We start from the raw sequence: 72,089 nt of genomic DNA, 5'->3' as shown, positions 1-72,089 counted from the left end.
TCACCGGCTCATAGGAGATAGAAGCTGCCATACTGAGTCAGATCAGTATGTCTCAATTGTGCCTAGACTGACTGGCAGTGGCTGTCCAAGGTTTCAGGTGGTCTCTCCCAGCCCTTACCTGGAGATGCTCCTGGGGATTGAACCCGGGACCTTCTGCAAAGCAAACCAGATGCTCTACCATGGAGCTACGGCCCGTAGAAGAATCATATTGTAAGCCTGACATTATAGATCCCTTGTCCATTCAGATTCCATTTTCCGTGTAACCAGTGGACCATCATGTCTCTGAGGCTGTGCAGAAGCTAGTTGTCTGCTTATGCTGGCCCTTGCCAGTCTGGTGCCATCCAGATGTATTGGATTCCAGTTCCCATGAGCCCCATCTGGGACAGGCATACGACGCAGTTGTAGTCCAAATCATCCGGTTGGTGAAGACTGATTTATGCTCAGGGCTTGGAAAGTTCATTTTAATAATAATAATAATAATAATAATATATTTAAATAAATACCTATTATTTATTTATTTATTTATTTATTTATTTATTTATACCTAGTCAGGACTAGGCTTCCAACAAAACATTAAAATACAGAAATCCATCAAACATTAAAGGTTTCCCTTCAGGGGCACAGTTACCCCATTCAGGACCAGGGAGTCCTCCACACCTGCCTGCCTCCTGTCCCCCACAAACAGTACTTCTGTCTTGTCAGGATTCAATCTCAATCTGTTAACCGCCATCCATCCTCCAACCGCCTCCAGACACTCACACGGGACCTTCACTGGTTCTGATCTGAAGGAGAGGTAGAGCTGGGTATCATCCGCATACTGATGAACACCCAGCCCAAACCCACTGATGATCTCTCCCAGCGGCTGCATGTAGATGTTAAAAAGCATGGGGGCGAGGACAGAACCCTGAGGCACCCCACAAGTGAGAGCCCAGGGGTCTGAACACTCATCCCCCACCACCACTTTCTGAACACGGCCCAGGGGGAAGGAGCGGAATCACTGTATGACAGTGCCCCCAGCTCCCAAGCCCTCTAGACGGTCCAGAAGGATGTTATGGTTGATGGTGTCAAAAGCCGCTGAGAGATCCAGCAGGACTAGGAAACAGCTCTCACCTTTGTCCCTAGCCCGCCAGAGATCATCAACCAGTGCGACCAGGGCAGTTTCAGTCCCATGATGAGGCCTGAATCCCGACTGGAAGGGATCCAATTGGTCCGCTTCTTCCAGGCGTGCCTGGAGTTGTTCGGCAACCACTCGCTCAATCACCTTGCCCAGGAATGGAAGATTTGAGACTGGGCGATAGTCGGCCATAGTTGGCCAAAAAGGACTTTGTTCCAGTTCACCCCTCCAGAAAGCAACTAATTCTGTTCCAGTTCAGTTCACAGCTCAGTTCACAATTCATTTCCGTGGTTCTCAGCATTCCCACCCCCACCCTTCAGAATTTTAATTTGCTAAAGTATAAAATCTGCTTAAGACTAAGAAACCCCACCATCTCCAGTGTAATGTGAACACTTGTTTCATTTCTTCTTTCCAACAATCATGATCTTTAATCTTAAGCTGCAGCATACCCTCCAACATTTCTCCGATGAAAATAGGGACATCCTAAGGAAAAGTAGTAGGGACACGGGTGGGGCTGTGGTGTAAACCACTGAGCCTAGGGTTTGCCGATCAGAAGGTCGGCGGTTCGAATACCCGTGATGGGGTGAGCCCCCGTTGTTCAATCCCAGCTCCTGCCAACCTAGCAGTTCAAAAGCACATCAAAGTGCAAGTAAATAAATAGGTACCGCTCTGGCGGAAAGGTAAACGGCATTTCCGTGCACTGCTCTGGTTTCGCCAGAAGCGGCTTAGTCATGCTGGCCACATGACTCGGAAAAACTGTCTGCGGACAAACACCGGCTCCCTCGGCCAGTAAAGCGAGATGAGTGCTGCAACCCGAGTAGTTCGCTACTGGACTTAACTGTCAGGGGTCCTTTATCTTTTTAAAGAAAATGTAGGGTATTTGGGGATCAAATCACAAACGGGATGGCTTCTCTAAATCAGGGATGTCCCTGGAAAATAGGGACACTTGTAGGGTCTGCTGCAGCATCACTTTTCAGCTAGCTAAAAATGGTAAATGCAATGGCCACAACCGAACACAGATTGAATTGAATTAAATATTGTCCTGATTTCCACCATTTAGCTCACCTGGAAATTATAGGAACTACGCTCAGGTGTGATTCAAAGGTGTTTTTGAATTTATTCAGTGCATTAGTTAATTCGAATGAGTTTCTTCCAAGCGCGGGTTATGCTCTTCCTGTCTGTTTCTTTAGGGCTTGTACAGCAGAAGCTATCCTATAAATTTACATTCCATACTTTTTTTAGTTTATTCATGAATTTCTCTTTAATGAGATTCCCTTTCTTTCTCTCACTCAGGATGGGTTGGAGGGAAAATTGCGAAGGCCTTGATTTGTCTGCCTGGTTGAAAGGATGTATTCTGTGAGAAAATAACGAGGAGGACAGAAAGAAGGCTGTGGAAGAGGGCTGGGCGCCGGGTGTGTGGCCTGTGCCTTGGGACTACTGCCGTAGGGCTGCATGAATATAAACTCTTTTAAAGCTCTCAGCTGGGCCCTACAGTGGGGAGAGAGATTGTAACTTGGACAATGAGAACCACATCTTGCGCTATAAAAATATTTCTTCAGACTTTGTGATTTGAGGTACTGTGTATTGCAGTTCATGTGAGAGGACGTGTTGGGATCTATGTTGCCTCAGTTTTCAAACTGTATTCGAAGAGGTCCCTCAGGACCTTATCGGGGCTTCCTCAGTTTAAAGGTCAGTAATGGCAAACAAGATTCCTGCAAGGTCAAGTTGTTTGTTTATTTTATTAATTAAATTTGTATGGCACTATACCCATAGAAAGGGACCCAGGTGGCGCTGTGGTTAAACCACTGAGCCTAGGGCTTGCTGATCAGAAGGTTGGCGGTTCGAATCCCTGTGACGGGGTGAGCTTGGTCCCAGCTCTTGCCCACCTAGCAGTTCGAAAGCACATCAAAGTGCAAGTAGATAAATAGGGACCGCTCAGGTGGGAAGGTAAACGGTGTTTCTGTGCGCTGCTCTGGTTTGCCAGAAGCAGCTTTGTCATGCTGGCCACATGACCCGGAAGCTGTCTGCGGACAAACGCCGGCTCCCTCGGCCTATAGAGCAAGATGAGCGCCGCAACCCCAGAGTCGGACACGACTGGACCTGATGGTCAGGGGCCCCTTTACCTTTATACCCATAGAACTCAGGATGGTTTGCCGCATAAAAGTACAATATAAAAAACACAAAATACTTAATAAAAGTACAGGAACAAATAAGCCCCCTTCCACATCACATTTTTGAAAGGGGATAGGATGTCACTTAGCCAAAGACCTGGTTAAACAGGAACCGTTTTTTGCCTAGCACCTAAAGGTATATTATGAAGGCGCAAGCTGAACCTCCCTGGGGAGAGCATTCCACAAACGGGGAGCCACTGTGGAAAAGGCCCTAGTACACCCCATTCTGCCCTGTTATTGAATTTATATACAGTACTGTACCAGCTTTATCTGGGGACCCAGGTGGCGCTGTGGTTAAACCACTGAGCCTAGGGCTTGCTGATCAGAAGGTCGGCAGTTCGAATCCCTGTGAGCTCCCGTTGCTCGGTCCCAGCTCCTGCCAACCTAGCAGTTCGAAAGCACGTCAAAATGCAAGTAGATAAATAGGAACCGCTACAGCGGGAAGGTAAACGGCGTTTCCGTGTGCTGCTCTGGTTTGCCAGAAGCAGCTTTGTCATGCTGGCCACATGACCTGGAAGTTATACGCCGGCTCCCTCGGCCAATAATGCGAGATGAGTGCGCAACCTCAGAGTCGGTCACGACTGGACCTAATGGTCAGGGGTCCCTTTACCTTTACCTTACCAGCTTTATCTTCGGAGAAACTAGGTGCTGGACATGGTTCTCTACATTCTTTGCTCACAACAACCCTGTAAGGTAGGTTAAGTGATTGGCTGGCCCAAGGTCACCCAGCCAGTGCTTTCCCCTGAAGGGTATGCACTCAGCTATTTTTCTGGAAGAAAGCACTACACCCTGTGAGCTTCATGGCTGAGTTGGGATTTAAACCCTGCTCACCCAGACCATAGTCTCCTACACCAGGGGTGGCCAACTTCCAAGAGTCTTCTGTTTCTAGTGTATCTGAAGAAGTGTGCATGCACACGAAAGCTCATACCAAAATATAAACTTAGTTGGTCTTTAAGGTGCTACTGAAGGAATTTTTTTATTTTGCTTCAACTCAGACCAACACTGCTACCTACCTGTAACTGTTCCAAGAGACTGCAATCTACTCAAGAGTTTTAAAAGTGGCAGTGATCTACCCCCTTTTGGGGGTTCAGGTCAAACTTGTGGAGCTTTTTTTTAAGAAGGAAAGCCCTGTTTTGGGGGGGGTTCACATAAAATTTGTAAAAGAGCTTCTTTAGGGAAGAAAGCGATTGAGCTTTTTTTTAGGAAGGAAAGCCCTGTTTTTTGTGGTTCAGGTCATTTTAGGGGTGCAGGGCAAAGATGTTGAGCTTTTTTAGGGCAGCCACAGTTGTTCAGCTTCTTTGGGGGGAGCAAGTGATCTACCAGTGATCTACCGCAGACGTCCAGGGATCTACTGGTAGATCAGGATCTACCTGTTGGACATGCCTGTCCTACACTAACCATTATGCAACATTTACAAAATGCAAAGGTTACATGTAAAGGCCTGACTGCTAAATCTGGCGAAATGCCCAGTATTCTAAAGGTGGGCCCAGGAAACCCACAAGTAGTACTCTAGCTCTTTCCGTCACTCACATAGGGATTTAAATCTAAATGAGTGAAGTCCTTTCTTTCACAAGAGGGGGTTGGACTAGATGACCCTCTGCACCCTTTCCAACTCTATGAACACATTACCATTTAACTTTGTGTAAATGACCCCAGATTCTAGAGGCAGAAAAACATCCATCTCTTTTTCTCAACACAATGTTTATGCCTCTACTTATTTGCCTTTTATAAATAAAAAAGGGGGTACAACTCAAAAAGGGTAAACATCTCAAATCACGGGAATTACCACCACCCCCAAACAGTGGCCATTTGCCTGTGAAACTGATGGCTGCATCTTTATCAGTGGTTCTCAAGACTGAATTGTGAAGAAGCCTGGGGCCTTCCTTGGAAGCTTATCAGGGATTCCTCAATGGGTTATAAGTGGTTGTGTTGGGAGATACTTTCCCACAGACAACTGGCCATCACTTTTTTTGCAATGCAAGAATTATAGCTGCATGAAAAGGAAATTTAAGTTCCCATGATTTTTTTGGGGGGGGGGAATGTGTTTAAAATGCATGGTGTACACAGCCCATCTCTTAGCAGTTAGTCTCCAAGGTGCTACTGGATTTTTTATTTTTTTTCTACCTCACAGGGTTGTGGCAAGGAAAAAATTTGAGGTAGAGGAGCATGTATGTAATAAAAATAAATGTAATAAAGTAAGAATTTTCCTATGTTCTGAGCCTAAACAATATCCCCCATGCTGGCAAACTCCACACACCCCTCCCACTATTTGTGTCTTTGCCCTCTATGCACCTCCCCGGATGTTTCTTGACCAATTACTTCAGGAGCCACTGCAGGGATGCAGATATTATTGCTCCATCATTACAAATCACAGTATCAAATCCCTAATCGCCTCTCCTCCCCAATAAGCAAAGTGAAAATCCATTTGCCCCTGTAAGATGTAAAATTAATGTGCAAAAAAGACCAGCCCAAATCACAGCTTTTTAGAAGATAACTAGATTTGCAGGTTGAGGCATCTTAAACCCTTCCTCAAAGGACCTCAAGATGGGCAACTGAACTTAAAGCTGTGAAAGAGTGAATGGATGAAGGTCACCTATTTCATGGTGGGAGGGGGATTTGATCTACACAATACCGGTACTTGCATGTTTTCCCAAAAAAGGTCCCTTGAAAGTGATAAAAGGAAAGGACTGTACCAGTAGTACTGAATAATTGAATTGTACTAGTGCAGCATAAAATATTTGGATGTTTTAAAAGGCTAGCATTAGATACTGTGCAAGGCGAGTGTGTATAGAACACCTAAGGGGGGGAAGCTGTAGAAATAGGGGGGTGTATACAAATACCAAATGGAAACATTAGTTAATGTGCAGAATGCAACTGAGGTTTTACAGGTAATGTGGTTTTTGAACCAAAGTAGGCTCCCAAGTGTGAGACCAATAAAGCTAGTCACCAGGCATAGCAAACTTTATTTGACATAACCAAGAAAGTCACATTACATTAGAGCAAGACTGCCATCTTTTAGTACAGTTCCATGCAGTAGCTTCAATACAGGTGTACAGCAACAGACAATGTCAAAAGAACAAAATTTAGGGAGATTGCAGTGGAGGTGTGTTTTTTTTGCAAGTGTAAGAAGGAAGCAAGATGAACTAAAGTTTTGTTTAAATCAGTTATCCAGAGCTTTTGCTTTAGTTTAAAACTTATGCAACCATACATTGTGACATTATGTTAGGGAAACATAGGGGGAAACACTATGGGAAAAAACTTGTTGAGAATTCTGACTGGAAACTACCCAAACAATGTAGCACTTACCCCATATTGTCACAACAGTAGAGTGCTAATGTTTGAGCAGCCTCTGGCCAGAGATTAATTTAGTGCAGAGATTTAGCGCAAGACCCCCTAGAAGCCACTTCATCAAGGAGCACTTATGAGTAGAGGATACAGAAGCGCTCAGAGGTGAAGTAGCCTATGAGGAGAAATGAGTCACACCTTTGGCCAAAAAAAAAAGGATAGACACAAAAAGCTGAATAGGTCTCTGAAGAGTGAGCTAGAGCCAGAACCTCACCCAAACAATGAAGCACTTTCCTGGTCCAATGCAACAGAAAGTGCCAGTGCCTGGGCAAGGTTCAGTAAGGATTGGCTCAAAGATCATCCTGCTAGGATACATAGAAGATAAATAATCCTGGTCTGGTGAAAGAAGGTTTGGGGCTTGACTTGGTCCCATGTGATTTAAGTGCATGCTTTTATTCCCTGTAAAATACAAAGAAAAAACAGTGTTAAAGATCTGGAAGGCAGGAGGAGACCCTCATATCTCAGAAACCACAAAAGATTTAAGATTAGGGAAGATTGATATAACAGAAGTTATAGAAAAGAAAGTTTTTAAAAGCTGCTGCTCCCTCACAGAATCATCCTGGGGGTTTGTAGCTCAGTCAGGCCTGAACTCCACACAAACAATATAGCACTTAATTGCCTCTTGAATATAACAAGAAAGTGCCACTGTCTGCGTGGAGTTCAGAAGGCCCTAGGTTTCCAGATCTGTGGAAAGGGGGGAAAGTTTGCATCTTTATACAATTGCTCGAGATGAAGCCTGGATCGACTCTTTGAGGTCGCGATGGGATGCGCGCAAACAGCCGATCCAGGTTTAATCTCTGCGCTCAAAACAGCGGATACTGAACAGCGCGGGAAAAGGTAGCTTGACCTATGAAGAACAGAAAAAAACGAATGACCCCCCACGCTGGTACGAACACGTGAATTGCTAAAAGCATTAAAAAATACGCACGAGATTTCCACTGGGTTGATAAAAGCGGAGCGAAACGGGCTAATCCGATTGCTACCGCTTGCGGCGCCACCAACAGTTCAGCCACCACCCTTGGTCGTTTTAATGGACGGCAGCTAGAGCAGTGTACCTGGTTGGGCATTTGACCAAGTTTCAAGAAATTGAAGCGAAAACCTGACCAAGACGTTGCCAATATAATGAAGCACTTTCTCAGTTTTAAAATCACAAGGCAGTGCTATCGTATTGGCGGCGTCCAGGCAGCGTGCTTGGATCCAACCCTCGTGGCTCCAGGATGCCGTCCCGACCCCAGACCCCCCCAAACCCCGCGAAATGCCACTTTTACCGCTGCAGAAAAGATGCCAGACCAACGCCAAAGAAAATGAGACCCAACTTCCTCCTCCTCCCATCTACTGGATCCCCAACTCCAAAAAACCTTCCAGTTTTTGACCATCTCAAACACGTGGCCTCGATTGTAGAAAATTCTTTATTAAGTTGCCAGGTCTTCTGAGAAGACCCTTTCATAGCTTCCCCAAACGAGATGAATAGGCCTTCCCATTCCCCATGTCAAAACCCCCCCAACCAAATTATCCCTTCCCTCATATTTGCCAAACAGAAAACATTCAGGGTTGGGTAGTTTTTGCTGTGCAATGCTTTAAAAATCCAACCAATTAAGAAACGACCATTCCCCCTCCAAGTGTCATTGCCCTGTTTAAAGCCCTCAACCCCTTAAGTCGGCAAAATATATAGAAGATAAAAAATTCTGCATCCCACCTCCCGGGAGCCGCAAAAAAAAATACTTTGGAAGGTAAAGAGCCCAACCTTAAAGGTCTCACGTCCGGGAACAAAAAAGTCCGGCCTCTCCTGCAAATTTCCACGAACAGAGCCAAAAGAATCCCAAGAATTCAAACCTCCCGGGCAGATCAAGAGATCTCCCCTTGGCCGTCCCAAGATCCAAAGCATGGTCTGGGAGAGGTCTTTCCAAGCCCACCAGCGCCCCGAGCCCCGAGCCCTTTCCCTCCAATGCTCACCAGCCGTGCCCTCTTCCGTGGTGGTCTCTCCTCCTGGGGTCCAGAGATGTGCTGTCCCAGTCGAGGGGCGCCCTTTATAAAGCCTGCAGCTTCGAGGGTGTCATTGGCTCGCCACTTCCCTCCATTGGCTTTCTTCCTCCAATCAAGTTCAAGAGCTGGGGTCCCCTTCCCCTCCCACCTTCCCCCCTCCCACCTTTCCCTGACCAAGCCCTTGCCTGGTGAGTGGATCAAGGAATGGGTGGGGTAGAGAGGTGAAACAATCAAGGGGTTGATGGAGGGCAAGATAGCTCAATCCTTTGCTGGAGACAATGGGCCAAGCCATCACCCCCCACACCCAGGAAGGTGGGTAAGAGAGGAGAGCCTCAGGCATACAGATTTTTCTCCCCCATCCCATTCCAATGGGCCAGCCTTTCCTTACGCCCTGGGGAATGAGGAGAGCCCCTTTGTTTTAAAGAAGTTGAGGTGATCATCATGCTAAAGCCAATTATTTTGAATCAATTGAAAATGCCGAAGTATTGAGAGGAAGGAGGGAAGTTGGAAAGAAAACCTACAGGCTTGTATGAGCTATTCAGGCTGGAGGGCTCATCCATTTTATTCCTTCCATTTTAACCTTCCAAAACCATTTTCCTCCCTACTTTAGCTTCTTATGTGCACAATTTATTTAATTTTTTAAAGAGATTTTTGTCCCACAAAACCAAATATGGAATCAGTTTTTAAAAGTCAAATAATATGCAGGCTTCACATGATCAGCAGATTTCGCAGGATAAATAACTATGTATATATGTGTATGTACTGTATATAAGGCCAACCATCTATAGACTTCACACAATGACTAGCAACGTATATAATATGTATGCATGTATATCATCATCAATCTATCTGCTTCGTGCAACTGATGATATAAGCCCTTAGCTATGAAAGCTGATGTCAGATTTGTTTTAATTTGTAAAGATTTGTTTTAATTTGTAAAGTGTCAAAGAGTCAAAAAAAGAGGCTTTCCTACAATTTAGGTAAAAATAAAAAATCCTTCCAGTAGCAGTGTATCTGAAGAAGTGTGCATGCACACAAAAGCTCATGCCTATGACAAACTTAGTTGGTCTCTAAGGTGCTACTGGAAGGATTTTTTATTTTTATTTTGACTGCGTCAGACCAACACGGCTACCTACCTGTAACTACAATTTAGGGTTTGGCACAGGAGCCAATTTTATGAGCAAAATAAAAAAAATTCTTTCAGTAACACCTTAAAGACCAACTAAGTTTTTATTTGGTATGAGCTTTCGTGTGCATGCACACTTCTTCAGATACACACGAAAGCTCATACCAAATAAAAACTTAGTTGGTCTTTAAGCTGCTACTGAAAGAATTTTTTTATTTTGCTTCGACTCAGACCAACACGGCTACCTACCTGTAACTGCAATTTTATGAGGTTACCCTGGGAGCTGTATAGTGTCAGGATTTAAGCCCAGCCCTAGCCCAACATGTTGGCAGCACCACTAACAGCCAGCATGGTCTGAGCAAGAACATCTCAAAATCTCCAGCTGAAAATTTCCCTCTGACATGGATTCAACAGGTGGTCATAGCCAGCCCCCCGCCCCCCCCGCAAATTTCTTAGCCTCAATCCCATATCTTCTCTTCAAGGACAATGATATTGATCTTGCTGACAGTTAATAAGACTTAAGGTAGGCAGCACACTGAACAGTCAAAATTGCAATTTAATAATAACCCAGATTTATTATTAACTAGCCCCAGAGCAATTCATCCTTGAAGCTGGCCACAGTTATCCCTGCTGTCTCAGGAAGACTAGATGTACTCAGTGCAGCATCCATTTTACTTTCACAACATCCCTGTGAGGTAGGTTAGGCTGAGAGATAGTGGGTATTCCCGGGTTGCCCTGGTAACTTCATTAGGATTTGAACCCAACTCTCCCCAATATTGGCAAGGGACCCAGGTGGCTCTGTGGGCTAAACCACTGAGCCTAGGGCTTGCTGATCAGAAGGTCAGCGGCTTGAATCCCTGCAATGGGGTGAGCTCCCGTTGCTTGGTCCCAGCTCCTGCCCACCTAGCAGTTCGAAAGCACATCAAAATGCAAGTAGATAAATAGGAACCGCTATAGCAGGAAGGTAAACGGCGTTTCCATGTGTTGCTCTGGTTTGCCAGAAGCGGTTTTGTCATGCTGGCCACATGACCTGGAAGCTATACGCCGGCTCCCTCGGCCAATAATGCGAGATGAGCGCGCAACCCCAGAGTCGGTCACGACTGGACCTAATGGTCAGGGGTCCCTTTACCTTTACCTTTACCTCCCCAATATTGATCTACCATTCTCACTACTGCACACCACTCCACAATTAATATTTTATTTTTAAAAATGTTTTGTATTTTTACATACCAGCATTTCCAGTGCTTCCCCCCTCCCTAGAAAAATAGGTGTCAGTACTCACCATGAAGTTGTGACACACTTTTTAACAACAACAACAAAAAAGAGGTGCTGGTACTGGATAATCTTGAGTACCCCCTGAAAAAAGCACTGTGCATACCAATTTGAAATGTAAGATTCTGTTCTGAGAATGTAAGATTCTGAGACTTTTCACATGCGTTCTAAATATTTGTGAAGCATTTCCTTCCTTTTCTATTCCAATCTGTTTTAAGTAAGTTAAATAGTTGATTTCGAGGTGTGTGTACAGGCTGCAATATCATAAAAGCATAAACAGGTATATTTTGCACTTCCTCAGAACAAAACAGAGTGGCTTAAAATCCAAAATATGCAGCTAATTATAAGGGCCACAATAGGGATGCGGGTGGCGCTGTGGGTTAAACCACAGAGCTTAGGGCTTGCTGATCAGAAGGTCAGCGGTTCGAATCCCTGCAATGGGGTGAGCTCCCGTTGTTTGGCCCCAGGTCCTGCCAACCTAGCAGTTTGAAAGCACACAGTGCAAGTAGATAAATAGGCAGGAAGGTAAACAGTGTTTCCGTGCGCTGCTCTGGTTCGCCAGAAGCCCCTTAGTCATGCTGGCTACATGACCCGGAAGCGCTATGCTGGCTCACTCAGCCAATAAAGCGAGGTGAGCGCTGCAACCGCAGTCGTCCGCGACTGGACCTAATGGTCAGGGGTCCCTTTACCCTTTACCTTTAAGGGCCACAATACAATGATTTTTAATAACTTCCAACAGTCTAAAATTCTCATTTTATTATTGTTGATGTCCCTAGTCAATTTCTATTGGCACAATCTTGTATAAATATCTAAAGGTAAAGGTAAAGGGACCCCTGACCATTAGGTCCAGTCGTGACCGACTCTGGGGTTGCGCGCTCATCTCGCATTATTGGCCGAGGGAGCCGGCGTATAGCTTCCAGGTCATGTGGCCAGCATGACAAAGCCGCTTCTGGCAAACCAGAGCAGCACATGGAAACACCGTTTACCTTCCCGCTGTAGCGATACCTATTTATCTACTTGCACTTTGATGTGCTTTCAAACTGCTAGGTTGGCAGGAGCTGGGACCAAGCAACGGGAGCTCACCCCGTCACAGGGATTCGAACCGCTGACCTTCTGATCAGCAAGCCCTAGGCTCAGTGGTTTAACCACAGCACCACCTGGGTCCTCTGACATGGGAAATATATATCAGAGGGAAATATATCTTCTATGTCAGAAATAAGTCACATTGAGTTAAATGAGACTTACTCCCAGGAACCTGAATATAGGATTGCAGCAAAAAAAAGGAAAAAAAGAGGAAGAAAGATTGAAAACCCACATTAGTCTACTGCTGGTAATCATCCCTGGAAATGAGTGACCCCTCCACTATTATTTATTGCTTTGGCAGATTTAGCTCCTGCGGCTGAGTAATCCAGAAATATCTGAGTATCCTTTGGAAATCAGCATTAGAGTGATAGTGGAAGATCAAGGATTCAGAATAATTCCCTAAACCAGGAATATTTGAGTAGATTGTCTTCTTCATACTCCCTTACACATTAACAGCATGTCTTTTAATTCTAAGAGGATTTATATCCTATGCTTCCATTGTTAAAAATAAATATTCAGAATGTCCCACAACATATTTTTTCTAAAAAATACCCCAATGCCACTTAAGTGTTTTGATGTACATGAGTGTATTTCACCGTGGCATCTAAAATATTGAATTGTTATGATGGTCAAATACAGAGGCAGTAATAAACGCATTTTTAAAAATTAAGTTTCTATAGTAAATACAGTCTTATATAGGCCGTTTACTCTTGCTCTTTCCTAGTAGAGAATATGTTTGTTATTTGCAAAATATAAATGGAAATCTATAAAGCTGCTTCAGCAAATTGGGGGAAAACAGCAAAATTGGTGAAGCTAACAAACCTCTCTCACACACCAATACAGACACATTAAATAAAGCAAAACAGGGAAAAGGAAAAAACTAATACTTATCGAGGGGGGAATTTGAGTAATCTTATAATGCATTTTAAGTTAATGATGTTTAAGCATAACTTTGGGCCACAGTATTTGCTATAGAAATCTCTGTTGATTGAACTCTATGGGACTTTATAAAGAATTATTTATAAAATCATCCTTCATAAACACACACACACACAAATATACACACCCTTTGCTATTAAATCCATAGCAACCAAAGAAGATGTGCTAAGTGGGGACAAATCTGGCTGAAAACAGGAGTTTTATTTCATTTCATTTCATTTCATTTTAGTCATCAGGAATCTTGCTGCAGAACTGAAGTGGTTAACAGTGAAGGTGGGGTGGGTGGGGGTGGTGGAATCCTGGCCACCAGGATCAAGCTTCCCATTCTACTAGCCGATGATAGCTTACAGCAAGGGGGGGGGGCGGTTTGAAGATTCCTGCATATCAATAGTTTTTGGGAAGAGTCTTGAGAGGAGGGCAGAGGCAGGAAATCTTTGGCCCATAGGGGGGTGGGGTGGGGGAGGATATCTCTGCATTTGAATGAAAGTTCAATAGACAGAAAGGCTTTGTGATGGGAAGATTAAGTGTCCTGCCACCAACTATCTCAACATCCCCCCCACCCATCATAAGCATCTTCCTGGAACTGTTTCAGAAGCCTGGAGCCAAGGTTGACTTGCAAAGACACTCTATAATCAACTAACAATTGATAGGGAAATGAACCTAAGGCCAAAGCAGGTTGGGCAGAGAAGTGCTCCAGGTCTGCTCCTTTCCAAGGGTTTCTGTTGCTACCTTCTCTAGAAGACAAAAAAAAATCCTTCTTTCCGGCTTCCTTAGGCCAAACTTGTGATCTGCCAGGCCATGCCTACTGGCTTCCTAGAGCCTTTGTAAATAGACTGTAGGTTTCCTTTTTTTCTTATGTCAACATGGCAGAGGTGGACCCCATGGATCTCTGGCTACTGCTGGACTCCAACTCCCATCAGCCCCAGCCAGAATGGCCAATGGTCAGGGATGATGGGAGCTGAAGCCTAACAACAGCTGCAGACACAGTCCAGATAGTGTTGTGATGGGGATCATGTGCCCCTGCGGGTGTTGTTGAACTACAACTTCCATCATCCTTGATCGCCATCCATGCATGGTGGGAATTGTGGCCAAACATCTGAAGGGCCTCAAGTTCCCTGCCCCAACATGGTACATATTAGAATAAAAAGGTAAAGGTAAAGGGGCTCCTGACCATCAGGTCCAGTCGTGTCTGACTCTGGGGTTGCGGCGCTCATCTTGCTCTATAGGCCGAGGGAGCCGGCATTTGTCCGCAGTCATGTGGCCAGCATGACTAAGCCGCTTCTGGCGAACCAGAGTAGCGCATGGAAATGCCGTTTACCTTCCCGCCGGAGCGGTCCCTATTTATCTACTTGCACTTTGATGTGCTTTCGAACTGCTAGGTTGGCAGGAGCTGGGACCGAGCAACGGGAGCTCACCCCGTTGCAGGGATTCGAACCGCCGACCTTCTGATCAGCAAGCCCTAAGCTCTGTGGTTTAACCCACAGAGCCACCTGGGTCCCCGCATATTAGAATAGTTTACAGTTATTTCCCAGATACTCCACAAAGTTTCCCCATCTTTATATACTTGAACCTCTTGTGCTCTTAGTTTACTAGTTAAATCTTCTAACTCTGCATATTCTATCATTTTTAATTCCCTAGAGTAGCTGTTTCAGCACGTTCAAGCTCACCTCCTGCAATACAGGCAGGAGGTTAATCTCAGGTAATTGAGGCTTTGTCAAGTCTACTGTCAAGATGGTTCTCATCATGTTTTCATGGGCAACCATGGTTGATCTCTGACAGGCATGTCCAAAGTCCGTTTCAGGGGTCTAATCCGGGCCGCCGGTCGGTTTAATCCAGCCCCTGTGGCAGTTTATTTCCTGGGGTAAAATCCTTTTTTAAAAAAACCTCAGCAACTTCAATCCTAAAAGAAGCTCAACAACTTTGGGGTAAAATCATAAAAAAAGCTCAACGACTTCAATCCTAAAAAAGGGTCAACAACTATGGTTGGCCCTTTGGTCGGCCCTCTTGGCCCTTCAATTCATCAGATCTGGCCCTCTTTGAGAAAAGTTTGGACACGACATGAGATTGCATGAAACCAAAAGCGTATTTTTAATGCTTCACTGTGTTTCCGGCCCTGGAGTGGAAAGCATATATTTAATTGCAAAACCTTCCAAAATTCTCTCTCTCTCTCTCACACACACACACCACACACACACACACACACACACACACACACACACACACACACAGAGAGAGAGAGAGAGAGAGAGAGAGAGAGAGAGAGGGCTTTAAAAGTGTATTGGATATTGGAATTAGCGCAGCTATTTTAGAAAAGGGTATTTACAGAACTATGCAAAATTATGAATTGGGGTGTACAATGCAATCCATGCCTAGGTTTATTGACAATTTTTAATGAGTGGCACCCAACAACTACAAATATAGATTCATGGGGAAATTTGCTGTATTAGCCTCTAGGGGAGATGTGGGAGGGAGGAAACCATAGAATCATAGAGTTGGAAGAGACCACAAGGGTCATCCAGTCCAACCCCCTGCCAAGCAGGAAACACCATCAAAGCATTCTTGACATATGCCTGTCAAGCCTCTGCTTAAAGACCTCCAAAGAAGGAGACTCCACCACACTTCTTGGCAGCAAATTCCACTGTCGAACAGCTCTTACTGTCAGGAAGTTCTTCCTAATGTTTAGGTGGAATCTTCTTTCTTGAAGTTTGAATCCATTGCTCCGTGTCCGCTTCTCTGGAGCAGCAGAAAACAATCTTTCTCCCTCCTCAAAACCAGTTATTTGTTATGTTATACTTATATCCCTTTTCTGGAAAATTAATAAAATCAAATAGAGAGAGAGAGAGAATTGTACAAATTCATGGAGGAGAAGGTTATCAATGGCTGCAAGACATAATAGCCCTGCTCTGCCTCCACAGTCAGAGGCAGCAATGCTTCAGAATACCAATTGCTGGAAACTTCTGGAGCAGATAGGGCTGTTGCACTCGGGTCCTGCTTGTGGGTTTCCCATGGGTTCTGGTTGGCTGCTGTGAAAACAGGTTGCTGGAATAGATGGGCCACTGGCCTGATCCATCACATCCCACACACAAGTTCACTGGTGGGACCTTTTCATGTTGCCATCAGTGTTTGTCCAAGTGCTGTGCAGTGCTTGGGTTTGTGAACTGAATTCGTTGTGCCCTCAAACTGGAGATTCCCAGATGAGTGCTCCATCTACCCCATTCAGTAGGATGGATGAAAATCTACCAAGTAGCCCATTACTGAGATGGAAGCAATTCCTTCTGGGGTCATTGGCTGGGCTCGTCAGATATACTTCTAGAGAACCAGTGTTGTGTTCTGATTAGAGTGTCAGACAGGGACTCGGGAAACCTGGGTTCACTAGATGGCCTCGGGTCAGTCAATGCCTCAGCTTAACCTACCTTGCAGGGTTGTTGTGAGGTTTAGCAATGGGGTGGGGAGAATCTTACATGTTGCCTTGAGCTCCATGGAGAAAAGATGGGTGGGGGATGCAATCATAAACAAGGTTCTCTAGGGGTTGGAAAGTATTGGGTGACCCCCCCTGAGATGTGTGGGAGTGGTGGCTGGAGTAACACAACTTACTTTTGAGGGTGTCAGTTGGAGGTGAAGTGCCCTGCCATCTACATGCTTTTCTCTATTTCAGGCATCCCCAAACTGCGGCCCTCCAGATGTTTTGGCCTACAACTCCCATGATCCCTAGCTAACAGGACCAGTGGTCAGGGAAGATGGGAATTGTAGTCCAAAACATCTGGAGGGCCGAAGTTTGGGGATGCCTGCTCTATTTTATTTAATTCATTCATTGCATTATATTTATACCTGACATGTGCTCCAAGGTAATGGTAAAAGGTAAAAGGTAAAGGAACCCTGGATGGTTAAGTCCAGTCAAAGGCGACTATGGGGTTGCGGTGCTCATCTTGCTTTCAGGCTAAGGGAGCTGGCGTTTGTCCGCAGACAGCCTTCCGGGTCATGTGGCCAGCATGACTAAACTGCTTCTGGCGCAATGGAACACTGTGACAGAAACCAGAGCGCATGGAAACACCATTTACCTTCCCTCCACAGCAGTACCTATTTATCTACTTGCACTAGTGTGCTTTTGAACTGCTAGGTTGGCAGGAGCTGGGACAGATCAATGGGAGCTCACCCCATCGCGGGGATTCGAACCGCTCAAGGTGAGGTAGGTTTAGCTGAGAGACAGTGACTGGGCCAAGGCCACCCAGTGAGAACCATGCCTGAGCGGGGATTTGAACCCAGGTTTCTTAAATCCTAGCCTAACACTCTTACATACTCTACCACACTAGCTCTGAAAATTCTCAGAAAAACATCAAGCTCTACTGTTTTCCTCCTGCAGGAGGGGAATGCATATTGTTGTCTGGGAGAACTTCAGCAGACATGTGGCATAAGAGTGGGGTGATGATGCTGTCCCAGGAGGTGGAATTTAGAGAGTACTGTACAGCCTAGGCATGGGCTAAAGGCACATAAGAACTTACGAACAGAAAAAAATAGTCATTCTAGATTGGGCCAGTGGTCCACCTTGTCCAATATTCTGTTCTCACAGTGGCCAACCAGATCTCACTGGAAGCAACCAAGCAGGACCCAGGTGCAACCGTGGTCTCCTGACTGTGAATCCTTGCATACTGAGTTATGTAGCTTCTGATAGTGGAGGCAGAAGACAAAAATAGCCATTACTACTACTTAAGTGTGTTATCCTCCATGGAAGCAGGTCCTAAGCAGGTCTGGGCCTGGGCAGTATTCAGAGGGAGACCATCTGGGGGCCATTGCTGCCAAGTTATCCCTTTTTTACAGGGATTTTCCCTTATGCTGAATAGGCTTCCTCGCGAGAAAAGCGAAAACTTGGCAGCTATGCTGGGGGCTCTTTGCAGATTGCTTCTCACAGAATATGGGCATAAAAAAAAACAGCAGGTAGTTTTTTAATGCTGAGAAATGCTGTTCTTGCCAAAACTCTCAATTCTGCAAAATCCATGGTGTTTGGATTCATTTCCACCACATTTGCGCCACATATACATCTTGGTAGTCACAACTGTTGGAAGGGGGGGGGGGAGTATCAGATCCCTGATCCCCTTTCACCTGTCCATTCCTCTATAGTGCAAGATACAAAGTTTGGTCAGAAGTCTGGCCCGTCTGTGTTTTTTTGTAGGTTTCTCTGTCTCCAATAGCCAGAAAATGTACTGGGTTGTATGTGGGTTTTCCTACCAAGATGCTGAGAGGCATTGGCTGGAAGAGCCACATTATATTCAAACCACCATTTATTTTCACATTGCTTAGATGCAGTTATCCTAGTCTAGACCCCCCCTCTCTCCAAAACTCCAGAGATCCATTATTTTGGAAGTCTGGATGGGGATGGGCAGATTCCCTGGGGATTTCCTGAGCTTTGTGTTGATAGATCATTACTTAAGCTATTGGCCAAGGGTGGCACCTCAAATGCTCCATGGAGTGACTCAATCCTTATCACTCACCCTTTGTGTAAATGCTATCACCATCTAGGCAAAGATGACTCACACCTAGCCCAAATCCAATCATCTCTGGGCTTTGTTTTCTTCCTCAGCATGTGAAATGACTTCAGACACCGCCAAAAGAAACACATGACCCCAAATTCAGTCTTGCTTTCTAACCAACTAGCCTTTCAAGATTTGCTGGGGAAAGCATTTTTGTTTTTATTTTTTTGTGTTTGTGTGTGTGTTTCTCATTTCTGAGCCTCATTGCTGATGCTTATTGGAGATGAAGACCATCCTCAGCAAGGATGTGTCCCTGTGGTCCAAGGTAACTCACTGAGCTTCATGGCTGAGTGGGGAGTTGAACCCACTAGATAACCCCCAAGGGAATGCAGTCCTCAATAGTAAAAAAAAAAAGTGCTCTGGGAAGTTCTTAGGTCTCTCCCTTAACTCTTATGAGGATGGTTGTTACATTAGTCACTTGGAAAGACAGCACCCAAAATTCTTCAGATTACAGTCACTGATGAGAGCAAATATAAGCTACCGAAATGGATATTAAAACAAAATAAAAAAATCCTTCCAATAGCACCTTAAAGGTAAAGGGGCCCCTGACCATCAGGTCCAGTCGTGTCCGACTCTGGGGTTGCGGCGCTCATCTCGCTCTATAGGCCGAGGGAGCCGGCGTTTGTCTGCAGACAGCTTCTGGGTCATGTGGCCAGCACGACAAAGATGCTTCTGGCGAACCAGAGCAGCGCACGGAAACGCCATTGACCTTCCCGCCGGAGCGGTCCCTATTTATCTACTTGCACTTTGATGTGCTTTCGAACTGCTAGGTGGGCAGGAGCTGGGACCGAGCAACGGGAGCTCACCCCGTCGCAGGGATTCGAACCGCCGACCTTCTGATCAGCAAGCCCTAGACTGTGGTTTAACCCACAGCGCCACCTGGGCCCATACTGGGAAGTTTAAAGGTTCTTAGGTCTCTCCCTTAACTCTTATGAGGATGGTTGTGACATTAGTCACTTGGAAAGACAGCACCCAAAATTCTTCAGATTACAGTCACTGATGAGAGCAAATGTAAGCTACCGAAATGGATATTAAAACAAAATTTAAAAAATCCTTCCAGTAGCACCTTAGAGACCAACTAAGTTTGTCATGCAAACAAACTTATGGCAAACTTAGTTGGTCTCTGAAATAGGAATCCCCCCCCCAAATTCCTATTTCATCTCTAAGGTGCTACTGGAAGGATTTTTTTATTTTGTTTTGACTGCGTCAGACCAACACAGCTACCTAGATATGGGAATTGTGAGTCTGGATTTGAGAGACCTGAATGCCAAACCTGATATCTTCTGCATGCAAGGCTCTATCACTGAGCTATGGCCCTTTCACTGCTGAGAGCTAGCGTAGTGTAGTAGATGGAATCTTAGACTAGGACTTGGGAGACCAGGGTTCAAATCCCCACTCAGCCAAGAAGCTCACTGGGTGACCTTGGGCCAGTCACCATTTGTAACCCTAGTCTCCCTCACAGGGTTGCTGTGAGAATAAGTTGGAGTGGGGAATTCTGTATGCTACCTGGAACTGCTTGGAGGAATGGTGGGGTATAAATGAAATAAACACTCAGGTTTATATCAGCTGTAAAAAAAAGGCAGTGTGATAAGAAATCGTAAAGTGATAAAGATATGAAAGTTTTAAGTTTCATTGAAAATTTTTAAAAACACAATGTACAATATCCACATTTGCTGTTTGTATGGTAGTGAGATGTTCATGTGACAGAAGTACATTCCACTTTTCATTTGTTTCATCATTCAGATAAATTTTGAAACACCGAAGAAAAATAATATTTTGAACATAAAACAAATGCGGTGAAAATGAATGGAACATCTGGAGGGTACCCTGCAGCAACCACTTTCTCAGCTTCTGCGGGAGTTAGAATGAGGTTTAGACATTTTGCAGCCTAACTCCAGGCACACTTACCCCAAAGTAAGACCCTCTGTGATCCATGAGGCTCGCTCCCAAATATGCGAGGACTGAGGTTGCATAGATCAGCCTTTGCCAGCCTGGCACCCTCCGATGTTTTGGGCTGCAACTCCTATTAGCCCCGGCCCGAAGGATGCCAGGTTGGCACAAGTAAACCCAACCATTATTCCTTCTTGGGAGAGGGATTTCAGCAACCAGTGACATGTGTGTGTGTGTGTGTGTGTGTGTGTGTGTGTTGCCTGTATGCAAGGAGTTATTTTCTTTCTCACATCCCTTAATCTGATATGCAGGAATGTGGCCTTCAAGGCTGAAATTCATTTGCAAATTGAGGAAGGGCAGGAAGAAGGGAAGCAAACAGAGACAAAGGACTGAGTTGTGGAAGGGGGGGGGAGAGGAGCAATAAAGGGGGCTTGGATCCAGAGCTGTCTGCACCCCAAAGATGAGCCCTCCCCACCAGACCTGATGCTGGCTGCCCATTCCAGTTCTCTCTGGAGGGAGGGCAACCCCCCCCCCACTTTCCCAAGGAGGAAAAGCAAAGTCACAGCAATAGCAATGGCTTTTGGGGGTTGCTGCAAGCAAAAGACGTGGTAGGGAATGATTTACGGCTGGAGTCTCTGCAGGTTGACTCTGAAGGAAGTCCTCCCCAGTGAGTTCATTGGGGATAATGCTTGAGTAAGTGTGTGTGAGGTTATTGAAGCCATGGAACAAGTGAGCAACCAGCGCTGGACTTGGCAAATGTATTGCCAGCCGGCATTCATCGTGAGCTGGCTTATTATGGCAAGGTTACTGAGAGCAAGTTAGCATCAGTAGACATTAATTCAAATAGATGTCCTTGAATAAAGATGGCCAACATGTGCCTTCTTTACCCACAGTCCTCTCCTAACCACATTTCTCCAGACGTTTCAGTAGGGATTTGCAGGCACCTCTGGGTACCAAGGGACTCAGGTGGCGCTGTGGGTTAAACCACAGAGTCTAGGACTTGCTGATCAGAAAGTCGGCGGTTCGAATCCCTGCAACGGGGTGAGCTCCCATTGCTTGGTCCCAGCTCCTGCCCACCTAGCAGTTCGAAAGCACATCAAAGTGCAAGTAGATAAATAGGGACCGCTCCAGCGGGAAGGTAAACGGCATTTCCGTGTGCTGCTCTGGTTCGCCAGAAGCAGCTTTGTCATGCTGGCCACATGACCCGGAAGCTGTCTGCGGACAAACGCTGGCTCCCTCGGCCTATAGAGCGAGATGAGCGCTGCAACCCCAGAGTCGGACACGACTGGACCTGATGGTCAGGGGCCCCTTTACCCTTTACCTATATTACTGTTATATGCAGCCTAGGATTGGGAAGAAAAAGAGGGGCGAGGGGGTGTGTGGTAAAGCTTATATTTTTTATTTAGTAGTAGCAGTAATAATTTATTTTATTATTTATATCCTGCCCATCTGGTGGGGTTTCCCCAGCCACTCTGGGTGGCTTACAGCATAAAAACATATTGAAACATCAAACATTAACAACTTTACCTTTACCTGGGTACAAACCATACATTTGAAGCACAGGGCTTCACCCAATGAATTATGGGGAAAGTTACAACATTTTGTGCCTTTTAATTTAGGTAAGGGTGGACATGATAGAGATGCATAAAAATGAGGCATAGCATGGGGGAAGTGGATAGGCAGTTCTCTCTGTGTCATAAATACTAGAACATGGGGTCAAATGGGGAGAGTTCTGTTATACTCGGGTCTTACTTGCAGGCCTCCAATAGGCATCTGGTTAGCTCCTGTGAGAACAGGATGCTAGACTAGATGGGCCATTGGCCTGATTCGTTTGGCTCTTCTTCTGTTCTTTAGCTCCCCACCTTGGATGCAGAGCCATTACTCAGACACTTCTGGTGGCAATGGAGGCAGTGGCTAAGCATGTTAACTTAACAACCTCACATATGCTGATGACACAACCTTGATGGCAGAAAGTGAGGAGGAATTAAAGAACCTTTTAATGAGGGCGAAGGTAAAGGTAAAGGGGCCCCTGACCATCAGGTCCAGTCGTGTCCGACTCTGGGGTTGCGGCGCTCATCTTGCTCTATAGGCCGAGGGAGCCAGCGTTTGTCCGCAGACAGCTTCCGGGTCATGTGGCCAGCATGACAAAGCCGCTTCTGGCGAACCAGAGCAGCACACGGAAACACTGTTTACCTTCCCGCTGGAGCAGTCCCTATTTATCTACTTGCACTTTGATGTGCTTTTGAACTGCTAGGTGGGTAGGAGCTGGGACCGAACAACGGGAGCTCACCCCGTTGCAGGGATTCGAACCGCCGACTTTCTGATCAGCAAGCCCTAGACTCTGTGGTTCAACCCACAGCACCACCTAGAGTGCAAAATATGGTCTGAAGCTCAACATCAAAAAACTAAGATCATGGCCACTGGTCCCATCACCTCCTGGCAAATAGAAGGGAAAGAAATGGAGGCAGTGAGAGATTTTACTTTCTTGGTCTCCATGATCACTGCAGATGGTGACAGCAGTCACAAAATTTAAAAAACGCCTGCTTCTTGGGAGAAAAGGAATGACAAACCTAGACAACATCTTAAAAAGCAGAGACATCACCTTGCCTACAAAGGTCCGTATAGTTAAAGCTATGGTTTTCCCAGAACAGTCATACCTCGGGTTGAGTACGCTGTGGGTTGTGTACTTTCAGGTTGCGTACTCTGAGGACCCGGAAGTGTTTACTTTCGGGTTCCGCTGTGTGTGCATGTGCAGAAGCATTATGCACGCTTTGCACATGTGCAGAAATGCTCTATCAGTGCTTTGGGCATGCGCTAAAGCGCCGCTCGGGTTAAGTACTTTTCGCACCCCGGAACGGATTAGGTACAGTGGTGCCTCGCTTAACGAATGCCCTGCTTAACGAAATTTTCGCTTAACGAAAGGATTTTTCGAGCGGAGGTTGCCTCGCTAGACGAATGCATTTTACGAAAAACTCGTCTAGCGAATCGCGGTTTCCCATAGGAATGCATTGAAATTCAATTAATGCGTTCCTATGGGCAAAAAAAGTCAAAAAAAGTCAGTGCATTCCTATGGGATTCGCTAGACGAATTTTTCGCTATAAGAAAAGACCCGTGGAACAAATTAATTTCGTCTAGCGAGGCACTACTGTACTTAACCCGAGGTACCACTGTAGTGATGTATGTAAGTGAGAGCCAGACCATAAAGAAGGCAGTGGAAGACAGGAGCGCAACAACAACAACAAAGCATATTAGCTAGGGTGCTGGGTATAGCGATTCCCTGGGATCGAATCATTCTTCAGCCACAAACTCACTAGATGCATAACCTCAGAGATTTCCCAGAAGGAAATGATAGTGACACATGTGTGGGTTTGTTTAAACATTTATGTCCCACCTTTCCACCCCTACACTTCATTCCTGAGTTAAGAACCTAGGAAGAAACCACAGCCCTATATATTCCTGCATGCAGTTCTGACACACTGTCTCTCAGTTTATCCTACCTCACAGGGCTGTTGTAAGATGAGGAGAGGGGGAACCCCGTATGCAGGAGGGATAGAAATGGAATAAATGGATAAATTCTACAAGCTCTTTTGGGCTGTGATATGCTACTCGTGCCGAGGGACTCCTCCACCCTGCTTTTTGAGCTATTTGTTCTGTCCCTCAAAGATAATATGCCTTCTAGTTAAGCCCCCAGTCCTCCCGTTTACTTTTAACAAATGTATTAAATTGCATAAATTTAGATCCCTTCTTTCCTCCTGGAAGCTCAAGGTGGCATACACAGTTCTCGATCTTCCCACTTTATACTCACAAGAACCCTGTGAAGGAGACTTAGTGGCTCACAGTCAGCTGATTCATAGCTCCATGGCCATGTAGGATTTGAACTCTAGTCTAACATTCCTAGGGACCCAGGTGGCACTGTGGTTAAACCACTGAGCCTAGGGCTTGCTGATCAGAAGGTCAGCGGTTCGAATCCCTGTGATGGGGTGAGCTCCCATTGCTTGGTCCCAGCTCCTGCCAACCTAGCAGTTCGAAAGCACGTCAAAATGCAAGTAGATAAATAGGAACCGCTACAGCGGGAAGGTAAACGGCGTTTCCATGTGCTGCTCTGGTTTGCCAGAAGCGGCTTTGTCATGCTGGCCACATGACCTGGAAGCTATACGCCGGCTCCCTCGGCCAATAATGCGAGATGAGCGCGCAACCCCAGAGTCGGTCACGACTGGACCTAATGGTCAGGGGTCCCTTTACCTTTACCTTACCTAACATTCCTACCACTGCATCACACTTGATTCCCTCTGATTGGATATCACACTGATCACGGATCGGCCCAGGGAACCACACAGCCGAGCACTTTGTCACTGGCACTGGCAACCAGCCCTGCCCACCAGCCCAGGGAACATGAGTAGAGGCCACCTATAAGCTTGCCCTGCTCAGTGCAGGGAAGAACAGTGACTGAAGGTGTGGAGCAATACGCCTGGGGATGTTGACTTACTTGAGAACTCCTGCCCCCAGGGCCGGCGCCTCCATTTAGGCAAACTAGGCCTTGGTCTAGGGCACCAAAATGGAGGGGGCGCTGTCGAGCCTGCCGGCCGGCCGGCCACACTACTGCCAGCGCCGGGAGCAACGAGCGAGCGGTGGCAGTGGCAGCGCCCGTAGCTGAAGCCTTCGCTGCCGCGGCCGCTGAAGAGCTCACAGTGTCCCCTCCATAGGCGAGCCAAAGTGAGAGCTCAGTGCCCTCCCACCTATGGAGGGGACGCAGCGGCGTCAGCGGCGTTGTGCACGCGTCATGACGTGTGCGTCATGACACATGTGCCGGGGGGAGGCACCAGAAGGTGATTTAGCCTAGGGTGCAAAAAGCCCTAGCACCGTGCCTGCCTGCCCCCTGTCCATGGAAACTTACTCCACATGTTCAGATGAACAGTGAGACGCATCAAATATGGATAGTCAATATGATGCACCTTACCACCTGTTGGACAGGGAAGAGCTGGGTTCAGATTCCTGCTTAGGCCAGGTGTACCAGAGCCAACCACTATCTTTCAGCCTAACCTACCTGGCAGGGTTGTTGTGATGGATTAAGTGGGGAAACTCTTGAGTGTGCTACCCTCAGCACCTTAGAAGAAACGTGGACATTGAACTGTGCCTTGCATTAACAGGACAAGACCGGGACAAAGGCACACAAGTCAGTTCAGTTATTGAAGCAAAGCAGGCCTGGCCCTTATGTTTGCATTTTGGCAGATGTCATTCAGGAGTCCTTGAGATGTTATTGGATTCCATCTCCCTCATCTTTGGCCATGCTGGCAGGGGCTGGTGGGGGTTGGGGGTCCAACATGCTCTGGAAGACCATAGGTCACCCACCCCTGTTTTAGAGGAAGATCGGAGTGTGGAAATACTGTAAGCAAATAAGATTGAGCTATTCATTGCCATATTTTGGGCGACTGCAATCCTGGAAGTATAATGAGAGTTCAGTCAATATGTTGATCTCTTGGTCAAAATTCAGTGGAAACTTACATCTCATGTACTGGGAGAATATGAATATGGGTGAATCCCAAAGTGTTCCACAGATGGAAATATCTCGAGTCATCACTGGTTACATTTTGTTACATTTTGTTACATTTTGTTACATTTTGTTACATTACAGAGATACAGGGTGAAGATATACAAATAGAAAGATACATTTTCTAAAGATAATTTTTTCTTGAGACAGCAAGTAAAAAAGAAATACACCCTTGAAGTAAAAAAAAAAAAAATTCTTGAAGCCATAAGCACATTCTTTTACATTCTGGTAACATATAAATGCAAAATACGAAATAAACATGGACATAGGCAAGGTCATTTCCCAACTCCCCTCTCTGACCATGGTTTTTCTTATGACAAGTCAAATGTCCACATCATGCAAAAAAGTAGTTTACAAGGACCGTGTAATGTTTCAGTCCATACACAAGATAAACTCACAGTGTGACTGGTCAATGTGCTTTCCTTGTATAAATGTAGGTTTTACGTACAATTGTCACAGGCTGCTGTTCTTGAACATCATGTTTACTGTTTTCCCCCTCTGCATCTCTCTCTCTCTCCCTCCCACCCTCTCTCTCTCTCTCTCTCTCTCTCTCTCTCTCTCTCTCTCTCTCTTTGTGTGTGCTATCTGTCTACCAACTAAAAAAATTCCTTCAGTAGCACCTTAAAGACCAACTAAGTTTTTATTTTGGTATGAGCTTTCGTGTGCATGCACACTTCTTCAGATCTGTGCATGCACATGAAAGGTAAAGGTAAAGGGACCCCTGACCATTAGGTCCAGTCGTGACCGACTCTGGGGTTGCGCGCTCATCTCGCATTATTGGCCGAGGGAGCCGGCGTATAGCTTCCAGGTCATGTGGCCAGCATGACAAAGCCGCTTCTGGCAAACCAGAGCAGCACATGGAAACGCCGTTTACCATCCCACTGTAGCGGTTCCTATTTATCTACTTGCATTTTGATGTGCTTTCGAACTGCTAGGTTGGCAGGAGCTGGGACCAAGCAACGGGAGCTCACCCCGTCACAGGGATTCGAACCGCTGACCTTCTGATCAGCAAGCCCTAGGCTCAGTGGTTTAACCACAGCGCCACCTGGGTCCCGCATGCACATGAAAGCTCCTACCAAAATTAAAACTTAGTTGGTCTTTAAGGTGCTACTGAAGGAATTTTTTTTATTTTGCTTCGACTCAGACCAACACAGCTACCTACCTGTGTCTACCAACTGTTCATCTTAATATACCTGAGAAAGTGGACTGTTATTACTGTACTCCACAAAACCCAGATGCCATCCTAGATCTGTTCAGTCTCTAGGCTGTCACAAGACTCTTAATTTGGCCCCATTAGCCACGAAATTTGGGGGTTCGTAGTTAATTATCCTTCAAAATTTGAACCAATGAGGAGGATCCTCTCCGAAGGAGACATTCAACTCACAGGGATCCTTGACTGGGGAGGGAGGGGGGGAACTACAGTCCCTTCATGGCCCTATCTCTAGAACTTTGTAAAAACATGTCAAATACCAACCCTAGGAACCCTATGCCACCTAAGGGAGGACCCATCCCACAACATCTAAGAAGGACTGCTTATTTGGGATAGCTACTGCTGTTGAAGTCGGGTTCCATTTCTGGTTCGACGGATGGATGGAGGTTGTGAAAGTCTTCTCGGAGGGGCCCCCTGGCAAATCAAGCCTTCATTGTCTCACCCCACAGCGGGAGTTGGGCTCCTACAGCCATGAATATCAAAGGGCGATGGGAGGGGAAGGAGATGGACCATTGTGTAAGGAAGGGGGGGAACTGTGAACCCTGCTTGCTTCTCATTAACATTCAGACTAGATTAGATCAGAAGAGTCAATTAGTTTTGATGGGGGGGGGGAGAGAGAGAGAGAGAGAGGGGATGCAAGAAGAACAAGATTCCAACCATATCTTGCCTTCTTCCATCCTGCCATCTCCCCTTCAACCCAGACGTGTGGCTCCGAGGCTGAATTCAATGGAGCTTTTAAAAAAATCGAGCCTTACTCCTGAGCCACTAACCTTGGGGAAGCCCAGAAGGGTAGCTGGGTGGCAGCGCCATATCAAATAAGTGGAAACACAAAAGGGCTCATAAGCACAGGGTTTTTACTATTATTATTATTATTTTAAAAAAAACTTTATTGTTTTAATTATAAAGGAAGTGATATCGTTTTAAACATACAATCAGTAAAAACATCCAAATAATGGTCTCCCCTGCAAATACTTATACTCCAGAATGTAAGCAGGATTCAAAGAAAAAAAATACTGTACTGAGAACCTGGAGAGGTATCAGAAAAAGTACCAAAATAAGGAATGAAAAAGTCAAAGAAGATGTAGGGTCATTGTGCATTCCCTATTGTGGCTTCTTGTGGAGCTGGACCTAGATTTTAGACTTGCATGATAAAATCAAACTTCGTTTTATCCTATTTTGAAAGAACATGCCTAACTTTGAGTTTGTGTCCCTGTTTTTCCATATATGCCATGTATTTTAATACGGTAATATATCCACATTGTACCTGCCATGTCTTTCCAGTGTTTGGCTTCACTCAGGAACGTTGTGATTAAGAGGCATTCCAGCAAGACTCATTATCACCTGGAACACCTTTATTTTGGTTTAAGGAAAGTTTCAGCAATGCCAGTTGTGGGGTTCTTTCCATAGGCTGCTTTATAACCTTTTGTAGGTCATTAAAAATTAGATCCCAAGATGTACAAGCCTGAAGGCAGGACTACCACATCCATACTGAGTCATATTGTCTTCTGGGGTCTGAAAATTAAGTTCTAGTTCTAGTTCAGGAAAGGTTAGGGCACAATAGACCTATTACAGAGCAATTATGCCTATTTTTGCTTACTTAAAAGTAAGTTCCACTAAGTTCACTGAGGCTTAAAGGGAAAGGGACTCCTGACCATTAGGTCCATTCGTCACCAACTCTGGGGTTGCGCGCTCATCTCACATTATTGGCCGAGGGAGCTGGCGTACAGCTTCCAGGTCATGTGGCCAGCATGACAAAGCCGCTTCTGGTGAACCAGAGCAGCACACAGAAACACCGTTTACCTTCCCACTGTAGCGGAACCTATTTATCTACTTGCACTTTGATGTGCTTTCGAACTGCTAGGTGGGCAGGAGCTGGGACTGAGGCAACGGGAGCTCACCCCATCACGGGGATTCAAACCGCCGACCTTCTGATCGGCAAGCCCTAGGCTCTGTGGTTTAACCACAGCGTAAATAGGTATGTGTACACACCTTCCTGGGAGCAAACCCATTGAACTCAATGGGGCTCACCTCTGAATAGACATGTATAAGATTACATTAGTCTTCAAGAGACCACAAGTTTTGCTGTTGTTGTAGGTACAGCAATACATTTATTAAGACCAACAAAAATAGATCTATCGCAAACTAATGTGTAAGCTTTTCAATTCCCTAAGCTTCTTTTCTAGGCTAGATTCTGAGACTGGATTCATAGTTCTGCTGATCTGGAAAGCTTGCACAATTCTATTGTGGTTTTGGGTTGGCCCCATTACAGTGGTTGTTTTTTTTTTAACCTACCTGATGGCTCAACATGGTTACTTATGCTTTTCAACCTTAACCACCCACCTGAAATGAAACTTTTTTCAGCACTTAACAATTCAATCAAATATATTGTTTTCTTTAAAACAGACCAAATCTGAATCCTTTTCAACGCTTCCTTATCCTTTGTTGATTAACTCCAGATTCACAGATATGATCTAAAGTCTTGTTCCAACTTGTTTCGAGGCTGTTACAGTCATATGAAATGTCTGATAACACTGAAAAAGGCCAATTTCAGTGATGAACTTTGACCAACAACTTTGGGAATAATCTTGGTCCATGGTGGAAAATAGAACTCCAATTAGCCTTTTTCACTGATACTGGAATCTTCTGACACGGTAAGTGATATATTTATGGAATGGCACCAGAAAACTAGGAACATTATACTTACAAATAAGGCAACAGTAAATTTGTGTAGGTGCCTTGGAAATGTAATTATTTATTCATTTTTGAAATAAATTTCTATACCACCTTTTATAAAATTTCTCACAAGGAAGCGAACAATAATATTAAGTTTACCTTCGACAATAAGGATTTAAACTTTCCAATAAAACACAGAAAATCAGAACAAAAACTATAGTAAAAACCTACAACTGCAAAGACAAGCTGCCAGGCAAAGATTGCAAAGATAGAGGAGCCAAACCCTGCAATAGAAAACAAACCCACCAATTAAGACCTCCTTCAAGGGGGGAAAAACCCTGCAGGGGGCAGAGAGATAAAGTCTTCAGATGTTTCCGGAAAGCTCTGCAGTTGTGTGGTCCGCCAGAGCAAATTCCACAGCAGAGGGGAGAATGCAATACAATCATTTGTGGTGGGAAATGGGATTTCTTTAGGTGGTGGGATGAAAAAAAATTGTATAGGACCACAGGAGCGTCATGTATAATGGCAATATCCTAAGGCTGCAAACTGGGATCATGGATATCTTGTATATTGAATGCTAACTGCTTGTTCACAAAATTTGTTCTTATTCCCCCCCCCCAAAAAGGGGTTGTAATCCAAAAAAAGGTTGCAAACCAGGACACGCACATCCAGGTTTTGCGTGTTTGTAATCCAAAATGTATGCAAACCAAGACATATGCAAACCAAGGTGCCACTTTACTTGTAATGGCTGTGGACATTAAAGGTAAAGGGTAAAGGGACCCCTGACCATTAGGTCCAGTCGTGACTGACTCTGGGGTTGCGGCGCTCATCTTGCGTTATTGGCCAAGGGAGCCGGCGTACAGCTTCCAGGTCATGTGGCCAGCATGACAAAGCCACTTCTGGTGAACCAGAGCAGCACACGGAAACGCCATTTACCTTCCCACTTGGAGTGGTACCTATTTATCTACTTGCACTTTGACGTGCTTTCGAACTGCTAGGTTGGCAGGAGCTGGGACCGGGCAACGGGAGCTCACCCCGTCACAGGGATTCGAACTGCTGACCTTCTGATCAGCAAGCCCTAGGCTCAGTGGTTTAACCCACAGCGCCACCTGGGTCCCTGCTGTTGACATTAGCAGGACCAAAACTCTGCAGAGAGCTCCTGATAAGGAAACAGCAGCAGGCTTCATCTCTGGATCTCTGGACCTTGACAATGCTAATGCTGTCCAGTCAACTTCCCCTTTGGTTCACCCTGAACTCAGAGATAAACTCAGAGCTCAGTCTTGGGATTCCATTGTTTCCATGCACACTCAACTTCCATATAGGTCCCCTTAATTTTATACAGGCCACCGTAGCTCAGTGGTAGAGCACTTGCTTTGCATGCAGAAGGCCCCAGGTTGAATCCCCACCATCTCTCGGTAGGGCTTGGAGAAGCATCTATACCATGCATTGCAGTCAGAGCACATGCCTTGCCCCAAAGACTCTGGATACTGTGCTTGATTAAGGGTACTGGGAATTGTAGTTTTGTGAGTGGGAAATTACAGTTCCTAAGATTCTTTGGGCAGGGGGAAGTCATGTGCTTTAAATGTATGGTGTCGCTCTGAAACCCTGGAGAGCTGCTGTTAGCAATACTGAGCTAGATGTGGTAGTCGAAACAAAATAAAAAAATTCCTACCAGTAGCACCTTAAAGGGGCCCCTGACCATCAGGTCCAGTCGTGTCCGACTCTGGGGTTGCGGCGCTCATCTCGCTCTATAGGCCGAGGGAGCCAGCGTTTGTCCGCAGACAGCTTCCGGGTCATGTGGCCAGCATGACAAAGCTGCTTCTGGCGAACCAGGGCAGCGCACGGAAACACCGTTTACCTTCCCGCCGGAGCGGTCCCTATTTATCTACTTGCACTTTGATGTGCTTTCGAACTGCTAGGTGGGCAGGAGCTGGGACCGAGCAACAGGAGCTCACCCCATTGCAGGGATTCGAACCGCCAACCTTCTGATCGGCAAGCCCTAGGCTCTGTGGTTTAGAGCACAGCACCACCCGTGTCCCTCTGAGACTTGGTGTCTCATACAGAAACAGCCATCCATCTGTCCCTGGTCTTTCTTTCATGTCTATCATGAAGTTCAGGGGAAGCATGTTCAGTGCAGTTTCTGGAGGGGTAAACAAAAAGTACAAAAAATCTGGCAGCACCTTCAAGACCAACACGCTTGCTACGGAGTATGATTTTGTGTTTAGCCAGTTACTTGCATGCACATCAGTATTGGAAACTGGGAACAGTGAAGTCAGAAGAATGTGTAATACAGAAAAGTAGGAACAGGGTTTTCAAATAGTTTGTAAATAGCTCCCATTCTGCCTTGAAATCCTGATTGTCCTTTTCTAGTAGCTTATTCGATTCGAACCACCAACCTTCTGATCAGCAAGCCCTAGGCTCTGTGGTTTTACCCACAGCGCCACCTGGGGCACCTTAGAGTCCAACTAAGTTTGTCATTGGTATGAGCTTTCGTGTGCATGCACACTTCTTCAGATACACTTCAGATCTGGTAGTGTTCTGCTAAGGCAGCTCCCAGAGTTCAAATTCTGACCCTCAGTTTGGGGCCTTGCAGGGCTGGAAGGTGAGGTTGTGTGGTGGGGAGGGGCTCTCCTGCCTGAATCAGTCGACTCTGGGGTGCTTGCTCAGTTTTTCCATCCAGCTATCCTTAACTCACTGCCAGTTAAGGAGCAGCCAGTCAGCAGAGTCAGATCTGAGTTCAAGTCCCTGCTTGGACATGAAGCTCACTGACTTATGTTGGGCCAGTCACTGCCTCTCAGCCTAAACTACTCCACAGAATTGTTGTGGGGATTAAAAGAAGAGGGGGAGAACCATGTATGCCACCTTGAGCTCCTTGGAGAAAAAAGGTGATATAGAAATGCAACAAACAAACAAACAAACAAACAAACATGTTCTCTTGCCCACCACTGTTTGTGGAGGAGTTATTGCCCTGCCTGTGTCGTCTCTTGACCCTGCGGTGAAATCCCATTTCTGTACATGTTGTCACCTTCCTCACTGCCGCTTTACAAAGTTCCTCCCTGTCATCTTTCTTAGGAGATAAAATCCTCTTGAGAACAAGGAGCAGTGGCTCATGATATCTGGTTTCTTCCAGCAGCCCGTGTGCTCCAAAAGCGCATTTTCTGTCCAGGAAGGTGGTGGTGGGAAAATGTATTTCAGGAAAGACCTAATTTCTTTGAAATTGTGAAAATATGAAATTGTGTTTATTAGCTGCAAGTCAGGATACAACAACAACAACAACAACAACAACAACAACAACAACAACAACAACTTATTTCTTCCCCAGCCACTCTGGGCGGCTTTCAACAGAACATTAAAAACAGAATAAAACTTCCAACATAAAAAACTTCCCTAAACAGGGCTGCCTTCAGATGTCTTCTAAAAGTCGGATAGTTGTTTATTCCCTTGACATCTGGTGGGAGGGGGTTCCACAGGGCGGGTGCCACTACTGAGAAGGCCCTCTGCCTGATTCCCTGTAATTTCACTTCTCACAGTGAGGGAACCGCCAGAAGGTCCTCAGCGCTGGACCTCAGTGTCTGGGCTGAACAATAGGGGTAGAGCCAGACAGCCGATAGCCCTGGTTAACTCTGCATTCCAGTGGGCCACCAGGGAATCAGCTGAAAGGCTTGCCGCTCAGAAGGTCGGTGGTTCGAATCCCCATGATGGGGTGAGCTCCCATTGCTCGGTCCCAGCTCCTGCCAACCTAGCAGTTCAAAAGCACGTCAAAGTGCAAGTAGATAAATAGGTACCACTCCAAGCGGGAAGGTAAATGGCATTTCCGTGCGCTGCTCTTGTTCGCCAGAAGCGGCTTAGTCATGCTGGCCACATGTCCTGGAAGCTGTATGGCAGCTCCCTTGGCCAGTAAAGTGAGCTGAGTGCTGCAACCCCAGAGTCATCTGTGACTGGACCTAATGGTCAGGGGTCCCTTTACCTTACCACACTCTGGAAACCATTTGGATCCATTAAGTGGCAGGGGCAGGCCATCTGAATCAGTCCCACCTCCCTGCAGAGGGGAAGGGTCGCTGAGAAGTCCAGTTGTACCAGGTAGTGATCTTGACCATGGCATTTCTTTTGTTTCACTTTTACTTAGTGTCAGGTCACCCACATCCCTAGAGGTAAACACCAGGTCTAAGGCATGTCCACAACTATGAGTTGGGCCAGACTTATTCAGGGACAGCCCCATGGAGGCCATCCTTTCTACGAAGTCACAAGCAGCCCCTTGTAAGGTCGTGTTGGCATGGATGTTAAAATCCCCTAGGACAACCAAACTAGGTATCTCCAGGAGCACATCCGCCAGGACCTGAAGCAGCTCGGCCAGGGAATCCTTGGTGCAGTGGGGAGGCTGGTACACCAAAAGGAATCCTATAGTGCCCCTATTGCCCAACTTCGAGAACATGCACTCAGAAAACTGGGTCTTCCTGATATGAAGCCTGGTGCAAGCTAATGACTTCCTAAAAATCACTGCAATCCCCCCCTCCCCACCCATATGACCTGGGTTGCTGTGTGTAAGAGAAACCTGGTGGACAAGCAGTGGCAAGAACAGGCCCATCTGCTTCATCCAACCAAGTCTCTGTTACACATGCCAGGTCAAGTCCTCCATCCAGGATCAAGACGTGGATTGTGAATCATTGACCTGGCATTGCACAGCAGCACCTAAAAATCACTTGGGTCTCCCTTGTTGATTCCAGTATCCTTCCAGTCGAGACCAGACCCGGAGACAGGGATAGTCTTCAAAGACCGACTAAACCTGCCTCCTCAGTAATGACATGGTCTGGTATTAGCATAACTACTTGTTTGAAGCTTACTGGACTTATCAATGAGTTGCAGGTTGTTTCAGAATGAGCCACTAGAGGGAGATGTTGCACTCCTGACTGAGGCCGACGGTGGAGCAAAGATTCTGGGCGATGAAAGATGACAAGATGCGTACCAGGATGGATTGGCAGAGGAAACTATTGGACAACGCAGAGATGGCAAGACTAACTGGGAAAATCAGAAACTAGGAGGATCAAAACTTCAACAAAGAATTGGACAAATTTATATTATATTTGAAAGACCATTGTATACACTTGAACTCTTTTAGCCGGTTTTAAATAACTCTTGCAATGATACATAGATTTTGGACACAATGGAGGACTGTAAACTGGGTGGACTTCTAATATGCAGTTGAAAGGTTACGCAAAGAACCCACAGAGCCGCTCTTGAGGCTTCTCTTTGGACGCACCTGAGGTGTATCTGAAGAATATCTGAAGGTGTATCTCTGTTGTTTCTTTTAAAATGCATTTGTAATAGCTATAAAGGTAAAGGGTAAAGGGGCCCCTGACCACCAGGTCCAGTCGTGTCTGACTCTGGGGTTGCAGCGCTCATCTCGCTCTATAGGCCGAGGGAGCTGGCATTTGTCCGCAGACAGCTTCCGGGTCATGTGGCCAGCATGACAAAGCTGCTTCTGGCGAACCAGAGCAGCGCACGGAAACGCCGTTTACCTTCCCGCCGGAGCGGTCCCTATTTATCTACAGTACTTGCACTTTGATGTGCTTTCGAACTGCTAGGTGGGCAAGAGCTGGGACCGAGCAACGGGAGCTCACCCCGTTGCAGGGATTCGAACCGCCGACCTTCTGATCAGCAAGCCCTAGACTCTGTGGTTTATCCCACAGCGCCACCTGGGTCCCTTTGTAATAGCTATATAGCAATGTGTTATCAATGCAGGTGAAGTTATTCATTTTTAAAGTTAAAGGTATTTTTGCCTCTGGACAGGAAAACAATAATCTCAGGTGATCTGAAATATAAGCCCCACCCAATTCTGTCCATAGCAGATTTTGAAGGGGTCTGTGATTATTATTATTATTATTATTATTATTATTATTATTATTATTATTATTATATCCTGCCCTTCCTCCCAGGGTAGCAAACATTAAAAGATTAAATCAGTACAATAAAAAACACATTTAACACAATTTAAAACAATCTAAAAATGTTCAGAATATCTAATTTTAAAAAACAGCAACCACAGACCCTCATAGTTATTAATTTTAAGGTTGTCATGGCCAGTATATTTCAGCCATCAAATGCCTAGGTGAACAGGAATGTTTTTAAATTTCTTATAAATTTCAATAATGAAGGAGACAGATGCACTTTGCTAGGGAAGGCATTCATGAAACCAGATTTAGGGAATGACCTGCCATGTGTCTTGTGTGCATGACATACTGAGACAGCCCCGTGGTTGTCATGGCACCCATGAGGTCACGAGCCGGCCCAGGAAGGCAGATTTGACATTGATAGCGAAGTTCTCCAACAGTATACTAGAGAGTGTGTCTGCCAGTTTTTTCAGGGAGGTTGTTGGGCAGCTGAATGATCAATAAACCAACAAGATCCCTGTTCTGCCTCTGCTACCCAGCACCAAGTAAAAACCCTCGCATCCAGCTCCCAGACAGATTCCCCTCTTGTGGAGAACAATGGAATTTCTATGGAAGTTCCTTCCCATCCCTCTGACGTTGACTGGTTCTGCACAGAATATCCAGGTGGGAAAGCTGGGTAAGGTCAGGCCCTTCCAGCTTGCCTTATAAGACAGCCTTCATGACTGTCTACCAACCAATGGTGTCCTTCAAAGATCCATGCTCCTCCGACTCACGCCTGATCTCTCACGTCTCTCACGATGCATCTCTCACGGCTGATCATCGCAGGTTCCCCTCCTTCCCATCACGGCTTGACACTGTGTGGCTTCCCCAAAGCATTTCTTACTTTCTCCAATGCTCTGTGAAGGGCAGCTTTCATGTCTGCATTCCTCAGGGTGTAAATGAAAGGGTTGAGCATAGGGGTCACCACGGTGTACATGACGGTGGCAATCTTGTCCTTGTCCCCAGAGTAGCTGGAGAGGGGTCGGAAGTAGACTCCGATCGCCGAGCCGTAGAAGAGGGTGACCACAGTCAGGTGAGATGCGCAGGTTTGGAAGGCCTTGCTCCGGCCTTGGAAAGAAGACACCCGGAGCACAGCTCGGAAGATGAAAGCATAGGAGATGAGGATGAGGACAAAGTTCCCTATTATAATGCTGCCGCCTTCGTAGAAATTCAGTATCTCGCTGAGGTTCTTCTCGGAGCAAGCCATCACCAGCAAAGGCTGGGAGTCACAGAAGAAATGGTGGATGTGGCGAGGGGAACAGAAAGAGAGCCTGGACATCAGCACGGTGTGGAGCAAGGAGTGGAGGTGGGCCAGCAGCCAGGCAACGAACACCATCACATGACAGCGCATGGGCCTCATCACCAAGGAATAGTGCAAGGGCTGGCAGATGGCCACAAAGCGGTCAAAGGCCATGGAGCCCAGGAGGAAGTTCTCCGTGATGGCAAAGGCCACAAAGAAGTACATCTGGGCCAGGCAGCCAGCATAGGCGATGTTCTTGTGGCCCGTGTGAAGGTTGCGCAACATCTTGGGGATGGTGGTGGAAGTGAAGCAAACATCCACCAAGGAGAGGTGGCTGAGGAAGAAGTACATGGGGGCACGGAGGAGCTGGGCATCGGAGCGGATCAGGAGGATAATCAGCAGGTTCCCCAGCAAATTCAGCAGGTAGAGGGTGAGGAAGAGAGCCAAGAGAAGGCGGTCCTGCTCTTGCCCACTGGACAAACCCAGCAGGATGAAATCAGGCTGGCTGGTGTGGTTCTCACTTTCCATAGGTTTGAGCTGGGGAGAGAGAACCACAGAAAGAAAGAAAGAAAAGCTGAAAGCTGGGAGAGGTGCAAGGATAGGTAACTCTGTAGCTCACTTCAGTCCATCCAGCCACCATCATGTAATCCACGCTGAGTCCCACCCAAGCAAAGGAAGTGCAACAGCTGTCCCCAAATTGACCTCTGGCATCTCCTCTAGTTAAAGAATTTTAGGTGGCAGAACTGCCCCATTCCCTGGAGAGGAGGCACTGTCGGACAGGCTAGGCTAGTTACCTTCGATCTTTTCAGACCTTCAAGACCAGTCTGCACCACAGACCTCATTTGCAATTGTTATATCAGGAGTGGGGAACCTCTGGCTTGCAGCCTAAATTTGGCCCATGAAGGTTTGCCCAAAATACAGTGGTACCTCTACTTATGAATAACTCTACTTACGAATGTTTCTACTTACGAATGGAGCTCCATCCGCCATCTTGGATGCGGTTCAGATAGGATTTTTTCTACTTACGAATTTTTAGATAGGGTTGCTTCTACTTACGAATTTTTTCTCCCAATGCATTCCCAATTTTTTCGACTTACGAATGTGCATTCGGAACGCATTAAATTCGTAAGTAGAGGTACCACTGTACATTCTCTGCATCAGCTGATTTGTTATACACTTATCTGGGAGAAAGTCTAAAAAGCTGGTGGGAATTAAATTGGGATATAAACATTGAAGAGGATAAATTGAACAATTTACGGATAAAAGTACCATATAAATCTCTCTCAGCAACTACCAGTACTAGGGGACATTCACTAAAAACTGTGCATGGATGTTATTTAACACCGAGGTGCCTACATAAAGCACAATAGCTCTCTATTCTGTTGGAGAGGATGCCAGATCATAGGTACATACAAACATATGAGATGGGAATGTTTGCAAAAACTGAAGGTGGCAAGGGGAAAGGAAAAAACAAGATGATTTTTTTTACACTGTATGGGGTGATTTTATTAAATATACAAATGAAACAGAACACGGATGAGAAATACCTACAACGTTTATTGAAATGTGGTGTAGATAAATAGACACTGCCCATTAGCTCACTCCTATTACTCTGTGTTTTCCAAGAAGAATTAATTTTACTGGTTTACTGTAATCACCTAATTATTGTGTACTGTAAAATATGTTTAGTATTTTACCCCTATGACCCATGTCATGTTTTATTATTTATGTGTGTACAATTTAGTAATGAGAAAATAATAATAATAATAATAATAATAATAATAATAATAATAATAATAATAAAATAGGGTAGGCAATGTGGTGCCCTCCAGATGTTGTTGGAAACCAGCTCCCATCAGCCTCAGGGGAGTTGTAGCAGTCCCACAACATCTGGAGAATATTGCATTGGCCACCGTGGTATAAAGGGTGACCTGACAGAGGTTTACTCCTATTCTTTTCTCCCACCTGTCTATGGTGATAGAATACCAAGGGAGCGTGGAATGGCCCGGGTGAGAAGTATTCTCTCTGAAGGGCTGGTCTGTGTCACCTGAAGCTCAAAGTTTTCCTAATGGAGCCACTTCACTTTCACACATTCAAATGCAAGCCACCTAAACCCACTTCACACATTACTCAAATGCAGTAGGCTTGAACTCAGGGTTGCACATTTAGCACATGTCACCACAGCACAGGGACCCAGGTGGCGCTGTGGGTTAAACCACAGAGCCTAGGGCTTGCTGATCAGAAGGTCGGCGGTTCAAATCCCTGTGATGGGGTGAGCTCCCATTGCTCGGTCCCAGCTCCTGCCAACCCAGCAGTTCGAAAGCACGTCAAAAATGCAAGTAGATAAATAGGAACCGCTACGGCGGGAAGGTAAACGGCGTTTCCGTGTGCTGCTCTGGTTCGCCAGAAGTAGCTTTGTCATGCTGGCCACATGACCTGGAAGCTATACGCCGGCTCCCTCGGCCAATAATGCGAGATGAGCGCGCAACCCCAGAGTCGGTCACGACTGGACCTAATGGTCAGGGGTCCCTTTACCTTTACCACAGCACTGGGATAGCACAGTCAGTAGAGCGTAAGACTCTTAATTACAAAGTTGTGGGTTTGAGCCCCACATTGAACAAAAGATTCCCGGGGATTGGATTTGATGACACTCATGGTTCTTTCCAACTCTACAACTTTCCACCTGCTCCCAGCCTTTGCCATCTTCATGCTTAGGATGGTGGGTTACTCAACTTTACAACCACGTTTTACAACCACGTTTTACGAAGAGTAAACCTCCTGACACACGATTCGCAAATGAATCTATGTTAGTCATGTCCATTCATTTCAATTTGTCTGCTTCAAGTAGGAAAAACATTGGCTAGAACCGAATGTCTGCAGTGAAGCTTCCTGCCCAATTCTTAACCCATAATCAGTCTTTCACCCGCAGCTGTGACCCTGGGCCATGGTTTTGAATCTAGAGATTGGGTGCTGTGGTTCATCACTGGATTATTATTATTATTATTTGAAAAAGCATTCGTTGTATTCTTGCACATGGCAGTAAGACCTCTGACACTGATTGGCTGAACTGTCACATCACAAAATGTTCAGGAATCCTCTGAATGCGCAGAGTGGGAGCAGCAACAGAATGTGCACCTTTTTAGCTTCTGTGGGAAAAAACTACGCACTGGGTTGGGATGAAAACCTAGTACAGAGTTCAGTGATAGGAAACTCTGTGTGCGGCAGGATGAGGATTGAGGAAAAGGGATTGAGATGAGGATACAGGTTAGGGTGCTTGAGGGTGGAAGGTGCAGAACAGGAAGTGGACTGAGAAGTATGGACCTAACTGAATAGGAAGGGAACTGATGTCTAGGGACAAGCAGGGTTTAAGGGAATTGAGGAGCTGATGAAAAAAAGGCAACAATAAGACAGAGTGCTGTGAGAAAAACTAAAGCAGCCCAGAGGCAGTTTGTTTGGGTTGGGGCTGAACTTCACACGTTGATGTGGCTTCAGCTTCCAGGCTTTTTGCTACTATTGTTTTGATGAGTCTGCATGTGATTTTATGGCTTTTATGTTGAGTTCATTGTACCTTGCCTTTGGAGCTTTTTACTGTACTGAGAGGCAGTATATGAGGGCTCATCTACACTTACTCTATATTCCTGCGTATAGGACTACTTTTTAACCCAGGAAAATCTTCTCAAAAGTCGGGGGGTCATCTTATACGCCGGGTCGTATTTCTTATACGGCGAGTATATCCCAAACTGGAAAAGTTGGGGGTCGTTTTATACGCCCAGTTGTCTTATACGCCAGAATATACAGTATCTTTGCCCTGCATTGCTAGCCACAGGTCTGGGCTTTCCGGATCCATGTCTGAGCACTTTCTTTTTGGCCTGGAACTTTCCTTGTGAAAACCTGCTCTTTACTGCTGAATCAGATTGAAGAGCAATCCACAGAAAACCCAAATTGTCATTTGTTCTGATTCAGCTGTAAAGATCAGGATTTCTCAGGGAAAGGGGGGGGGGACTGCTTGGACATGGACCGGCATAGTCTAGAAAGCATGGGGCAAAAAGAAAGTGTGGATGAGCTCTGAGTCTTGGGAAAGAAGATCTGAATAGCCATTCATTCCAATCCCTTCTTGTACACAACTGAACATGTACCTACAAAGGTCTCATATGTTCACCCCATTTTTAAAGGGGGCTAAGAAAGCAAATAGAAGGTGTTGTAAACAAAATCTGCCCTTATTCCCTTATGGGGTATACAAGAGCCCTTTATAGAGTCATTTGTAGGTTCTCCATCGGTAGGAGAAAATAACAGAGGCCAACCAGAGAATATTGAGAAGCAAAGCAGCTAGTAAGCCTGAACTTTAATGAACTGTTGCAACAGGGTGCTCCCCTCACAGGCAGGAGAAAGGAGAACCCAGAACAAAGTGTGCCTGCCCTTATATAGACATTATAAATTGCCCACCCTGGAGTCCAAGACCACCCCCAGAAACCTCATACATAGATCACAGCTGGGGTGGTCTGCAACAGAAATTTGAATGTTGCTGTTTTTCCTGTCTGCCAGGTTATTTGATAATGACTTATCTAATTGCCTTTCCTGGTAGTCTGGTCATTTCTTTGAGATGGTAATTACTTAATTCCTGAAACATTGGGAAGGTTCCCTCACCCCTCCCTCCTCGCAGAGAAACATTTGGTCAGTTTGGGAGTCAAAATGGTTTCAGGACTGTCTTCCTGTACTGTTTTCAGTCATTGGTTTATATATTTATGTACGTGTTTGCTTGGTACATTTATGAACATTTATTATCTATGTATATAAGACCTTAATTTTATTTTAATTACAAAGGATTGGGAAGACAGAAGGAGGAGTCCTAATTCAGACTCCCTCCCTCCTACTAGTGGGGTGCCACAGGGTTCTGTCTTGGGCCCAGTCTTATTCAACATCTTTATCAAAGATGGTATCTGAAGAAGTGTGCATGCACACGAAAGCTCATACCAAAATAAAAACTTAGTTGGTCTTTAAGGTGCTACTGAAGGAATTTTTTTTATCTTTATCAACGACTTGGATGATGGGCTTGAGGGCATCCTGAGCAAGTTTGCAGATGACACCAAATTGGGAGGGGTGGCTAATACCCCAGAGGACAGGATCACACTTCAAAATGACCTTAACAGATTAGACAACTGGGCCAAAGCAAACAAGATGAATTTTAACAAGGAGAAATGTAAAGTACTACACTTGGGCAAAAAAAAAATGAAAGGCACAAATACAGGATGGGAGACACCTGGCTTGAGAGCAGTACATGTGAAAAGGATCTAGGAGTCCTGGTAGACCACAAACTTGACATGCGTCAACAGTGTGATGCAGCAGCTAAAAAAGCCAATGCAATTCTGGGCTGCATCAATAGGAGTATAGCGTCTAGATCAAGGGAAGTAATAGTACCTGTATTCTGCTCTGGTCAGACCTCACCTGGAGTACTGTGTCCAGTTCTGGGCACCACAGTTCAAGAAGGATACTGACAAGCTGGAACGTGTCCAGAGGTGGGCAACCAAAATGGTCAAAGGCCTGGAAACAATGCCTTATGAGGAAGGGCTTAGGGAGCTGGGTATGTTTAGCCTGGAGAAGAGAAGGTTAAGGGGTGATATGATAGCCATGTTCAAATATATAAAAGCATGTCATATGGAGGAGGGAGAAAGGTTGTTTTCTGCTGCTCCAGAGAAGCGGACACGGAGCAATGGATTCAAACTACAAGAAAGAAGATTTCACCTAAACATTAGGAAGAACTTCCTGACAGTAAGAGCTGTTCGACAGTGGAATTTGCTGCCAAGAAGTGTGGTGGAGTCTCCTTCTTTGGAGGTCTTTAAGCAGAGGCTTGACAGCCATATGTCAAGAATGCTTTGACGGTGTTTCCTGCTTGGCAGGGGGTTGGACTGGATGGCTCTTGTGGTCTCTTCCAACTCTATGATTCTATGATTTCCTACTTCCCCCCCCCCTTACCTGCTTCCAGCTGTCAAATACTGTAGGGATCCTGATGGTATTAAGAAGGTAGTGGATGCAGCACTGCTTCTCTGCCTGTAACTGTGAGAACAGTGGAGACTCAGCCTTTTCCTAAGCCATAGGAAATGTATCCTCAGCAGAGAATACTATGATTGGAATAAGGAGGGGTATATGAGCTGTTAATTATCAATGAAGCAGCTAGTGGCATGCACAGCACAACAGGGCTTTTTTGTGTGGTGTTGTTTTTAACAGGGTGCATCTCATCCGCTAGGGACTTGTTAGCAGAATAGGGTGGCCCCAGTAGAATCCCACTTCTTTTAGACTTCAGGTCAGTCTGCGTATGTTCAAAATAGTGGAGAAACACCGTCTTGAAATCCTGCAGGACTCTCTGTCATTTTCCTAAGTTTGGAAAATGCTATACACTCATTTTCACGTTTTCCTTTACAGTAATCCTTTTTTTTAAAAAAAGATTTTTATTGAAGTACGAGAATTTTTACATACATTATATTCTCTCCTTCCAATTTTTAATTTCCCGTACCATTTTTCCTTTCCCTTCCCACCCCCTCCCCCACCCATAATCCATTGGAGGGGTTCAAACAGTTGTCCTCAGCCACGGACACAGTGTCTTTAATTTCCACTGAATGTCTTCTGGTCCAGTAGTTGTTATCCATTGAAGATAGGGATTCCGTCTGTTCCTTATCACAGTAGACTTGGCCTTCCATGTTATTTCCTGTGACGTTACTGCCACGATGTCTGACTGAATAAATTCAAACAAATAATTAGTCCAGACCTCTACTAGCCAATATGATACTAGGATTGAACCCTAACTGCTGGCACTGTGAACAAGCCAAGGGATGGTTCTCCCATATGTATTGGGAATGCCCAGAGGTAGTGGGATTTTGGAATAAAATCCTTAAGGTCATTAATGAAGTTTTTAAAGTGAAGCTACCTATAGACTTCAATCTTATGACAATGGGTATACTAGGAAACACGGCCATAGAGAAAGGTGACCAGCACACCTTCAAAGCAATGATACTAGCAGGAAAGGCAACAATAGCTTTAGGTTGGAAAGATAGAGAAAAATGGACAGTAGAGGCCTTTACAGTAATCCACGGGTGTCAAACACAAGGCCCGGGGGCCTAATCCGGCCCGCCAGACCTCGTCATGTGGCCCGCATAGCCGCACGGGTTCCTGCTCTTCCCGCTCTGCCGCCGCCTCCTCTCAGCTCCTCGTGATGTAGGGCTCCAGATGGAGTCGCCTCGCGGTTTGAGTAGGTGGGAGGGGAATTTTTTTTTGGGGGGGGGGAGGTTTTCAAGCCTCCTCTGCCTGCAGTCCCGGTAGGGAGAGGCGGCGGCGAAGACGACAACAGCGCGGGTGGGGGGAAGAGCAGCTCTGAGGCGAAGATGCACGTCCGCTGGGGCTGCCGCCGCCTTCCTCCTCAGGAAATCCGCTGCCCTCCCTCAGCGCGAGGGGAAGGGACTCTGGCGCTGAGGAGGGAGGATGCAAAAGCAAAGCAGGGAGTTGGCACTGCACTGCATGTTCCTGCCCCTCTCCAAAGCATGGGGTGGGTTGCAGCGTGTGGCATCCTGCCTAGCAGGGTTTGGGTGTGCGCAGGGCGGGAGAGGGAAGCCCTCTTTCCATCTGCAGGTTTTTAATCCCAGCAGTGGCTTTCTCCTTCCTGCTGAAGGTTTAGTTGAGCCCCCCCCCCAGAAGCCGTCGATCCCCACCTTTTGTTCAAATTTCCCTCGTTTACATCCCCTCCCACACACGCGCCACGATGCAGGAATGTGATCCACGTGGGGGCGGGAATGAGCTTACATTATTATAAAAAACAGTAATAATTTAATGCAGTGACAATAATTTATGATAATAAAGAGTGGACACATAGTCCTATAGACACAACCGGCCCTTTGAGGGTGACCAAACTGCTGATGCGGCCCCCGATGAATTTGAGTTTGACACCCCTGCAGTAATCCTACGGCGCAGTTGGGGGGGGGGAGGTCGGAGCCTCTGGACCTTCAGATGCTTCTGCACTATGTTATGGACATTACGGGGGGGGGGACATCTTTAAAGTTGTTAAATGTTACAAATATTATGCATAAATGTATCCTTTCGACTTGACAGCTCAGGGAAGTTACCTAGCTTTTAAAAAATCATCTAAAATCAACTCCTTGCCAATTTCCTCCATTCCAACGCTATTTTGCCCTTGAAAAAGGGACTCCAGGAAGTGCCCAGAGGTGACAATTGCTAAGATGATTGCTGGCCAAGGAAAGCTTAATCCCATCACCAGACTTGCCAAGGGGTCCAGACATGCAAAGGAAGTTCTATTGTACTTTGGGTGGTGGGACTTCAGAGGTGTTTGCCTATGCTAATCTTATACCTGGGTCTTGCCCAGACATGTCTGTTTATGCTAATCTTGAACCAAGGACTTGCCTGGACATGTTTGCCAAGGTTGAACTAGTGTAACCCCTGTCAACCCCTCCCCTTTTGTGACGTGTCAGTGATGTAAAGATGGTGTAAAATAAAAAAATTCCTTCAGTAGCACCTTAAAGACCAACTAAGTTTTTATTTTGGTATGAGCTTTCGTGTGCATGCACACTTCTTCAGATAGCATGCACATGAAAGCTCATACCAAAATAAAAACTTAGTTGGTCTTTAAGGTGCTACTGAAGGAATTTTTTATTTTACTTTGACCCAGACAAACATGGCTACCTACCTGTAAAGATGATGTATCAATGATGCTGTGCAAACTGTATCTGGGGGTTGGTCTTAGGCTACACCCCTTCTGTGATGTATGTATGATGCTTCTGGGAGTGGTCTTGAACTCCAGGGCAGGGAATTTCAAAATGTCTATATAAGGGCAGCCACACCTTTATTCTGGGTCCTCCTCCTTTCTCCTGCCTCTGAGAGGAGCACCCTGTTGCAACAGTTCAATAAAGATCAAACCTACTAGCTGCTTTGCTTCTCAATATTCGCTGGTTGGCCTCTGTTATTTTCTCCTACCTATGGAGAACCTACAAAGGACTCTATAAGGGCTCTTGTATACTCCATAAGGGAATAAAGACAGGTTTTGTTTATTACAACTACAATTCCCATCATCCATGGCCATTCACTGTGCCTCCTAGGCCTGATGGGAGTTGGTCTTCAGCAGGCATCCCCAAACTGCGGCCCTCCAGATGTTCTGGCCTACAACTCCCACGATCCCTAGCTAACAGGACCAGTGGTCGGGGAAGATGGGAATTGTAGTCCAAAACATCTGGAGGGCCGAAGTTTGGGGATGCCTGGTCTTCAGCAACGTCTGGAGAGCTGCAGGTTCCGCACTCCTGGCCTTGGGGTAGCTCACACTTATTCTCTTTTGGAGAAGGTGAACTGAGCTCTAAGGCCACTCAAAGGAGTCTATTGTTGAACTGCAATTTGATGCCTGGTCCCTTGGCTGTCTGTAGCCACTGGACCATCATCTTGTCTAATTGGGTACTTTCTCTTGGTGAGGTTTCTCTCCCTTGATGCATGGGATTCCCACCTCTCAGTAGCAGCTGAGGGAAAGAGAGCCTGATGTTAGAACAGGAGGCAGATGATTTCAGCGGCAGTGGGATTGGGGAGCAGGAGGAGGGCAATGAGCCCATTGGACCAGGGAAGGAGGCTATCACCAACTCCTTGCAACACAGAACCAGAGATCAGAACCCACAGCTCATTCACGCCATGCAGTTAATACCCTTAGAGGGTCCATAGAGTTTCAACTCAGGACAGTTTGGTGGGGCAGTCTGGGGTCACCACAGGCAAGGGCAATATTTATCTTCCTTATTTATTTATTTATCTTCTGTTGAGTGATTGGTTGTAATTCACTCACACCATGCCCTCCAACATTTCTCCGATGAAAATAAGGACGTCCCATTCCATTTACTATTTATACCCAACACATCTTTCTGAGTTGCCCCAGCCACTCTGGGCAGATTCCAACATATATAAAAACATAATCAAACATTAAATATTAAAAAAAAAACACATTTCCTATACAGCAGGGGTGGGTGACCAACTCCCAAGAGACTGCAATCTACTTGCAGAGTTAAAAACTGGCAGTGATCTACCCCCTTTTGGGGGGGTTCAGGTGAAAGTTGTTGAGCTTTTTGGGGGAAGGAAAGCCCTGGTTTTTGGGTTCAGGGCTAAGTTATTGAGCTTTTTGGGGGGGGAAGAAGGCCCGTTTGGTGGGATCCAGTGATCCACCAGTGATCTACCACAATCGTCCAGTAATCTACTGGTAGATCACGATCTACCTGTTGGACATGCCTGCTATACAGGATTGCCTTTAGATGGCTCGGGGGTCAGATAACTCCATACCCTCCAACATATCTCCAATGAAAATAGGGACATCCTAAGGAAAAGTGGGACATTTCTGGATCAAATCAGGAACCAGGACAGCTTCTCTAAATCAGGGACGTCCCTGGAAAACAGGGACACTTGGAGGGTCTGTCATACGGAGAAAAGCAAAGTGTTGCACTTATGCTGTGGTCAAAACTCCCCCCTCCCATTGGACACCTTGGTCTTCTTCAGCTTGGACCGTATGTGGAAGATTGTGCTTCCCTATGTGCACAGACGGGACCCAGGTGGCGCTGTGGTTAAACCACAGAGCCTAGGGCTTGCTGATCAGAAGGTCGGCGGTTCGAATCCCTGTGACGGGGTGAGCTCCCGTTGCTTGGTCCCAGCTCCTGCCAACCTAGCAGTTCGAAAGCATGTCAAAATGCAAGTAGATAAATAGGAACCGCTACAGCGGGAAGGTAAACGGGGTTTCCGTGTGCTGCTCTGGTTTGCCAGTAGTGGCTTTGTCATGCTGGCCACATGACCTGGAAGCTGTACGTCGGCTCCCTCGGCCAATAATGCGAGATGAGTGCGCAACTCCAGAGTCGGTCACGACTGGACCTAATGGTCAGGGGTCCCTTTACCCTTTACCTTTATGTGCACAGACAAAGATCTCTGCACAATGATCAATGTGCACCATATTGTATTATTATATGTTATGTGTTATTGACTTTTCTGTGTTGGGATGTTTTTGTTTTCAAAGAAAGGTTTTGTGTGAATGGCCAGTGGGCACAGTCAATTAATTATTCTTTATTCTCTATTCATTTCATAAAATTTATACACTGCTTGACTGTAAAAAAAAAAAAAACCTTCAAAAGATAAAACAGTAAAAATTAAGAAAAATGTACAACCTTACTTTAAAACATACAAAAGTTATAACAGTAAAACAGATTAAAATCACCACCTTTCTAAGCAATTGGGTAGGCTTTTCTGAACAGGAATGTTTTAAGTAGGTGCAAAAAAGGCACCTGCTTAATCTCAATAGGTAGGGAATTCGAAAGTGTAAGCGGTTGCCACCCTAAATGGTTGAGTTCTTGCTAATGTGGCACAGATATTATGTGGCTCCTGCAGTCATGCAAATTCTGCCAATAGCAGCAGTTGAGTGGGCACATGTAGTCTGTGCTGAAGGAGCGTCTCCACCCCCATCGTTCTGCCCGGACACTGAGGTCCAGTACCGAGGGCCTTCTGACGGTTCCCTCGTTGCGAGAAGCCAAGTTGCAGGGAACCAGGCAGAGGGCCTTCTTGGTGGTGGCGCCTGTCCTGCGGAACACCCTCCCATCAGATGTCAAAGAGAAAAACAGCTACCAGATTTTTAGAAGACATCTGAAGGCAGCCCTGTTTAGGGAGGCTTTTAATGTTTAATTGTTTTATTTCATTTCTCTGTTGTAAGCCGCCCAGAGTGGCTGGGGAAACCCAGCCAGATGGGCAGGGTATAAATAAATAAATAAATAAATTATTATTATTATTATTATTATTATTATTATTATTATTATTATTATTATTGTCTAAGGTGATCTCATAAATAAACTGGCCCCAATTTTTAAGGGCTTTATATGCCAATAGCAACAGCTTGAACTTGTCCCAAATCGGCAGTCAGTGAGGATCTCTGAGCGCAGGTGTATGCTGACAAGGCCTCACTCCTCTCAGCAATTACTCTGCAGCATTCTGCACCAACTGCAGCTTCCAGATCAAGCCCACATAGAGCACATCTATGTGGGAAGGCCCACATAGAGCACATTGCAGTACTCCAGTCTTGAAGTAACCAACACTTGAACTACTGTGGCAAGGTTTTCCAAGTCCAGGAATGGCTGCTGCAGCTGTCAAAACAGTCGCAGTTGGCAAAAGGCACTTCTAGCCCCGAGACCGCCTCCAGGGACGGAGCTGGATACAGAAGCAGTCCCAGACTGTGAACCTGCTCCATCAGGGGGAGGCAACTGTCCAATTGCTTGGACACAGGAACTACCCACCCACAGTGCCTCCATCTTGCCAGGATTCAAGCTCATCTCGTTTTTCCTCATCTTGTTTTTCCACTGTGCCCAGGCAACAAACTGCACAGCCTCTCCCAGTTCAGATGTTATGGAACAATAGAACTGAGTGTACTGATTGTTGTTAAAGTTTTCTTCCTAATGAGTGATTGATTAGCTCATTGGAGGCTTTGCCAAACTTCCAACAGTCCAGTCCGCTTCCCTCAGTTGCTGCGGACCTTGGCAAAGATAGCAAAGTAAATCATCTTCTGACTCTCTTCTTGCGCAGCTCAGAAGCTGTGTGAACTTACAAGAAGCAGCACACATAAATCACAAAGATAAGCTTCTGTCTTCTAAACTAAAAAGCTTTATTTACATAGCAAAAAACAACAGCCTCCCGGCGACGAACTTTCCATGTTGCCAGTGGAAAATGAAACTGATTTACACACAGAGTACAAAGGAACATTCCCGTATGTAGGAACTGTAACATGATCCCTTCCCAGTGATCAGGTGACACACAGCACATAGCACTAGTTACAGGTAGGTAGCTGTGTTGGTCTGAGTCAAAGCAAAATAAAAAAATTCCTTCAGTAGCACCTTAAAGACCAGGTCTTTAAGGTGCTACTGAAGGAATTTTTTTTATTTTACAGCACATAGCAAACAGCTTAACCCCTTAGTGGGTACCTGCTTCTCCTCACAATTGTACCTTGCCCCGAAACTCCTAATGGCCACTCCCAAAGGTTTCATGTAGATATTAAATAGTACTTGAGATAATGGAGCTGCTAAGGGTTCAAAGGGAAATGATTTATAATGAACTGAAAAAAATGTTTAAAAGGACATTTGTAAAAAAAACAAAAAACCCAGAGGGTTTTTATTAGGAATGTTAGGCCAAGATGTGCCAAAGAAGGTAAAGAATCTGTTTCTGTATGCTACAACGGTGTCAAGAGTTTTATTAGCACAAGGATGGAAGTAAGAAGAACTACCAACGAAAGAACAATGGCAAGAAAAATTGATGGGATACGCACAACTGACAAAGTTAACATATAAGCTACTAGAAAAGGACAATCGGGATTTCAAGGCAGAATGGGAGCTATTTACAAACTATTTGAAAAACCAACAAAGAGACTTGGAGTCGCTGGCAGGGTTTGAATAAACATTACACAATTTTTCTTTATATTAGTAAAATAGGGTCATATATTGGAGTGAGGTGCATAGCGTTAAAATATGCAGAGATAATATTAATAGAGAAACCAGGAAAGGGAGCTGAGGGAAGTCGGGGGGGGGGGAATGGGGAAAGGGGAAAAAATGTAATTGGATGTAAAATGGATAAATTGTTTGGTTTTTCCTCTTCAATAAAAATAATTATAATAAAGGTGTTATAGGAATTTAGAAACAACTTGGTTCTGACCCAGGAAGAGTCCGAGAACCTGACAAGGAGACCAGTTTAAGGAGCTCCTTGGCGGAGTAAAATGACAGGGACCACACCAGAGCGTCTAGAAAGCAAGGCAGTTTATTTCTAGTAAAAGAAAACTGTTGCAACAGGGTCCTTCCCTCACGCACAGGACGGAGCGAAGAACCCAGAACAAAGGAACTTCCAACTTTTTATAATATTCTTTCCCAATGTTACTCAATGACAAGGAAAGGGCGAGAGACAGTTAAGTCATAGCTGCCAAGTTTTCCCTTTTCTCGCCAGGAATCCTATTCAGCATAAGGGAAAATCCCTTTTAAAAAGGGATAACTTGGCAGCTATGCAGTTAAGTAGAAAGCAATCAGGTAAGTACTAAGGTTTGATAGGTTTCCCCCCCCCATGTGGGGACCTTAGCAGGACAATTGGGGTGATGGTCTTGATAATGAGTATGCATACATTTTATTTGCTCACAGGACACCTGTGTTGAATAACTTGTTTTTCTTCACTGAGTTGTGTATTGGTGTCGTTATTATTAGACAAGCTAGATGGCGCTGTGGTAAATGGGGCAGGAGGCAAGTTACATTTTAGCAATACAGACAGATACAAGTCTATAAGGAGTGAAACACTTAAAAGTCTTGACATTTCCAGTACAGTATAGGATATATAAAAGAATACACAGCTATAGCTTTCCTTTTATACATTCAATAACATAACTTTTCTATAAGACCATAGTTTTATTGGATCAGAAAAAGGATTTTAGGTCCCCAAGATCTTCTTTTTGGGAAGGAATGCCTCGAGTGGAGATTTAGCCAGGAGGGTGAAGGGTGGAAATACCAGTGTTGCCTTTACTTAAGGCATTGTTATGTGTGATTCTGGGGGAAGTTTGTAAAGGGATCTTGGTGATAGCTTATGCAAAAGGAGACTGGCGGATTCCGTGACAGCCTGGGTCAGCAGGAGATTAATTCAGTGAATACCCCTAACCCTAACCCTCCTCTGACCTCTGCATCCAAATGGAAAAATGGCTCCTGTTTGGCCAAGGCACTGCACCCCTCTCTGTGGATCTGTGGTTCCATGGCGTCAGTGCATAGTGCGCTCCCCACCTCCACAACAAAGGGAAAAAAGGGTACTCTCCCAATGCTACTCTCTGGACTCAGTCCTGAAGGTAGGATTGGAACCACTGTAACACAGTTCTCCCGGTTCCCTTTCCTTGGAGCTGGTCTTAGAGGATTCTATGGTCAATGATATCAAATGCCGACAAGAGATGAAGAAGCAGGAGCAAAGTCACACACCCCCTGTCCTGCTCTTTGCAAAAGTCATCCATCGGGGCAACCAAGGGTGACCCAGTTCCATGGCCAGGCCTGAACCTAGATGGGAATGGCTCCAAACAATCCATGTTCTCCAAGAATGCTTGCAGTTTCCTCACCCCGTTCCTACTTTTCTGTATTACACATTCTTCTGACTTCACTGTTCCCAGTTTCCAGTACTGATGTGCATGCAAGTAACTGGCAAAAAACAAAATCATACTCCATAGCGAGCGTGTTAGTCTTGAAGGTGCTGCCAGATTTTTTGTACTTTTTGTCTACCCCTCCAGAAACTGCACTGAACATGCTTCTCCTGAACTTCATGGTAGACATGAAAGAAAGACCAGGGACAGATGGATGGCTGTTTCTGTATGAGACACCAAGTCTCAGAGGGAAGCGGGTGGTGCTGTAGGACGCGGGTGGTGCTGTGGTCTAAACCACAGAGCCTAGGGCTTGCTGATCAGAAGGTCGGCGGTTCGAATCCCTGCGACAGGGTGAGCTCCCGTTGCTCGGTCTCAGCTCCTGCCCACCTTGCAGTTCGAAAGGACACCAAAAAGTGCAAGTACCAGTAGATAAATAGGTACCACTCTGGCAGGAAGGTAAACGGCATTTCCGTGCTCTACTCTGGTTCGCCAGAAGCGGCTTTGTCATGCTGGCCACATGACCTGGAAGCTGTCTGCGGACAAATGCCGGCTCCCTCGGCCTATAGAGCGAGATGAGCATGCAACTCCAGAGTCGTCCGTGACTGGACCTAACGGTCAGGGGTACCTTTACCTTTACCAAGTCTCAGAAGATCTCCATAGCTTAGTTGTGAGAATGGTATGTACGGTATGTCTGAAGAAGCCCCTGGCAAGGGCTATAGAGTCAAGGACTAGTTGGAAGGGGCAGGAAGAACTCATAGGCCCCACAGCTTTAAAGCAGAAAGAAGTGGGTGGGGGAAAGATGAAAAGTTCACACATTTTGACATTTTGCCTAAGGCTCAAAAATGCCCCAAACCAGCTCTTCTCTGAAAAACCTATCATGAACTCTCTTAGGCAACTTGCAAGAAGCATTTGCATCCCCCCCCCTCTCTCTGTTTCCATGGGGCTTTTAGCACCTGAGTGGTCTGCTAATGGACCAAAGGTGAAGCTTTTATTGCCAGGAATCTCAATTCCCCTGTGAGCCTCAGTCAGAAGTGCAACATATATATATATATATATATATATATATATATATATATATATATATATATATATATATATATTCTCCAATTATGCTTTATTATATTTACTTACATCTGTACATCATAGACTTCAATTCATTGTTGTCGATAGACTAAATCGTCAAAAAACTCATAAAATAAAATACCAAAAATTTTAACAATAAATTTTATTCCAAAGCATCTGACCTCCTGTCCTTTCCATATTTCATACATTTTAAATCTGTTGCAAAAAAAAAATATCTACTAGTTTGGTAATAAAGATATCTATGTCATTTTCCTTTTACATGAACTATTTACAGAGGTTGTTCAAAGGCTGCTGCCAAATTTAAGCTATAGCAACTGTTCCTGAGGTAATTCTTGAAAAATTCCCAATTTGAAATAAATTATTGCTTAGGCTTGTTTTTGATCTTTCGGAAAGATTGTCTAGCACGGCGTATTCTACGAGCTTCGTTAGCCACTTTGATCTAGAGGGGATTTTTATCATTTTATCAATTTTCCAATATGTAGCAATGAGTCCCTCGCAGCTACTGTGGCATATAGATAGATTTTTCTTACATTCCGGGGAATATCAGGGCCTGTAATACCAAGTAAGAATGATTCTGGTTTTTTAAGAAGAGGTGCTTTTAACATTTTTAAAAGTTCTAAATGAATATCATTCCAAAAGACTTTGATCTTTTTACACACCCACCACATATGATACATGGTACCACCTGGTTCTCCACATCTCCAGCAGGTACAGTATTTGGGACACCAGAAGTGCAACATCTCTCTCTAGTGGCTCATTCTGAAACAACTGCAACCCATCATTAGCCCAGTAAGCCAGAAATAGACCAGAATCCTGCAGCTAATAAACACAATTTCACTTTACAATACTGTCTTGAGAATGAGGTCTTTCCTGGAACGCTTTTCTTTTCCGCCCCTGTGGCTTCTGGGGTGATGCAAGAACCAAGCTCTCTCAATTCACTACACCTTGTGCTCGAGATAATTCTGTCCTTTCACAAAGATCACAAGGAGGAACTTCATTGAGTGCCAGTGGGGAAAGCGACAACATGTACAGGCACCAATTTCAGGGATTGAGTTCTAGGTCATTGTGCCTGATGGTGGAGCGTGCATAAGCTGGCCCACCCCGTTATGCCCCACCCCCTTTCCTGGCCACTTCTGGGTTGCAATAATGTGTGCATGTGTGGTTGCATGTCAAATTGCAGAGAAGTCCCTGGTTGGGATAAAGAAGCAAAGATGAGCTCTTAAGAATCAATGGGGGACGCAGGTGGCGCTGTGGGCTAAACCACTGAGCCTAGGGCTTGCTGATGAGAAGGTCGGCGGTTCGAATCCCTGTGACGGGGTGAGCTCCCGTTGCTTGGTCCCAGCTCCTGCCAACCTAGCAGTTCGAAAGCACATCAAAGTGCAAGTAGATAAATAGGAACCGCTACAGCGGGAAGGTAAACGGCGTTTCCATGTGCTGCTCTGGTTTGCCAGAAGCGGCTTTGTCATGCTGGCCACATGACCTGGAAGCTATATGCCGGCTCCCTCGGCCAATAATGCGAGATGAGCGCGCAACCCCAGAGTCGGTCACGACTGGACCTAATGGTCAGGGGTCGCTTTACCTTTAAGAATCAATGGAGCAGCTAGAAGCATGGAACACAACAGTTTGTTGCTGTTGCTTTTTTTACAGAGTAAAAGGTAAAGGACCCCTGGACGGTTAAGTCCAGTCAAAGGTGACTATGGGGTTGTGACACTCATTTCGCTTTCCCGGCCGAGGGAGCCAGTGTTTGTCCACAGAAAAACTTTCTGGGTCATGTGGCCAGCCTCACTGAACTGCTTCTGGCGCAATGGGACAGCAGGACGAGTGCCAGAGCACACGGAAATGTCGTTTATCCTCCCACCGCAGCGGTACCTATTTATCTACTTGCACTAGTGCGCTTTTGACTTGCTGGGTTGGCAGGAGCTGGGACAGAGCAACGGGAGCTTAATCTGTCACTGGGATTCGAACAGCCAACCTTCCAATTGGCAAGCTCAAGAGGCTCAGTGGTTGGATCACAGCGCCACTCGCTCCCTATTTCCCCCATTTTACAGAGTACATCACACCAGCTAGGGACATGTTAGCATAATGAAGTGGCCTTTATGGAATCGCACTTCCCATACTCATTGGACTTTAGACTGGACCATGTGTTGTGTTTGATCAGGGTCTTTTGTGGAAGCAATGAAAAAGTGAATGTATGATTAGAAGTCAAATAATATTAGTTTTCTGCTGTAAGGGGAAGAGAGTATAGAGAACCTCCCCCTATCATCAGAAGCAGCTCCTCCCCAAGCAGCCATGGAAGCGCAGGGTCTGAAGGAGAGAGTCTGGAAGCAGAGAGGGAGAGCCAGGGCTCCGGCAGCATGGAAGAGCCCCTGCTCCACAGGCGGGAAGAGAGAGAGAGAGACGGAAAGGGGGGAGAGGGAAAAGACGGAGCGTAGACCCTTTCCCCTGGCACCGGAATTAAGGAGGAGGAGGAAAGGGAGGAGATTCGATGTCCCCAGGCTCTTATGTTGGTCTAAGGGGCGAAAAGGGGCAGTGCCGGATTCTGACACGGAATAAGCGGACATGAAACTGACAGCTCATCACACTGTAAATAACATGCACCAATAAAGACTCTGAAAGACAAGTATGTGCAGCGTCGTTACTCAGGAGTAGCCGTAATAACCTCTGACATCTGCCCAGCTAGTATCATTTCTTTCAGCAAGTACTGATTCTGGTCACATCATTCATTCTTCCAGTGTGGTGTAGAGGTTAAGAGAGGCAGACTCGTAATCTGGTGAACCGGGTTCGCGTCTCCACTCCTCCACATGCAGCTGCTGGGTGACCTTGGGCTAGTCACACTTCTCTGAAGTCTTTCAGCCCCACCCACCTCACAGGGTGTTTGTTGTGGGGGAGGAAGGGAAAGGAGATTGTTAGGCACTTTGAGACTCCTTCGGGTAGTGATAAAGCGGGATATCAAATCCAAACTCTTCTTCTTCACAGTGTGAGATCTCAGCATGTTGATGCAGCTCCCACACTCTTCTCCACTGAATATATAAAAGTGGCCCAAGGTCGCCTTTTCTAAATTTGTCATTTAGTTTCAGAGATTTTCTTTTTTTCTGGCAACTCATATTAAACTTCCTTTGCTAGAAAGTAACTGTATATCCCAGTTGCTTTCATCACCCACTTAGGGCCTGCCTCCCCTAAGGCTACTTAAGTTCACTTGCAGAACAATTGTAATCTTACTTTTAAAAAGTTTGCTCATTAACTTTTTCATTTGTTTATTTGTCATAATTGGCTGACGGCAGAGGGTGTCTCCTTAGGGGAATCTGGTAGAAAATTAGTTTTATTAGTGAGCAATTCCATAAGGGTTAATTAATAGAGATTTTGTTTTGGCTCCAGCATCCCGTGATGAGACTTGTGTGTATGTTGTAGCAAATCCGCAGGGGACTAAGTCTGATGGTTAGAGTCTGATGGTTCCCCAGTAAGTTGGCAAATATTCTCTCGTAAGTAGTCTAAAACAAAGAACATTAAAAGCTAGCTTTTTTGTGGCATGCGACTCCATAGCAAAAGCTCACATCATCAGTAGGTATTGAGAAACAGTGGGTATATGATTTAGAAAGATTTATAAAGCACTTAGTCAAAGAGCTCTCCAAGCCATGTATATAATAAAATTGTAGATCCTGGTAAATCGTATCAGAAATCCACAAAAACTTTTAAAAACAGGTATATGTAAAATCACTAAAAATTTAAAATAAAACTAGGTAACTAATCTATATGGCTGGCTAGGCTCTACCTCTGCCCCTGCCTGACACACACACAGGAGCTGATAGCTGGTGTTAGCAGACAGCATAGTTGGGTACTTAATTCTGACTGATAAGTAGGGTCATCAAACTGTATCTGAAAATTTTAAAACCCTGGGGTCTTGGGAGGTGTATGTGGCTTGCCAGCAGTCATGACAAACATGTAATTCAAGAGCTCCCCTCTTTCTGAGTAATAAATAGCATTGATAGAATTTACATGGGAACTTAAATATTTTTTTAAAAAACAATTATTTAATCAATTTTTTGATACAAACATCAACCGCAAAAGACGCATACAACAAAAACCATAATAACAGTAATAACCCAATTTGACCATTCAGATTTGGATACACTGATATACCTATGACTACACCTTTTTAAACAATATTTTCCCACCTCTCTCTCCTCCCTCTACTTCCCACCACTATCCGCCTTCGTTCCAGATTTCTTCATATTTATCCATTCTTATTTTGCGTTGACATGCAGTTCGTTCGTATGCAGCTAATCTGTCCATATTATCAATCCATGTGCTCAATGGAATTTCTTTGCAGCTCTTCCAATTCATCAAAACAAGTTTTTTTTTGCTTCTAATATAGCATGGTACATCCATTTTTTTTGACCCCTTGAAATCTCCCACGTTTCCGGAATATAATTTAGAATTAAATTAAGTTCCCCTAAATAAGAATGTCTTTTTATTACTCTTGCTATAAATATCTTCACCTTGCACCAAAATGATCTTATCATCAAGCAGTTAATCAACATTTTTACTTCCGCATCTCCAGCAATTGTCTGCAGTTGTTATTTTCTTCTTGTATACGGTAGTTTTGCTGGAGTCCAGTGGACTCTGAATATTATTTTATGTTGAATAAGTCTTAGTCTTAGATCCATAGAGGCTATTTCTGTTGATTTTATACTTGACACCCATATATCATTTGTTATCTGCACCCCTAACTCTTCACTCCATTTTTGTCTATCATATTCTAAATTGTATTTCTTCATGTTGAGTAGGGTTTTATATAGTGCAAGTGCAGAGTTTTTTTGTTTTTGTTGCAGACATTAAATCTTGTAGCAGCATGGGTGTTCCCGATGCTGCTATAGCGTCAGGGCCAAACTGCCTTTCCAACATATGTATCAATTGGATGTATTGCCATTGTGTTTCACTGGTTAATCAGTACTTTACTTGCGAAGTCTTATATTCCACAATTTTGTAATTTCCATCAATTAATTGATTCAATGTCAAAATACCTTTCTCCATCCAATTTTGCCAAATTATTACTCGATTTCCAATTTTTAATTTTGGGTTGGCCCATTTTGTTAATTTCTCGTGCTGATAGGGGGGTCATCCTTACTATTTTTATTTATATTCATTCACATTTTTATAGGTGCTTTAATAGTCTCCAGGATAATAGGATATTTCATAAAATTGGAGCCGAGTTTTGTCCACCCTACAAGAGGTTCAAAGAAACTATATTTGAGAGTAGCCCAATTGGGATTCCTGCTAGCTCTCCAATAATTAGTCTTACTTAGCAGCTAAGCCTGGTGGTATAATTCCACATTTGGGAGCCCAAAGCCACCTTCCTTAGTTGGTAGTTGCATTTTATGTACAGTAGAGATATTTTTGGTGGCTTTGTACCCCACACACTTAAATTGATTCTTCATAAAACACTGAAGAGGTGATGCAGCGGGGATACCGGTAGGTTGAGAGCGATTTCCCCTAAATTGAACTTAATGACAAAAACAAAAAACTAGTTTGGCCACTCTGAGCAGTTGAATGAGAAGGAAGATGCGGTTGTGCTGAAAGGTGTGTGTGCAGATGTATTGAAAGTTAGGAAACTGACTACCTCCATCCTTTAGATCAACGTGTCTGAATTATGCTTAGGCTTATAAGCACTGAAGACAATGCTTATAAATGGGCTGTCCCCATTAGAAGCCAAACTGAGTATTGGACAAAGAAAGGGAAATGCTAAAGCAACAAATATGGCTATAGAATTGGGCCTCTAAGCAGCAACCAGAACCCCAGTGGCTCATGACAGCTACCAGAGATCTACAGGTGGTCAGAGAGAGAACCAAAACAGGCTTTATCCCAAGACATCAGCTGGCAGAGTCTATCATCAGGGTCTTGAATGTTTGCTTGCTTTGCAAGCATCCAATCACCATATTAAGGTATTTGATAGCATAGAATTGCCCTTGATGAGCTTGTTCTTTAGGTGGTGGATTTTGGAGAGTCTTTTTAACTCAGAATCTGTTTTGGGATAAGAATGCTGGCCTCAACTGTGTGAGCAAATCCAAGAGTCAAAGGGGTAAAACTTCAGGGGGCTACCCAAGTTATTAATCAGTGTGTGGACTGATGATCAGTGAACCAGAAGAGGCTCCCTCTGATATGAAAAAGGATATTCTGAATTTCATGCAGTGTGGCAGGACTGGAAATAAATTTTGCCACATTTGATGTAATTTTAGAGAGCGATCTAAAAAAGTTGTGGGAGTCAAAATGTGAGGCAAAGACTTGAAAGCAGAAAATCTACTGGAGGGAGGGAGGGAAGTCACAGGCTTGCCAGAGCGGAAGCATTTATGTATGTTATTGTATGGTTGGAAATATTGTTTAAGGAGAAAATAATAAAAATTTATATTAAAAACAAAGTTGTGGGAGATGTTGTGTCTTCAGCCAGGCAGTTTCAGGCACCTGAGAACCATAGTTCCTAAGACAGTTTAGGACAGGACTGTTAGACAAACATGGCCTACCAGCCCCTCTCTGTCTGATGTCGAAACACTCCCCAGGTCACACCCTGCACTGGCCCTGCTTTGCATCTTGCGTGTTTTTGGCCAGCTGGCAGAGCATCACCCCTAACTCCTCCTCATAATACAGTGGTGTTATAGAAAAATCCTTGGGCTCGCTTGGATTGCCAAACAATTTCCGCCCTCCCTTCCCCATAGGTGGGCGGGGTTTGCGGCACCCAGCGGGGGCTTACCTGGATGGGTGCCTCCCATCTGCTTAGGTTGGCCTTTGACCCGCCCTTGGCCAGGAAGGACAACGGACAGGCAGCCGGAGGTGGGACTAAGGCTTCTTCTCTCCAGGATACCAGCCAGGTAAAGGTAAAGGTAAAGGGACCCCTGACCATTAGGTCCAGTCGTGACCGACTCTGGGTTTGCGCGCTCATCTCGCATTATTGGCCAAGGGAGTTGGCATACAGCTTCCAGGTCATGTGGCCAGCATGACAAAGCCGCTTCTGGCAAACCAGAGCAGCACATGGAAACGCCATTTACCTTCCTGCTGTAGCGGTTCCTAATTATCTACTTGCCTTTTGACGTGCTTTCGAACTGCTAGGTTGGCAGGAGCTGGGACCAAGCAACGGGAGATCACCCCGTCACAGGGATTCGAACTGCCGACCTTCTGATCAGCAAGCCCTAGGCTCAGTGGTTTAACCCACAGTGCCACCTGGATCAGCCTGTAGGTCTGATCTTTACTCAAAAGACTGTTGCAACAGGACTTCCACCCACCACATGGAAGAATCAGGAAAAAGCCCAGAACAAAGGATGGCCCCCTTTAAAAAAAAATAAGTTTTCCCTTTTACCCACAAACACTTTTTGTGAAGCACCATGCATATATCATAAATACATCATACATATGTCACAAAAAGGGAGGGGGTTGTGGCAGAAACCAGTTCATCAAGTTTGCCCCCAACCCTCCCTTTCCCTCCACTGTACACCCATCAAGAGTTACAATGGAAATATTTACAAGTTCCTGGTTTTCAGTCAGGTAATCACACTTCTTTGTCCTGAATTAGAGCACAATCCATTCTTGGATGGTCTGCTATTGTCGGTGGGATGACTACCTGTCTGGCACTCATTTGCCAGTAATTAGGTGGCGCTGTGGGTTAAATCACTGAGCCTAGGGCTTGCTGATCAGAAGGTCAGCGGTTCGAATCCCTGTGACAGGGTGAGCTCCCGTTGCTTGGTCCCAGCTCCTGCCAACCTAGCAGTTCGAAAGCACATCAAAATGCAAGTAGATAAATAGGAACCGCTACAGCGAGAAGGTAAACAGTGTTTCCTTGTGCTGCTCTGGTTTGCCAGAAGCGGCTTTGTCATGCTGGCCACATGACCTGGAAGCTATACGTCGGCTAACCTCGGCCAATAATGCGAGATGAGTGCGCAACCCCAGAGTCAGTCACGACTGGTCCTAATGGTCAGGGGTCCCTTTACCTTTTTGTCTCTTGTGCAAGAGGCTGCTGTGTATGTGATCTCAGGTTTCAAAGATTATGGCTTTCTTTACCAGTTTCCCCAATCCCCCCTTTTCCCTGAGTAAAATGAAGTTGGAATGGCTCGGTCTGACATAGGCCTGATTTTATATGAATATTTGAAGGTTTTGCTGCACAAGTGAAGCTGAATACTATGTAACCTTGAAGAAGATACAGTGTAGCAAAACTGTGGCGGGTTTATGGGGATATTTACAAAATTTAATGGTGTCGGTTTGGGGGGTGGTCTGGGGGTGCAGTGCCCCATTTAACTGGAAGCAAACCCACCCACCCCCAACCTTTATAAAAATTCTGGTAACAGTGGTCTTCTGGATATGTTCCAATACATGTTGTAGAGCCCCTTGGTAGGGAAACAGAGCTCACAGGAAGCCAAGGTCATGAATATAGAGTTGGAGCCCATTGTTTTGTGCTGGGTGGGCCCATGGCTGAAGGTTGGGTCCAGCCATTTCAGATGGGTCCAGAGAGGAGTCCCATAATTTGAAGTGTGGGCACACTCTTTGGGATGGTTTCAGAGAGAAGCACTACTGTCTTTTTGGTTGGGGTGAGCAATAGGAGGAGCCCAGCAGTTTGGGTAGGCCTGGCACAATAGGGTCATAGGATTTAGAATTGGAAGTGAACTTGGAGGTTATTTAGATTTTAGACAGTACCAGCCAGCCAGATGGATGCTGTTGTTTACCTGGCTTCTCAATACTGAGGTTGCTGCCAGTACCTGGGAAAGTGAGAAGGAACTGTAACTCTGTGAGGGGAAAACAACAATGCCCAGAATCTTTTGAGGTTGGGAAATGTGCTTTGAATATGCTTTAAAGGTATAGATTCAGGTAGGTAGCTGTGTTGGTCTGACACAGTAGATATATATATATATATATTGTCCAATAGCACCTCAGAGAGCAACTAAATTTGTTCTTGGTATGAGCTTTCGTGCAGCTGAGAGGCGCGGTGAGGCAGCCCCAAGCTCGCGCTCCGGGTGCGAAGCTCCGGAGGCGCGCAGGGGGAACGTGAGCCTGGGGCCACCTCGCTGCACCTCTCAGCTGTTCAGTTGAGGCGGCCTCAGCCTCCCACTCCCCACGCAAAGCTCCGCAGGCACACTGGGGCATGCGTGCGTCATGACGCATGCGCCCGGGGGGCGCGCCAGAAAGTGTTTTGCTTAGGGCGCAAAAAGCCCTAGCACCGCGCCTGCTTGGAAGGGCATGTTTTATAGGTTTAGAGCTCCATGCTTTACTTTGCTGCATATTTTGCAACTTTAAATCTCTGCTGGGGGTCTTTCACCAAAGATTACTTTCCCCAAACCTGGAACTTGCATCCAGGAATTCTCTTTTCTATATATTTTTCTGCACCAACAGGAGCTGGAGTCCAGTATCATTTGTAGGGTCACAAGTTCCCCATTCCTGGAATATAAGATATGGAATAGCCTAATATATTTCCCATGAAATCAGAAGCTTGTACTATGTTACCTGCGACCTGTACATGCTGATTCGAGATGGAGTAAAAACCAGGCTTCAAAAATCTGTGTCTCAATTTCTATTCATAAACTCTCTCTCTCTCTCTTTTTGTTGTTTTCCAATATTTTTTATTGAGTTTGTTTAATAATACAGTTATTCATTTCATTCTTCAAAACATAATAAGATACATAAAGAAAAACCAGAATAATTCAACATCTTTGAAAATGACTTCTCTCCACCTCATTGCAGGTCATTACTTCTTTTTCTTTTTAACTGTGTCCTATTTCACCTTTTAATTCATTGATTTCACATGGTGTACATTATCTGTCTGTTAACTAATTTGCCAAAATTAATCAAAGCATATTCAACATTCTTGCTGCTGCTGCTGTTGCCTATAGGAAAACCCTCCTCTTTTCATTTTGTTAACAGAAAATCTGAGGGCTCCCTTGGACAAAACAAGACTCCAGCCAAGAATATCAGAGCAAAACAGCAGCCAGTAGACTTGGTCTTTATTAAAGAAAGTACGGTACTGTCGTGACAGGGCCCCACCTGCAACAAGGTGAAGCAAGATGGAGACCCCCGAACAAAGGGGGTCTTCCCTTTTTTATTAGCATCCCACCACCAAGGTACACCCCTAAAGATACACCACTAATATGTCACTAATATGTCATTGATACATCACAAAAAGGAGGGGTCCAAAGGTAGAAATTTGAGTACGGTACCTGGCCAGCTGCTCCTGGCCTCTTCTCACCCCCTCCCTGTTACATTCCACAGGAAAAAGAGAAGTTTCACAGTCATTATGAAGGTGATAGCTGTTCTTTGATTAGATCCTGAGTCAATCCAGTTTGGGAGGAAAATCCATTGTGTAGAAGATAGTCGGCTGTCTGGCACAGTTGGAGGTGGAAATTCCCTTGCCAGAGAAGGCTGAGTATGTATGTGTTGTCTTGCTTGCCGGATTATGGCCGTTGGGTGAACCCTCCAAGATCCCCCTTTGATAGTGAACCTATGTATTATAAGAAGAATGAAAGGGGGGGGGGTATTTTTCTGCAACAATTTGGAATATCATCTGTCAGAATGCCCAGAAGGAAGGCTTCTGTCCCCCCCCCACAAATGTTTGTTTAAACATTTTTTTTTAGTTCCTCATAGACAATATCCCAAAAGTTCTTAATTTTTCACAGCCCCACCACATATGGTACATTTTCTTGCACCTCCAGTATATGTTTGAATTTGTTTTGTACATTTTGGGCAATTTGCTGGAGGTCATGTACCATCTATAAAACATGTTTCATAAAACATTTCCTTTAGTGTATAACAAGCAGTAAACTTTAGATCTTTATTCCATAATTTTTCCCAAGCAGCCATCTGAATGGAGTAACCAAAGTATTTTGACCATTTAATTATCACATCCCTCACTTTTTCTTCTTTTTCTTCTCAATCTAGCAGTAATCTGTACATTTTAGATAGTATTTTCTTTTTATTCTGTAATATATATTTTTGAGACTTCTGTTGCAAACCCATTTTTTTAAATCTAATTTGAAAATATCATTTAGCTGATGGTTCTGCAACCAATCTTTAAGATGATTAATGATGTCTTTAAGATGATCAATGATTGCTTTAAATTTTCTCAATTTGAGTTGGTTTTGTTCCTCCTCTATAATTTCTTTATAGCAGGGGTCATCAACCTTTTTCAGCCGTGGGCCGGTCCACCGTCCCTCAGACCATGTGATGGGCCAGAGTATATTTTGGGGGGGAAATATGAACAAATTCCTATGCCCCACAAATAACCCAGAGATGCCTATTAAATAAAAGGACACATTCTACAGGTACTCATGTAAAAACATGCAGGCAATTGGGCCGCATCCGGCCCATGGGCCTTAGGTTGCCTATCCCTGCTTTATAGGCTGCCCACCCCTGCTTTATAGGTTGCTCAATTCCCCCCCCATGTTTTTTCTTCTTTACTGAGATGACCTCTAGAGGGGATAACCACCAGGGTGTTTTTGGTTCCAATAAATTTTTGTATCTGTCCCACACCATGTATAGTGATTTCTGTATTATATGATTTAGAAAAACCCTGTGTGCTTTTACTTTTTCATAGCCTAAATAGGCGTGCCACCCAAATCTATTGTCCCAGCCCTCCAAATCCAGTAAGTCAGTATTCTGCAAGATCATCCACTCTTTTGTCCAGCAAAGACAGGACGCTTCATATTAAAGTTTCAGATCTGGTAACGCAAAAACCCCTCTGTCCTTAATATCAATTAGTAATTCATATTTAATCCTGGGTTTCCCCCCCTTTCCAAATGAATTTTGATAGATCCCTCTGCCATTCCCTGAAGCACCCTGTCCCGTCCCCAACACAATTGGAATTATCTGGAATAGAAACAACATCTTCTATCAATAAACTATCATGCCTCCCTTACAAAAGCAGTCCAGCAAGGAATAAGAGATAAAATCTCTCCAGGAACCCCAAGATTAGTGATTTATCATTCCTTCTGATATTTAAATCTAAAACCAAATATAGGAAATGGCCTCCTTGGAGTTCTAAGCATTGATGATTAACTCAGATTGTCTATTTCTCAAGTAACAATGGGCTCTTAAATCCCTTAAGTGACCTCCGCGTAGGGAATGGGAAAAGGGTACAATAGAGTGATTCTTCCTTAACAGACACCCCCATTGCTGGATATGACCTCTTCCAACCAGGCATTCACATTTGGACAATGAAGCTCCCTCTTCCAGTTCTACAAGGAAAAACTAAATGTCAAAGAAGTTGTTTAAAATGGACTCTGAGGCTGGGGTGGGGGTGGGGAGCAGGGATTTGCCCTGGTGATTTTACCTAGTTGTGGCCCCAGAATACCAGCAGAATTTAGTGTTCAGTTGCCGCTGGAAGAATTGACAATTAGCTTGCTTTACTTTGTGGGACCCAGGTGGCGCTGTGGGTTAAACCAGAGCCTAGAGCTTGCCGATCAGAAGGTCGGCAGTTCGAATCCCCGTGATGGGGTGAGCTCCCGTTGCTTGGTCCCAGCTCCTGCCAACCTAGCAGTTTGAAAGCACGTCAAAGTGCAAGTAGATAAATAGGTACCGTTACAGCGGGAAGGTAAACGGCGTTTCCGTGTGCTGCTTTGGTTCGCCAGAAGCGGCTTTGTCATGCTGGCCACATGACCTGGAAGCTGTATGCCGGCTCCTTCGGCCTATAGAGCGAGATGAGCGCCGCAACCCCAGAGTCGGTCACGACTGGACCTAATGGTCAGGGGTCCCTTTACCTTTTACCTTGCTTTACTTTACCATTTAATGTTTTGAAGAAAGCGCAGAAGGTAGAGCAGGGGTTGTCAACATGGTGCCACCCAGATGTCATTGTGCTACAGCTCCCATCATCCGTGACCATTGGTCACACTGGAGGCAAACAATCCGAAGAGAGTGTGGACCAGTGATGTTCTAGCTGGTGTGATGTACTCTATAAAAAAGCAGCAGCAGCAACAAAAAAAACAACTGTTGTGCTCCATGTCTCTGGCTGTTCCATTGATTCTTAGGAGCTCATGTGAGTCTCTTTAAACCAGGAACTTCTCTGTTGAGGAGGCATCATGTCCCGTGACTTCAGGGGAAGTCTGAGAAGATGCCTCTTCCTTGCAGTATCTTATTTCCCAGGTTACAAAAAGAGCAGTGCTGTATCTTAATACAGTACCTACAAAATCACAAGGGCTAAATGGCTGAAAAATCTAGTGTTTGACAGGTGGCATTACCCTGATGAAAGCAGGAAGCAGGAAAGCAAAAAACAAAACCATACAGGAAATGAGGAAAGAGGCTCCTCTCAGACTGTTTGACTTAGACTCCCTCCATTTACTTTCTTAGACCGCCTTAACAGCAAACAGAGTGTCAACTGAGTCAATGTATGAGATTTTTGTGGGTGCAAGTACAGCTGTGTACAAGAGTGGATTGGAAGGGACAAATACTTAACATGATGGGACTCAGCTACTAGTGCCTTGACCCTAACCGGAAGTGGAGCAAGCACTTAATAAGGAAATAATAATAATACATTGGTCTTCCATTCAAACAAACCCCCAGAGGAAAATTCAAATGACCATGTTAAAAAAAACGTGAGGAGCCTGTGAAGATGAATTGTCAACCAGGTAGGGTCAACTGATGGCCCTTTTCTCACCCCTGGGCTGCTCTTCCACCTTCCATGATGACATCATCTGTTTCTGATTCGAATTTTCTCCAGCCCAGGCATCCCCAAACTTCGGCCCTCCAGATGTTTTGGACTACAATTCCCATCTTCCCCGACCACTGGTCCTGTTAGCTAGGGATCATGGGAGTTGTAGGCCAAAACATCTGGAGGGCCACAGTTTGGGGATGCCTGCTCCATTCTGCAGGGTTACCCTCCTCACATTCTGCAGGGTTACCATAGAGACACCAATAAAAAACTTTGTACCATTGCCATTCCGTTGTCCACTTCTTACCGGACGCTTGTTCAGTAAGCAGTGCGAGGACGGCTCTCCACTGGTCAGCTTCGATATTTGTGTTATTTCAGCATTCCTATCAGCATGGCAGGTTGGGAAGGGTTCAATGAACTCGCCAAAACTTCAGTTACTCTTCAGTTCCCCTAACAGACATCTTTGTCTTCCTGGCACCTTCAATTCAGGCCAACTGCCCATGACTCTGCACTGCCTTTTGCACCATAATATTCTCTGGCCAGTTAGAATCTTGCTGGTTACCGTGGTGAAAGCAGTAAGGTGTGGTGAAAAAGGAAATGGAGCTGAAAGCAAAGAGACAATACGAGGTACTAGAGGGAACAGGAACAAATTTGAAGAATGGCCTCTGAAGCCCATCCCAGGTCCACTCCGACACTACTTAAGCCAGTGCCCGCTTGCGATCCCTCCTCCCTGCTGAGGGCAGCACCCCATTTCGTGCGAAGGCTGGCACCTCTCTCGCTGCCTAGGCAACAATCTTCTTCTTTGCCTCAGAGACTTCCAAGCCCATGTGGGACATTCGTTGCCAAAGCCATCAGGCTCACATCGACATGAAGGATGGAAAAATATCAAACTGGAAGAACGCCCTTTTAAGCCAATCCCCAGGACCAATCTGGTCAGCTTCAATAGAGACAGCAATAATAAACAATTTCATGCCATCGCCATTCGGTTGTCCACTTCTTTCCGGACGCTGGATCTGTAAGAAGTGCTCGGACTGCTCTCAGCTTCGATATCTGTGCTATTTCAGCGTTCCTATCAGCATGGCAGGTAGGGAATGGTGCCATTTAATGTTCAGATGTCTTGTTTCATTGTCCCATGAAGCAGACAGAGAAGCCATTTGAAAAGTTGTTATAGCAGGGAAATGGAGCAAATCTTTCGACAACTTAGAGAAGGCAACATACATGGAAGTGGAAATAAGAGAAAAGGGAGAAAGGGGGATTCCATGAAAAAGCCACCAGTCACAATCCACTCCAGAGTCCCAGTACCACCCATGGGGTTTAGATAAGCCACGACTAAGGCCTATTCAGTGTTCTTCAATGGGACTTAGTCTTGAATATTACTTTCACGAGATGTGCCAATCAAGTCTGAGGCACCTTCAAAATCACAGAATTATTTCGGAACCACTGTCAACCTACATTGCACTTTGTAGAATAAGGTACATTGTACTTTGTCCAAAGCAGCTCACAAGCCAAGAGTTTCCAGGGAGCAACGGCACAGAACATTCACTTTGGGAGGAAAAGCAGTAGATCAATAAGTACATATCCATAAATTATCCACATTGATCCAGAGGCAAAAGCAAGTTGGTTTGATTCTGCTCTCATCTGAGAGCCGGCAATTGCAATTGTTCTTTGAGACAAGTGGCGTCCTTAGAAGAATGATGCTCTTTGTTGCTGTTGTGACCCCTATCTCACCAAATTATATAAACAGGTGACTTTAAAAGGTATAAGATTTAGCTGGTGCCTGTCACTTCACTAGGTATCCAGATTAACCCAGTCACACTGGAGGGTGCCTACGATGGGAGGAGAGTGTATGTTATGACTTAAACTGGCCATAACTTCAGTTACTCTTCAGTTCCCCTAACAGACGTCTTTCTCTTCCGGCACCTTCAGTTCAGGCCAACTGCCCATGATTCTGCACTGCCTTTTGCATCATAACATTCTCTGGCCAGTTAGAATCTTGCTGGTTACTGTGGTGACAGCAGTAAACAGGTTCATATGATCTCAGTTCCATGGGTTCCCACTGTGGGATGCTGACTAGAATTGACACTGAGCATGGGTGCATTTGAGGAACACTTGGGGGGGGGGAGAAAATCACCCTCATGTTTACCCTGGGGGAGGGGACAGAATAGCAGAGCATGAAAGGCAGAATCTGTTATGGCAACATCAGCAGGGTGGGGCTATTCCTCCATGGAAGAAAGAGGGAGGGAGATAGGATGGGGAAAATATTCCTCCCCCCCCCCCATGGGATCATAAGCAACTAAAATTATCCAGGGGTTGGAATAACTCCCTTATGTGGAAAGGTTGGGGCCTTGTAGTTTAGAAGGAAGGATGTTGTCTGTCATCCCCGTTGTATTAATTTTAGAACCATTAGCAATCAGAGTATGCAACGCCCTCTCTCATACAGGAATGGTTACAAACATTTTTGTTTTTTAAATATTTAAAAACCGAAATCTTTACAGATCTAATGTATCTTCCACTCGACTTCCCTCCCCTCCTTTCTGTGGTTTTTTTTTAAACTGCATGTCCAATTCAAATATATTTACTATTTCCCCCTTATTTTCCTCCTATTTCCCCCTCAATTATCTCTTACTGCATGTGTTTATATCGGTCCCGGTAATGTTTTGATTTGTTTACAATATATCTTCAAATAGTCAATAAATTTTCCCCATTCTGTTTTAAAAAGGCCCCCTCCTTGATTTCTTATTCCTCTGGTTACTTTTGCTATTTCTACATACAGTATTCCATTAATTTTGATTGCCAATCTTCTTCTGTCAAAACTATTTCCTTCTTCCAGCTTTGGGCATAAATCATTGAAGCATAAACATTTTTTTCTGTCCACTCTACCAATTATACTTAAAAGAAAACTTCTCCCCCCCCCCAAGGTACAGAAGTGGTTATAAACAGAAATGAACAAAAATCAGGCCTCTTTGGAGATGAAATAATTTTATACACCTCTGACCTTATCAGAGCAGGTAAAATATTATGCACAGAATTGGAACAGTTATCCAAGATTTCAGGATTCTTACTTTTAAGAAAGCAAAGGCAACGTTTTTTCATACATATATAGCAGACTTTTACAGCCATGTTGAAGAGTCCAATAGCTAGAGAAAGTTTTAGACACCTGGGGGTACAAATTACCCAAAATTTGAACAAGGTGGGTCAGTTTAATTATAGTCAGATTGGAAAGGTATAAATATGGATATAATACAATGGAATAAATTAAGACTTTCCATTATGGACAAACTAGCTACATCTAAAATAATGATTGTACTGTACCTCCTTTCTCCATTTGTTCCAGACTTCACCCAAAGCAAATGGGAAGGGAAACAGAGAAGAAACTGGGGTGTTCCAGAATCCGAGGAATTAACAAATATCCCGCTTCTGATCGCCCCTCCCTGCTGAGGCCAGCCCCCCACTTTGTACAAGGCTGACACCTCTCTTGTTGCCTAGGAAACAACCTTCTTCTTCTTCTTCTCAAAGATTGCCAACCCATGGTGGAACATCCATTGCCAAAACCATTGCCAAAGCCATCAGGATCACATCCACATGAAGGATGGCCACCCACCTTGCAGCTTTCCCACACTAGGCATTGGAGACCACTGTCCACCATTGCTGGGACGGTGCCCACCCGACCTCACCAGCCAGCTGTGCCAGGTCAAACCTCCAGGTTCCTAAGCAACATCCAATCACCTGCAACAAGAGCTCAGCCCTTGCAAGTTACAACCACCGGCCTCTCCGCCATACCGAGGGGATACTTTTATTCCCTGGAGGACACCTCCAGACGACCTCGAAGAATCCTTGCCAATAACTGAAGAACAACGGCCCATCCGAGAGGCAATGAAAAGGCAAGCTCAGAGAGAGAGGGAGGAGGCATCACACTGGACTTCCATAGGGAGAGTGAAATATTTTGTGGAGCGTGAGAAGGACATGAACATTTCAAATCCCTCTGGGTATCCATGGCGTTACCGAGGGGTCTAGAGCAGGCACCCCCAAACTGCGGCCCTCCAGATGTTTTGGCCTACAACTCCCATGATCCCTAGCTAACAGAACCAGTGGTCGGGGGAAATGGGAATTGTAGTCCAAAACATCTGGAGGGCCGAAGTTTGGGGGTGCCTGGTCTAGAGGTTGCCTCCATTGACTAAGGTGAGTCCTTGCCCACTCACCGTTCGCATGGGCTGCTGCCCCTACTGCCTGGGTCACATAGCATGCCAAGTGAGGAGTTGAAAATGGTGTTGGCAGCTGTAGCTTCGTTGAAGCCTCCAGTTCTATAGCCGAAGTTGTTGTAATGCTGCTTGCAAGTCTCGCTTTTATTGTTTTATTATCTTTATTATCTTTTAATTGTCTCATAGCCTTTTAACAGTTTTATAGTTGAACAGTTTGTTTTTATTAAAGATTTTCTTAGTTTACAAAAGTAAGTGCATTGTTTCTTTTTTAGGTTATGATTTCTACAGATCAGTTACATTTGTTGTGTAAGATATAACGGGTGAGCTCCTGTTAATCGGTCCCAGCTCCTGCCAACCTAGCAGTTCGAAAGCACGTTAAAATGCAAGTAGATAAATAGGAACCGCTCCGGCGGGAAGGTAAACGGCGTTTCCATGTGCTGCTCTGGTTTGCCAGAAGCGGCTTTGTCATGCTGGCCACATGACCTGGAAGCTATACACCGGCTCCCTTGGCCAATAATGTGAGATGAGCGCGCAACCCCAGAGTCGGTCACGACTGGACCTAATGGTCAGGGGTCCCTTTACCTTATATATATATATATATATATATATATACCGTATATGAATTCCTATGCACACTGCGAGGGGGCTTGTGCCTCAGTAAGGATGCTATTCACATTCAGAAAGGCAGTCAGTCTATTGCAGAGGTAGCAAGCTTATTGGTAACAAGCTTATGGGTCTATAGTTCTCAGGGTCACTGGGTTGGCATTTCTTGGAGATTGGCACCATTGTGTGGGGTGGAAAGGAGAACTCAAGGAAGAGGATCTTTAGTCACATGATAATGAGTTTCTTGGGGTGACAATAGGGTTGGAGATGGGATGAGAGTTCTTTCTTTGCAGGACATGGAGGAAGTGGATCAGATCAGCCATGTCTGGCACCCTCAAAGTAGGAAGAAACTGAGTGGGGTGATTAAGGCCAAATGTCTTTAAACAGTGAGTTGCAGCTAGACTGCAGGT

The 72,089-nt window shown here is 45.2% G+C and overlaps 2 protein-coding genes across 2 annotated transcripts in view; one reads left to right on the top strand and one right to left on the bottom strand.

Moving 5' to 3' along the window:
- LOC118089136 (sperm acrosome membrane-associated protein 3-like) overlaps nt 1-2,474 on the top strand; it is a 6,399-nt gene extending 3,925 nt beyond the window's left edge. The window contains exon 4 of the mRNA XM_035123553.2: nt 2,408-2,474. Coding sequence (XP_034979444.1) covers nt 2,408-2,474 — 67 coding nt within the window. The remainder of the gene's footprint in view (nt 1-2,407) is intronic.
- Nucleotides 2,475-30,931: 28,457 nt separating this feature from the next.
- LOC118088999 (olfactory receptor 1361-like) lies at nt 30,932-37,574 on the bottom strand (the record flags this gene model as incomplete). The annotated part of the gene is made up of 2 exons (XM_035123295.2): nt 36,651-37,574; nt 30,932-30,943 (listed from the first exon to the last, which is right to left on the bottom strand). Coding segments are annotated over exons 1-2 (936 nt in total), but the record flags the coding sequence as incomplete, so codon positions are not given.
- Nucleotides 37,575-72,089: the final 34,515 nt, after the last annotated feature.

The sequence above is a fragment of the Zootoca vivipara genome, chromosome 16 (genome assembly GCF_963506605.1).
Source record: "Zootoca vivipara chromosome 16, rZooViv1.1, whole genome shotgun sequence".
In the NCBI taxonomy this organism is placed as follows: domain Eukaryota; kingdom Metazoa; phylum Chordata; class Lepidosauria; order Squamata; family Lacertidae; genus Zootoca; species Zootoca vivipara.
This window is presented reverse-complemented; position numbering and strand designations above follow the sequence as displayed.